General features: G+C 35.8%; 2 protein-coding genes across 3 annotated transcripts; one reads left to right on the forward strand and one right to left on the reverse strand.

The window, feature by feature from the left end:
- Window positions 1-11,216: 11,216 nt before the first annotated feature.
- On the forward strand, window positions 11,217-12,181 carry LOC131152796 (germin-like protein subfamily 3 member 2). Its single transcript, XM_058104666.1, has one exon. The coding sequence runs from the start codon at window positions 11,251-11,253 to the stop codon at window positions 11,953-11,955; it is 705 nt and encodes a 234-aa protein (XP_057960649.1). The 5' UTR covers window positions 11,217-11,250; the 3' UTR covers window positions 11,956-12,181.
- Window positions 12,182-14,893: 2,712 nt separating this feature from the next.
- LOC131152783 (uncharacterized) lies at window positions 14,894-31,044 on the reverse strand. 2 transcript variants are annotated; one of them, XM_058104653.1, is made up of 6 exons: window positions 30,695-31,044; window positions 23,896-24,158; window positions 23,595-23,806; window positions 23,086-23,350; window positions 15,469-15,801; window positions 14,894-15,150 (listed from the first exon to the last, which is right to left on the reverse strand). In XM_058104653.1, exons 1-5 carry the CDS (start codon window positions 30,786-30,788, stop codon window positions 15,505-15,507), a joined length of 1,131 nt encoding a protein of 376 aa, XP_057960636.1. In that variant the 5' UTR covers window positions 30,789-31,044; the 3' UTR covers window positions 14,894-15,150; window positions 15,469-15,504. The 2 variants fall into 2 exon arrangements, with proteins under 2 accessions (XP_057960636.1, XP_057960627.1); XM_058104644.1 differs by having other exon boundaries at window positions 14,894-15,350; window positions 30,695-31,017.
- Between the last annotated feature and the right edge of the window lie 41,045 nt (window positions 31,045-72,089).

The following is a 72,089-nucleotide window of genomic DNA, read 5'->3' on the forward strand; positions in this document are numbered from 1 at the left end:
GGTAATCTTCCCTATCCTTGAGGACTTTCGCTTGCATAAAAATTATGTACTTGTGCATTTTGGATGTGTGTATGATATCATATGTTAGTGATGTTATTAATGATATGTTTTCTCAGTTGTTATTGATATTATATGAGAAGTAATTTAATTTAATATATAAATTTTAAAACTCATTTGTCACACACTGTTATAATTTATTCCACCATTACTGAGAAGTGTCTTACTCTAGTGGATTAACAATTTTTTAGGTTCTTCTGGAGACCGGGTTTGAAGGCCTAGGTTGGGATTGTATTTGGTGGTTTTTTTTTGGGTATTGTGAGATACTGGTATATATATACAGATATATATTTGTATTAGGTTATGTTTTAAATGCTAGTTGTAGATATGGATATCTGGATGTTGTAGTGTTCGTTTTTGGGTTGTTATATAGAACTCTAGTTTTTATTTGAGGTTATTTATTTATGTTCCACTGCTTGCCTGTTAATTATGGTATCAGATACAAGTGATTGGAACACGTGGCACCCGGGCCTCACTTGGCGGGTTTCGAGGCATCACAGGTGGTGCTGCAGATCCAAGACTTTGCTAAGTTAGTCAACAAGGCAGCTTTGGCAGAGATTGGTGAGCGTCTCGATACAAATGAGCAAAGACAAAGGAAGAGATCTGCATCTATGGGCTACCAGCAAGGTCCTAGACAGAATCAGTGGAGGAGAGGTAACCATGGCAGAGGGTAGAGACAGGATACTGGAGGACGTGAGGTTCAGGCAGTGCAGGGCCCTCCAGTCTATCATACTTGTGGTAGGAGGCACTAGGCAGAGTGTCGAGCTGGTGGTGTGGTTTGCTATCGCTGCGGTAGACTATGGCACATGGTGCGAGACTGCCCTACCCCACCAGATGCAGTTCCAGCTCCCAGACCATACCGGGGAGGTTATCAGGCGCTACGTGGGGGCCAGCAGAGGAATATGGCTCCAGCCAGGGTATTCACTCTAACGCTGGGTGAGGCTGAGATGGTAGGTGACGTGGTGACAGGTATGGTTATTATGCTTTCTTTTAAAGTTATTGCATTGTTTGATTCAGGAGTTACACACTCGTTCGTGTCTTTGAGGTGTGTTAAACTATATGGGGCAGAAACACAGTTGTTGAATACTGAACTATTAATGTCTACACCAACTGGATCTATAGTGAGATGTAGTAAAGTACTCCGGGGTTATTCAGTTGATATTCAAGGGAAAATTCTGTCTACTGATTTGATAGTGCTGGATATGCATGAGTTTGATGTTATATTCGACATGGTTTGGCTAGCAGCTAATTCTACCAGCATAGATTGTCGAGCACAAGAAGTGATATTCAGACCTCTGGGGAAATCGGAATTTAGGTTTGTAGGATTGCAGGTGCAATCCCCGCCTCAGCTAGTTTCAGCTATCCAAGCCAGGAGACTATTACTAAGTGGTTGTCAGGGGTTTGTGGTAGTTATGAAGGAGATGTCAGAGAATGAATTGAAACTACCCCTGCTAGTAGAGGGGGTGGGAGATGGATAGTCAATGTGGCTTTCAGTGAAGAGTTGTAGACGTCCACCTGGCAGTCCGGACCAGGGTGTGGCCGGCCCATCGTACTTACAGACATTTTTGACTCGGCAGTGATCTGCCAGCCATTTTCGGGTCTTGCCTTTGGGCTGCACAACCCGTCATGAGGGATAATACATGACATCCACTAGCTATACATCCTGGGTAAATTTCAGTATTACTAGTTATATTAGAAAATTCATGAACCGTATGATTTATTAGAATTATGAAACTATATGTTTATTCAGCTATGTTATGATCAGTGTTCTCTAGTATGTGAAATGTATTATATATCTACTATAACACTAAATATTCATGTTGCTACATAGCTATATTTAGTTTATTTTCCCTTACTGAGAGGTGTCTCACTTCAGTTTAAATCATTTCAGGGAACCCCGATAGACCGGCGAACCGAGGTCGCCATTGAAGCAGTATTTATTACCCCGCTAGGAGGGTAAGTTTTTGAACTAGGATAAGAAGATTTTTATTATGGGATCCTACGTAAATTTTTTATGTTTTGGGAATTGTATATAAACACAGTATCATGGTGAGTTGTAGATAATTCTGGTATTATGCATTTCATGGTTTGGTGATTGTAATTTATATTTACTGTTGTATAGGTTTTCGCTGTGTATGAGAGGTGTATGTCCCCGTTACCCACGGGTTCGGGTTGACTATATTATATGTAATTAATTATGTAGTAGGTTAAGCAGGTTGTTACAGATTTTCTTATCCATATCTATGAAAAGTTAAAATGTTGTGTATGTTCTCATTGAAATTTGATTAAACAACACAGATATATCTTAAAAAGGGTAAGAGTTTGCTTCTTTCTTAATAACAAGAGAGTAGTAAGGTGAGTGACATAGGGAGATATATATTTATGTTAAAAGATGCAATAAAGTTATGTTAGAATGATATTGTTATATCTACTTTTTTTTGTTGATGTCAAAAGGGGGAGAAGAATATTAGTTTATAAAAAAAATAGTTTGCAAAAGTTTTGAATGCAAGGGGAGAAAAGTACATAATTACATGAGTTATACGTGCAAAATTATTGCCTATTTTACATTGTGTATGAGCATATTTCATATTACTGAAATTTAGATTGTGTATTATTTGAGGGGGAGCCTTGTTAGGCATAACCCATTTTCTATTTTTGCTCGTGTGTTTGTCATCATCAAAAATGGAGATATTGTTGACTCTATGAGTCAATTCCTATTTTGATAATGACAAATCACTTGGTATTTGACCTGTGCATTACGATTGTGAGCAGGAACATTATTTAGCATGTATGGAAGGTGAGAAATTCATGGAAGCCATGAGGATTAAAGCATATACAACCTGGCATAATCCATTGAACTAAAAGAGTAGAAGAATGAAGATGCAAGCATCAAGTTCAAGATCGTCATGGGAATGGATATTTAAAATTGATTATATTTGCATATTTTATATGATATAGCTAGAAGCTCAAAATATACCCTAGACTGACCTTAGGACATATGCATCTCATGAAAAATCTTCTAGTGTTAATTATGTATTTACCTCAAAAAATGTTTTAAAATTAATCAAAGCAAGAGAGCAAAAAGGACTTTTGAAAACAAAATTGAAAATTTTGAAGTTGGTCTACCCAGACGACTGAAGGGTACCCTCAAAATTCTGAACATGCAACCTTAGACGACTGAAGATTTACATCAGTCATCTGAAGATTTTCCTCATAAGACTGAAGAATTAGTTAAGTCATCTGAAGATTTATTTGTTTAAACATAGAACAGGCTAAACACCCTCAGAAGACTGAACCTTCAGTTCAGTCATCTAAGTTGGGACTTTGGAAGACTGAACCTACAGTTCAGTCGTTTGACCCTGTGTCTAGACTATATTTTTCAGTGCTTTAAGGAACATCAGAAGATTGAACCCAAAAGCTCAGTCAACTAACCCTGTGAAAACTTTAAATTTTGAACTTCAGCTAGAAAACACGCAGATTGTTTACTTAATCTAATTGATCCAACTGTGAAGACTTAACCTAAGGCCAAGATTACTTATAAAAACAACCTCTAAACCCTAGAGCCTCACTTTTTGATTGATCTTGAGAACATTAAATGAAAATACACATCTTGCTTGCACTCCAACTTATACACATCAAGTTTTTGGCATTCTCATTGATTCAAGAGCATTCAATCATATCTTATTGCAACGTATCATTCATCTTGAGGTTTGAGGTTTGGTAAAATTATTTTACGCATTTAAATCTTATTTTTGTTTTCCCATACTCATTAGATTTTATATATATTTCTTGGGAACAAAAATAATAATCTGAATATTTTTATTCACTAATTGAATACACATACTTGAGAAAAGTTTGTTTAAACTAAAATCTTTGAGATATTTTTTAATATATTTTCATTCAAAGATCTACTACTACAATAACTATTTGATTGCAAACTTTGAGAGTGTTTCAATATATATTTGTGAGAAATATTGTTTTGAAAAATATTGCTTAAATCTTTACAATATTTCGTGTCATATTTTTATTCAAAGATTTAATCTTACAAATTACTTGATAGCTAGAACCTAGATCTGAGTGTTATTAAAGATTATTTTTACAAAGATCATATCTTGATATTCTTGCATCAAGTGGATTGTTTTAAAACCCTAAAATCTCCAAAGTGTTCATTTATAAGAAATTATTTTTTCGGAGATATTAACTTGAAGGTAAATTTTGTGAAGCATATCATTCATATAACGATCTCATCGTTACATTCATACTGAGCTTCAAGTTTTATCATATGGATATGTGTTAGGATTTTCTATTGTACTCACTAGCTTTGTGTAGAAGCATTTGAGTGTATTTGCAGAAATTGTAACTTCTATATTGTAATCATGGTTCGGGCTGTGAATTGGGTTTGAGGAGAAAGTTGTATCTCTTGTAAGCAATGGAGTAGGAGGATGTTGTACTTCTTGTAAGCAGAGGATTGTAAGGAAGCTCTGTCCCAATTAAAAAAGCAGAGATTTAGTGGAATCCTTGAGTGAGTTGCTCAAGGAGAGAACGTATGCTAGGTTGGCTGAACCTCGTAAAATTGTGTTTGCATCTCTCTTACCCTTAACTCCTTTTTAATTTCCGCATTGTATTTAAATTACTTGTACATTGTGTATGTGTTGAACACTTGTTACATCTGTGAGTAATTGGGTAAAAGTGTATGCTTGACAAAGACACATATTAGATTGATTAATTGTTAAACATTAACCTCGTTATTTGGTAACTTGAAAGTTTGTAATTGAAAGTTTTTTGAAATTAAATCTTGAAGGTCATAATTTTTTAAAAAAGTACCAAATTCACCCCCCTTTTGGGATAACACCGTAATTTACAAATAGCCTATCAGATTCAATCATGTATTTAATGTCAAGCATTCGGGCCTGGAACTCCCGTACATAGCTCCTTATCGAGTCTGTTTGTTGTAAATCATACACTTTGCACCACGCCATATACTCTACATTCTCTGGAGAAAATTGTGCCTTTAAAGCCTATTTCAATCCCTCCTAATTATCAATTGTACATCAATTGTACTTCATTTCTTCACATTTGGTTCTCCACCATAACTTAGCATCCCTAGAAAGATATACTATTGTGATGTTCACTCGGTCCTCTTATGATTCAATCTATGAGCATTTAAAGTAGTATTTAAAGTTGAAGATGAAATATCCAATTCCTTTGCATCTTGGGTGCCCCTATAACTTTTTGGTTCCGGTAACTTAATTCAAGTCCCTTCAATGGTATTAGTTATTAGCTTATAGGACATTTGTGCCACTGCATTCAATTTTGCACTCATCTCCTATAAATTGTTATGAAACTGGTCCATTGTGTTTTGGAGGTTGCCTATTTCCTTCAGATCTTATTTCAATGAACTAATGGACTCATTGACATTTTCTACAAGCAAATAAAATTTGTTAATTAACTCTCGTAAGGAGACCTCAAGCTCTATTAAATTGTCAATTAACTCTCGTAAGGAGACCTCAAGCTCTATTGGCTCTTTCCGTTGGGAAGTAATAGATGGGAACACACCCTCAATGTGTTTCAACCTATTCTCAAAGGTTTCCGACTGCCCAATGTTCCTCTGGAAGGCCTCAAGCTCTATTGGCCTTTTATCTAGGGATTTTACACGTGGAATGAATTTCTCAAGTTCCACAATTCTTTCCTCAAGTTCACCATAGAGATTTCCTCTAATGTTTTCTCTAGCAACCTCAAGTTCTATTGACCCGCCTTTCTTTTTTAACAATTCTGTCACCAACCCTTGGAGTTCGAAGAACTTCATCTCCAATGTTTCAAGTTTTGTCACTCTTGCTTCAAGTGCCATAACACATTCTGTCTTTCCAGACTTTGAGGTTCTCACCCTACTACTTATGGTGCTCGCACACACTGTGCTCTGATACCAACTGCCACGTACCCCCAAATAAGACTCACTTCAGGACTACGCGACATTCGTCGAGAGCTCTCCCCCAACCTAGTCGGCTGATAATCACCCGTTCAAAACATGCAGGCACAAGCACCAAGTAAGTATCAATAACCATGAGAAACTAGAAAAACGTCAATACAAATTATAATAGAGCAAATAGGTGACATTCATATGCAAAGGATATTTATAAAACAATAAGGTATAACCCTGTCCTAGACATCAACACAATGATGAAAAAGGACTACTTGTCTTATTCTATTCAAGAGAACAATCATACAATCATTGACATAGGTAAACAGATATTTATTATAAATCCCTAAAGAATACATGTAAAGCAAACTCTCCCTCCCCACCCCCCTCTCCTTATTTGTCCCATTACATTGTCACTCCCTAACACGAATCCTATTTTCTAGTTTTGCTATAAAATCATATGTATTCAATTTTATGCTAAATGAAACGATACAAAGTACTTTCATAAGACTGATATTTTTTAAAAAATCAAAATTTAAAAAATTATGCTTTTTTTTTTTATAGCTCCTTAATTTTGAAATAATGTTCATATAAGCAAATGAATGGAAGCTTTTACTAAACCATTTCAATCTTATCCATCTTTGAAATTTGTTAGTTTCACATCCATATTTCTTAAATTGAGCATAAAATAAAATATCTTGTGCTCTCGTAGTCTTTTATGACAAGTCGTAACTTTTTTAACTTTCAAAAGTAAAAATTAGGCTTACCATGTCGATAAATAATTTTTTCAACTTTTGAAAGTTAATTTTTAACTTTTTCTGAAGAGTTTTAAAAAGTTAGAAATCTGAAACTTTTTAAGAGTAAAAAACTTTTTTTTGGGAGAAAATTATGTTCCATGGATGTCCGTAATAATTTTTTGACATGCCAAATTACCCACTCATTAATTTTCCCGCACTCTCCTGCCCGTTTTTTTTCTTTCTTTTTTTTCATAAATAAAAAACTTATAACTCGTTTGGTTTGACGGAATTACTATTCATTAGAATAAGAAGGAATATAGTTTAAATTTTGGGAATCAAGGGAATAGTTATTCTTCATATATTTTTAATTATTTCATTCAACATGTAGTAAAAAAGAATATACATCCCATGATAAAATTTGGGAATAATTGTTCTTTATCTATTCCTTATTATGAACTCTTTTTAAATATTTTATATTATTATTTATTTTATAATAACAATATAATTTCTTATATAATTGACTGTAACTAACCTATTAAAATTAATCTATTCCGTGGAATAGACATTCCACAAACTAAACATAACCTTAGGAGTTAGGATCATATTGATAATGATATTATTTTATACAAATAATTTTTTGATAAATAATTTAATGACCACTCTAAATCATATTATTCATATATGCTAATTTCTAAATTTATGTTATTAATATTAAAATTAATTTTTGATAAATAATTTAACAAAAAACTCGTAAACTAGTAAATTTATTTTAGTCATTTCAAATATTTCAATCAGCTTTTAACTTTTTTAATCAAATGCTCAACACCCGATTTTTCTTTTCAACAACTATCTTTCCACGAAGAAGTTAAATAACTTTTGTACCTATTTGAAAAACTCCTTTTCAATAATTTTTTTAAAAAAAAACAATTCTTTCTAAAAAGTCACTGGACCCCAAATTAAGCCTAAATATAACTCCAAATTTAAATAAAATACAACACAAAACTATATTAAATTCTATCAAAATTCACACAAATCTAAATTCAAAGTTTGAAGTCTACGCTCCCAAATGCTACCTTACCGTATTTATATTCCAAGTCCAAATTAAGTAACTTTTGAAGATCTGCCACCCTAGTATCACCATTATTATTAAGTAGAGGCAAGATAACTTTGATGCTGAGTTTGGGAGTATGAATTTTGAATATTGGATTTGGATTTGGGTGGATTTGTACAAATTTTAACATAATTTTTTTTTTTATTACATAGGAACTCTAGCCACTAACGAGCCCTTCGGACCCCCTAATGTGACACCAAACCTGGATCAGCATCTTTCGCCCCCAGGTCTCACTGATTAAGGTAAAATCCGGAATGCGGACACGACTTTTGTGCATCAATTGGACGTTTGCCAACTCGACCCCCGAGACACATCTCCATTATCATCCACGGTCCCCGCTAACTTACAAAGAACTCTCACCATCCACGATCTCTGCTGGCTCATAGAGCGAACTCTCACGATTCACGGTTTCCGCTGGCTCACAGAGTAAACTCTCACCATTCACAGGTACCGCTGGCTCCGTAAGTGTATCTACCTAAAATTGAACCTCCGATGCTCCTTCTCCAAATACGTGTTGATTTGCCATCACCAATAAAGTCACTTCACAATTACCTTTCATCCTTCTAGCAAATGTAGAATGGGGATTACCTCAATCTATCCCTATTTGTGTCACATTTGATTTACAGAACATCCATTCTCGAGGATAAATTAGTTTTAGTAGGTTAGTTACAATTAGTTATACAAGAAATTATGTTATTAATATAAAATAAATAATAATGTGAAATATTTTATGAGTTCATAATAAGAAATAGATCAAAAATAACTATTCTCAAATTTCAATATGGAGATGTCTATTTTTTTTTCCCCATGTTGAATAAAATAACTAAGAATATATAAGAAATGACTATCCCTTAATTCTCAAAATTTAAACTATATCTTATCTTATTTCAATGAATAGTTATTCCACTTAACCAAGCAAGCCGTTTATAGTAATATGTAAGTACACTACTCAAATTTAAGGAGAATTTTTGTATAAAAAAAGATAAAGATATAGATTGGAAGAAAAGAAATAGAAAACAAAGATGAGATAAGATTTACAAAGAATTTATTAATATAATTTATAACCATTACTCTTTGTTACCCTCATCTTCAACGATATTTTATTTCGATCTGCCAATGGTGATATTATTCCATTACACCCTACTAGCGTTTGTTTCGACACTATCCTTCTGTAAGACATAGATGAAGATAATTAAATACCAAAAAAAAAAAGCACGGAAAAAATTGTGAAATTATATTAAAAAGTGAGTTCTAAGAGGATGGGTGTGCAATGGTCGGTTCGGTCAAATTCAGTTAATTAATTGAATTAATCAAAATTTTTGATTAACAATAATCTCTATCTGAACTAATTGAATTAGGAATTTGTAATCGAACCGTACTTGATCAAACCAACTTTTCGGGTAATTCGATTAACCAAATTTGATCGAAATAATTTAAAATTAATTATGAAAATAAAATATGATTGCAAATTTTGAAATTAATTATAAAATTAACGTTTACCCTTTCTTCTAATTGTAAGAGTTGAATTAGGAGAATGACATTGATTTAATAAATAAATTAAGAAGATCAAACAACTATATAACATATAATGTATCAGTTATATTTAATATTACTAATTTATATTTAATTTTCAATCAATTAGTAATTCGGATAGTAAGGTTAACCGAATTAAAATTCCTCTTACCCGAATAAAAAACCGAATACCCGAAATTATCCAAATCTATAATCAAACCAAGCCCAACCTCTATATTAACCAAACTGAATCGACCGAACTCAGTCGATTAACTCGGCTAAACCCGAATTATGCTCACACCTAAAGATAGATCCAATTAGTGAAATCTTTTGAGGCTTTTGAGTTGTCCATATATCCTTTTAAAGGTAATAAAAGTAAGTTTTAAAACTTTTTCAATTTTATTTTTGCTCCATCTTGTTAAATTATACTTCCTCTTTTTCTATAAAGTTTGAATTTGAAATCTTCCTATGTTTAGATTAAAATAAGTATGAACTAAAATTAAGAAATTTTGAATCTTTTGGTGAGGTAGGATTTATGAACGGATAGCGTCACTTCGTATACGTATAGGTACAATATTCAAAATTTTTGGAGTAAAAATCTTGAAGTGTTACTACAGATATGTATGCTATAATATCAAAAGGCATCTACATAATTATTATTTGTGAAAATGAAGAGGGAAAAAGAAAGAGTATAGAGGTGTGAACCCTCTTCCCTTCACTTTCAAGCAAATGGTATCACTAAAATTACAATATCATTACATCATCACTTATTATATATATATATATATATATATATATATATATATATATATGCATAAGTGTAATTGGAAAAATTAATTACATTCAAATAATTAATCATTCATCATCTATCATTATCATGCTACATATTATACATACATACATACATATATTTTGTACATAATATATATATATATATATATTATTAATTAAAGTTGTGCTAAGGAATATGAATTTCGGAGTTTGAATTTGAATTTGAGTAGATTTAAACAAATTTCAATACAATTTAATATTACATCTTATCCGAATTCAATACAAGTCAAAATCCAAAACCTATCCAACATAGTTAAAAGAACTTGAAATAAATTTTAACATCTACTTTTTGTCCTAGTATTCTAAAAATAATTTTGAAGTTTACATATAACTAACAACTCAAAAATAATTAAATATCCAGAAGAATGATGCAGGGATAATTTTAACAATTATTTTATTAAAAAATTATATACATTTAATTATTCAACTGTTTAAAATCATACTAGCATTTACTACTGCTTAAAATTATAAAGCGAATGAGGTTTGAGATGGTTTTTAATATAAATGTTCTCTATCTCATTTTAAAAAGTGCCAGTAAGGGTCGACTCAAATAGGCATAAGTGGGCTAAGATTTATACCAAATTAGTGATTCGTGACGAATTAATAAAGACTCATTCTTGATGTATGAGGAGGAAACCACAAGATCGATCTTGTCCTCTCTCCCAATGTTTCTAAAAACTCATTCAGATGATTTTAAATTTGCATAACGTAACGGGCAAAGCCACTATATATTTAACTAATTTAATAAATAATTTAAATTTAAACGCATATACATGATTTTACATAAGCCCATGGGCATGTTAAGAAAATCACAAGTTGATTTCATAATGTTGGCGATCAATAGCAATCCATTTGGACCCACCAACTTAATCATCTGCACTCGATTAAAGCCATAGATGCCCGTTACCTTTATTAATTATACCCTTCAATTAAACTTAATCATAGTATTACACCTTCATTAATTAGAAAGCCGGGGGCACCTCAGTCATTTCACACATTCACATATCTTCTATAAGAAGCCGCCCAAAGCATCTCCATCAAAACCCGACCCAAACTGCCCAGAGTAGCGCAAAGAAAAAAACAAAATGCCTTCTAAATCGAACTACCTGCTGCTCTTTCCTTTCCTTCTCTGCCACACAACAATATTGGCATCTGATCCGGATCCGGTTCAAGATTTCTGCATACCCGACACGAAACCCGGCATACCCGACACGAAACCCGGTTCCAGAAGACCGGCCCGGTTCAACATTCCCCCATGCAAGAACTCCTCCGAAGCAACCCCAGATGATTTCGTGTTTTCCGGCATTAAAGCCGCCGGGAACTTCTCCGACACCGGCTTGTCCACCATACCCGTAAACCCGACACGGTTTCCGGGTCTGAACACCCTGGGCATGTCGTTTCTGCGAGCGGATCTCGCGGTTGGCGGCATCAACGCTCCGCACTTCCACCCGAGAGCCACAGAGATAGTGTATGTGGTGCAGGGATCGGTTTATTCGGGTTTCGTGGATTCAACGAACCGGGTATTCGCGAAGGTGATCAGGTCGGGTGAGGTCATGGTGTACCCACGGGGCCTAGTGCACTTCCAAATGAACGTGGGGGAGTCGCCGGCGACGGTATTCGGGTGCTTCAACAGCCAAAACCCGGGTTCTCAGAAGATCCCATCTGCCATATTCGGGTCGGGTATTAAAGATGACCTCTTGGAGAAGGCTTTCGGGTTGAGCCACAGGCAGGTCGCGGCAATGAGGAGAAGGCTTGCGCCCAAACGGCTGGAGGATGACTTGATTACCTGAGGCTGCGGGCGGAGGACGAGGAAGGGCATTTTGGTAATTTTATGGGTGGGTTTCTTATTGCATTGGATTTTCTTTTGCGATTGCGGATGCAGGGTCCTGTTTGGTTACCGCATTATTTTGCTTTGAGTTGTGGTGGGTTGATTTTCTTTTGTGATTTTTTATTTTTTTGAGGCATGGCTAGTGTTTATTTTAAAAAAATAAAAATGTGAAAATGTTTTTCTCTTTCTCTTGCTTTTTGTTTGAAATGGAAAACTAAGGTTAGGAAAAAGAAAATTACCTTATTAAACTGTATAGTATTGTTCGCGACCTATACGTAGAGCTTAAAAAATATTAGGAAAAAAAAATATTGAGCATTCTAATTTTTTACAAACATAAAAAAACGTGAGAAAGAAAATTAACTAGCTTATTTTTTATACCAACAATTAAAAATTATTTTCCTCCACTTACAGCATCAAAAACTTGATAAAAAACGAGCAGTTTTAGTAAGATTTGTAATATGAATGTCTTTACTTTTTTCGGAGATATTGGCCATTTAATAATATTTAATTTTGAAATAAAATATAATAAGAAACGAATTTCCTATTTATCTTTCTTTTCTTTCCTAAAATAAAATACTTGATCTAAACTGATCGTAAAAAAAATACATTGAAATTATTGGATTAAATTTAACATTTTAAAAATAGGACGAACTTTCAACTACTAGTGAGATGATTAGAGTTTTGACTCATAAAATATTTTTTTTTTCTTATTTAAATTATTAAAAAAATAATTACTTGAGAAATAAATCACAAAAGTTAATTTTGTGAATTTATCCTAAACATTCAACACTCGTGGTTGTTTGCATTTTCTTATAACAATAGTAAAGTTCGAAATTACCATCACATATTTTCAAAGTTTGTTAAAAACAAAAAATGCTTTTATGTTTAATATTTTGAAATTTTGTAAACACTTAGTTCACCAAAATAATAAACTATTCTGATCAAATGTTGAGACGATATCCATGACTACCTAAAACTCAGAAGCATGGATATGCACATACACATATGGGAGCTCGCTCGATCCCATCAAAAATATATATGAACTCTAAATTTTGAAATGCATTTATGCATTTGAGAGCATGGATTTCAGACTTTAGATTTAGATGGATTTAGATAAATTTCAATATAATTTTGTATTACATCTTTATATAAATCCAATATAAATTCAAATCCAAGGTCTCTCCAAACATAGAGTATCCGTTATGTTTGGAGAGGTCTTGAATTTTATAGATTTTAGATAAATTTTAATACAATTTCTTAAGCATTGCGTTGCTAATTTACACCATTTGGAGGGATCGAAACAATGTCATCTTCATAAATCAAAAGGTTAGTTATATCACTATGAAGAAAAAAAATAGAAAGGATTATCCAAGAAAGATTTGCCTCGATGAGAAAGATACAAAACACCATTGACAACCCAGCACTATAATGAACTTGGAAGCTGTCAGATTTTATTTTTGGTCCTCATTATGTTTTTGTGTTGTATTTTCTTCCTTATAAGCTTGGTTTTGGCTATGTAATATGCAAGACCGAATTCTCCTTTGGCTATGTTCGATCTTTGCACTCTCTCTCTCCTCGATCGTTCTTTTTTCTCTCTCTTGGGAGTTTGTGAGGCTTTTTTGGCCTCTTCCATTGTAACTTCCTTTATTAGTAATATATTTTTAAGTTACCAATAAATAATAATAATAATAATAATAATAATAATAATAATAATAATAATAATAATTCCAATGAACCTTACAAAAGGAGTTCACTTGTGTCTAACCCAAAGAAGTTTTGGACCTTGTAAAGTCCTATTGACTTAAGTTATACACGTGACTTAAATCTTAACATTGCGTTTGAAAGCAATTTCGAACCTTAAATTTAAATTTAGATAGATTTAAATAAATCGCAATACAATTTTATACTTGTCGCCATTGAATGGTAAAATTTTTCTTTTTAAATATAATTCTCCCAAAGTATAATAAAATTATAATTCACTTTCCACCAAGAAAATTCATCAATATTTTAGAAGGTCAACACTAAATGTTATAAGACCAAAAAAAATAATAATAACCATCTTTTTATAGTCAAATAAAAGATGCTATATAAAAAAAAAAAAAAAATATTTATCACAGAAGCAATGTTCGCATCCGGACATTACCCTGATCAGCGAGACCTAGAGACGGAAAACACTGATTCGTAAGTTTGATGTCACACCAGGGCGTTCGAAGGGCTCATTAGTTGCTGAAATTCCTATGTAATAAAAAAAAAATACAAAAACAAAAATTTTGTTTTCCTAAGCTATTATGTCTTGTGTTTTGTAAGTATAATTTTTTTCAATAAATGCTTGAAAACAATAATTCTGAAGTCGTAATGGTTATGAATTTTCCGAGGGTAGATATAAAAGTTAATAATTAAAAAAAAAACACCCTCTCCTTTGCCACCATATTTGTCGCCAACAAAAATTTATCTTCCATCTCCAAGAGTTCTTGAGAAAATTTTTTTTTTTTTTCACAAGAAACATTGGTCAACATTTTTTTTTTTTTTTTTGGCAATAAAACAAGCTCTATTAAATGTTAAGGGCCTCGAACTCAAAATAACAAAGGTCCGCTCAATGATCAAGGAAGTTGGGTCCCAGACACAGGCTAGGCCATTCTTTGCCAAAATTATGGTCATCTCATAATGAAAAACAAGTTAATATTATTGAGTGTACTAAAATATAACACAGCCTACTAAATACATTTTCCTAATGTTTGGGAGGTTTTGAATTTGAAGTTGTATTAGATTTGAATAAAATGTAATATAAAATTGTATTGAAATTCATCTAAATCCACCCAATCCCGAATCCAAGTCCCAAAATTCATGCTCCCAAACACAGCATTTTAATGTTTCTCTGAACATAAAATGGCACACTGATATAGTTCATATCAAAAATGGTATGGTAGTGCACTATTAAATAAGATTTATTATTACACATAAGTAAATCAAACTGATTCAAATTCTTGTGTTTATATATATACCAAACAAAATCAATATAATTTCAATTTTCTTCCAAGAAAAGAAACAAGATAATTCAAGAGGCGCCATTAGCACTGCAACAGACCTCAGAGTGCCAATAGCCCTTCATAATTTCCATTCTGATTCCTTGTTGAGCAAAATACAAAAGAGGAAAAATCTGCAATTCCATTTCCAAAGTTTCCAATTCAGCGCGGTTCGAACATTCCAGTTCAGATTCCAATCAATAATTAAATGCCACCATAATTTGCACCTCAATGACTACAAATATTAATTTAGTTGGCTACAAAGGAAATGCAAAGCACGCAAGAGAAGGGTTCTCTGGCACATTAATGCTCAAGCTCACATGTTAAGATTGAACTGCAATGCGACAACTGCAGATCTCACTCAAATATTTTATGGAATTCATGCCTGGTATATTATTATCACACACTGAAACATTGGTAAAAAAATTTTAAAGCTTTAAGAAGGCCCATACCTGACTTCTCAGAGCAAATGAATGTATAGAGCTCCTTCAGTTCTCCCCAACTAAAAGAGCTTTTACAATAGCGTCACAAATTCCATCGGCGTGCGGAAACATGTGCCCGGCACCTGGGAGCTCATGATAGTGAATCCACGGAAGCTGTTGAGCAATGTAGCGCTGCAGAGAAACAGGCACAAGTCCATCTTCATCTCCATGCCATAGGTGGACTGAACCTTCATTGTTTGGAAATGGGTTCTCCAGATTCATAGGATCAAATTCCCAAGTATCAAATCCAATTATCAAGTCACGATGGAGCGACTCGAATTCTCCTTGTTGTCTTACCTGTGCCTGAGTGTCCACCAAGATAAATAAATTCAATACCAAGCCTGGGACTTTTATCTATATCAGCAAAATGAAGCCACACAAAAAGATCAACTACAAATTGAGGACACGTGTACATGGAGGACTGTCGTTCAAGCTCAGCTGCAAACATACAGCCAGCTAGAAGAAATACATATGAACAGGATCATCTTCCATAAAACACGAAAGAAAACAAAGTTATTTAATTTTTCAAGTCATCTCATTGAATTCCAATGCAGGTGTTTCCTTGTTTACATGTGAAATCTCAAGTATACGCCCCAACATTTACTTAAATGGCTTTTACATAAAAATAAGCCGGAGTGAATGAGGAACTGATTCTGCAGTACCAATGTACCATATAAGCCTCTTGTCATATACACAAGTCATCTAAATATTAAATTGTAGGTACAGATATAGAGAGCTGCATAAAAGGAAACTATGCAGATGAACATTTTCTGTCCACCTGGCGTCAAGCCCAAAGGCACAACTGATGCAGAATGCATTGTGTAAGGCTACCTTTGGCACAGACCCACATGACAGGGGTGGCTTTCAAGTTGGCCTATGGTCATAAGTCACAACACCTTTACTTAAATCATATCACTTCGCATGAGTGCAAAGTGCAAACATTGGTTCACAATGCACTGACCCACATCACTTTCATAGACTACTCTACTTGGCCTTGGTGCATCCCCTAGCCTTTTAGAAATGCACACACTGTTTGTCTTGCCTCAGTCATCCATCTCAACAATCATGACTGATTAATTTACTTTTCTTTTAATCAGCTTTGTAAGGAACTTCACCAATTATAGAAAAGCTCAAATAGAAGCTCTCCACTTCACCAATCCTGAACTAATTCTACTGACAAAATCCTTTTCAACCTTCCTTAAGTATCCCATAGTTCTAGCGAGCAATTTTCAGTTTCTCATATTTACATTTCTAGTTTCACCAAAATAATATCTCATATATCATCCTAATCCTAAATCTAATCTAAGTTTTAGATTGCAAGTATCTCCTAGTAACTAACTTAAAATTTCTCCTTACAGAAAACAGAACATGAGGCTCCTAAACCGCCAGTTCATCTATAATGATGTATAAAGAAAGGTAAACAAACCAACCTTCCTGTAGGCATATGGTATCTTGGAAAATAGTAATTTGCTTCTCTCAGCTGACACTATCACTGCTCTAGCATATAAGTCCTTAAATCAATTGAAGTTTTAGATGTTTACGTCTTTTCTTATCTTTCAGTTCATGATTAGTATAGCCAATTAAACCACATCATCATCACCCATACACTTCCAAGGCTCAGTTCATGTCATTAGGTCTTCTCACTTGGCTCAACTGTTAACAATGTCTGGATTTAGTAAATCTACTTAAGAAGCTTGGTGGTCAGCACATGTAAAAAGGAATTACAATGTGCCATTTTAGAATTCTACCTCACATTAATTAAATACATCAACAGTTTAGGAAATGTATGCAGTTTTAAGAGTATATATGCATTACCCTAAAAAGTTTCCCATACAATGTGCCTTGGGAGACCCAATGGCACATGCACTTGGGCAAACACCTTGACTAAATTGTTGAACAAAACATAATGGCTAGTCTATTAATATAACTGCAGCTCTCTACATCTCTACTGCCTACTAGCATAAGTTGCACAACAAGGTAAGGAATGCTAGCAGGACAAATGCAACTGTTAAGGCTTGACATACACTGTTGGCCCACAACCTAGCAGCTTAAGCTTTTAGGCCGGGTTACAAAAAGGCAAGAGGTCCTGGACTCTAGCATTGTTGCCCATGTTTATTATGTGGTGTAAAAAATTATTGTATTCCCAGTAATGGGTATTATCTATCGTGTACTCATCTCTCCACATGCTGTCAGCCATGTGCTGTCAGGTGGCACGTGCAGGGGAGTGTTAAGGCTTGATATATATATTATTGGCCCACAACTTAACAACTTAAGGTTTTAGATAAAGTGGTAATCTAACAGCAACATTAAATATGAATCAACTCGAAACTTTTTCCTGTGAAGGTCTCACCCATTTTCAAAAATATACCAATTCCGAATGGCACAGTTTGGATGACTATCACAAAAGCACCAACAAGGTACTCCAATAGTAAATTGCACAACTGGTCATTGAACTTTGAACTTGATTCTATTCTGGTTGCCCAACTTCAACAGTTGCAATCAACACATTTAATTGACATTTGTTGAAATGTCTCATCCCATTCATGGATGTCCAATAAATCAATGGAAAAAGTGATGTGCATTCCCATATAGATTCAATTTGTGTAATAAAAAAATAAAAAAAGCGATCTTGAAGGTGAATGCCCTACAAAGCACCACCATGAAGGAAATGTATGAAAGGGCTCACAAACCTCATCATCAGTGCCATGGGCCATGTCTTGCTTCAACAATGTGCACCTTGTTAAAATCCCAAGTATCTTTGTGAATAATGAGTAAATTAGGAAAGTGAGTAAATGTAGAAGATTATATATTATTCTATAGGGGGATTATTTTCTTGTTTAGAATAGTTGATTGTATTATATAATGTAAGATTGGGATGTACATAATTAATATAAGAATTCAAGAAGTATTGAGTTCCACTCACATGGTATCAGAGCTAGGGTTTCTCAACCTGAGCTAACGATGGCCAGCAGCACCAGCAGAGGATCAACCTCTCTGGAAAACCCGACGGGGATTCATGGGCTACATCTGCTGGGGGTTTGAATGGGCTAGACAACACAGCCTTTCCACTCTCGGTGGAGAAATTGAACGGAAAAAATTTCCGTGAATGGACTCAATCTATAAAATTGGTGACTGAAGGAAAAGAGAAACTAGGTTACCTTACCGGCGAACAGAGGAGACTAGACCCTATTGATACTGTCGCCTTGCAAACTTGGAGGTCCGAAAACTCCATGGTCACGGCTTGGCTCGTCAACTCGATGAAGTCAGTGATTGGAAAAATATACTTGTTCTTGCCTACAGCGAAGGATGTCTAGGACACCATTCGTGAAACCCTACTATGATGTCGAGAGTTATTCGCAAATCTTCGAAATCAAAACCCGGTTATGGCAGATGAGGCAAGGTGATAGAGATGTCAGAGTATTTCATGGAGATGACCCATCTCTGGCAGGAGCTCGATCTGAGCATCAAAGAGGAATGGGCATGCTTCGGCAACAGCACGAGATATAGGAGGAGGCTTGAAAACAAATGGGTCTTTGAGTTCTTGGCCGCCCTCAACCAAGATCTGGACGATGTGCAGGGACGAATCCTCAGTCGGTGACCTCTGCCTTCAACCAGAGAAGTATTCGCAAAGGTAAGGAGGGAGGAGAGTAGGTGACAAGTGATGCTGAGGCCCCAAGGAGATCGTATTAGGCCGGGCCTGTCCGTCCAAAATCTGAGTGCAAATCCTAATAGGCCTGACGTCTCGGCCCTTATATCAAAAGGCCCGACAGGATCCAGACAACGTCACAAAAAGGTAAATTATGGTGCGAGCACTGTCGAAAGCCAGGTCATTCAAAAGATATCTGCTGGGAGATTCATGGAAAACCTGCAGATTGGAAGCTGAAATAATATCAAAAAAATTGTGGATATCAGGCTACCACTGACAGTTCAACTGAAAAATCACAAAGGCAGAAAAACCAATAATACCACTCCAAGTAGTGCATTCAGCCCTAAACCGTTGGATCAGCTATATAAAATGATTTCCCCAATTCAAACATCAGGTCAATCTTCCACTGGTTCTCTGGCTCACTGGGGTAATTATTTGTCAGCCTTAAACACCATATCCTGTTACAAATCACCATGGATAATTGACTCGGGTGCATCTGATCATATGACTAGTTCTTATCAATTGTTTTCATCCTATTCATCATATGCTGGAAATCTAAGAGTCAAAATTGCAGATGGTTCTCTCTCACTAGTTGCCAATAAAGGAAGTATTCGCATATCTGACTCTGTAACTTCAAAATCTGTCCTACATGTTCCCAAGTTATCTTACAACTTGTTATCCATATCATTGTATTTTTCAGGACCTATCATCGGAGAAGACGATTGGCACCACTAAAGCGTATGAGGGACTCTACTACTTTGAGGAGGCAAGCTTGAGTGAACAATGTAATACTGCAATTTGTGATTCTGCATCTATTTCTAGAGATAGTGAACTTTTGTTATGACATTCTAGAATGGGTCATTCAAATTTTCAATATTTAAAATGTTTGTTTCCGTCTATCTGTTCAAATAAAATGTCTTTTGAGTTTCAATGTGAAGTGTGTGAGCTTACAAAACACCATCATGCTTCTTTCCCATCATCCATACAAACCATCTCGCCCATTTACTATGATTCACAGTGATTTGTGGGGACTCTCAAGATCCCTTAATCGTACTCATACGAAATGGTTTGTTACTTTTATTGATGACCATACTTATCTTTGTTGGGTTTACTTGTTGAAAGACAAAACTGAAGTCTGTTCCATTTTTGTTAGTTTTCATTCCATGATTCAAACACAATTCCAAACTCACATTCAAATTTTACATACTGATAATGGTATGGAATATTTTAATGATATTCTAGGAACTTATCTTCAAGAAAATGGGATTGTTCATTAGAGTTCTTGTGTGGATATCCCTCAACAATGGGGTTGCTGAACGAAAAAACAAACATATACTTGGCTCTACCCTTTGGGACCATAGATGGCATCACGCCGGCGATATAATTCAGCCTATTCAAGGCGACAACTCAATACTCTTTGGTAGACCTCAAGCTCTATTGGTCTACTTCCCATAGGGAGGCCTCAATCTCTATTAGCACTACCCCTTCAGGACAATGAATGGCATCACGCCCTCAATATGTTTCAACCTACTCAAGGCTTCCAATAACTCAATTTTCTCTAGCAGATCTCAAGCTCTATTGGTCTGCTTCCCTTAGGGAGGCCTCAAGCTCTATTGGCACTACCTATGTATGTCATCGCACCCTCGCTAGTTTCCAACTGCCCAATCCACCTTCGAATACCGCAAGCTCCGTTTGTCTTTCTCCTTCACGAGATAGGAGATGGCATCATGCCCTCAATGAATTTCAACCTTTTCTCAAGGCCTACAACTACTCCATACCAGGGATTTTCATACCTGGAGTGACTTATTCCAGTTTCACAATTGTATTTTCAAAATCAATTTTCTCTTAAGTCATCCCTTGCTTTACATGCCTCCACATTGTTCTATTTTACAAAATTTTAAATTCTCATTTTCCAACTCACAATGTTCACGCCCACCGGGCTCACACAAACCATGCTCTGATACCAACTGTCATGGACCGCCAATTTCAACCCAATTAACAGGCCGCGCGGCACTCATCGAGGCTCGCCATCGATAGAGTTAGCCAATAACACACATTCAATCCGGCTGTCATGAACACGCCAGAGGTTTCCGAAAGCCATTATAGGCATGAAATATCAGTTCCAACAATAATGAATTCATGAAGACAAACGACCTTCATACTCAATGACATGTGGAACTAGCTGTTATATTCAATCACCAAGACAGCCACACAAGCCATCATGCGGAGTTATTCAACATCTAGTATAAAAATCCCCAGCGAGGGCAAGTGAAGACATTTCTCTTCCTCATTTAATCGAGGTCACACTATCAACCCCTAACACATAGCGCTAGTTTTGACACCAAATGATGAGGAAAGGAAGTGGAAGAGGTAAAGCACAGAAAATCCAAGAACACAATTAAGAAAAAAAAAGGGGGGGGGGGGGAGAGAGAGAGAGAGAGAGAATAGAAGCACAACTCACTAGCTCATTCATAAAAGAGAAGATCACAAGTTTACAACCAAGACCATTCTACTAACATACTCCTTTATACAGCTCCTAATACTCCAACTAATCAAAACTAGAACAAGATATAAAACAGTAAACAATACAACTTAATAAACTTACGAAATAATATCTACACTGCAGTTTGGGCCAACTTTACATAAAAACTGATTTAATATGGGCACTTTTTCTAGGAAAATGAGGTGCAATTGGAAATGTATACAAGTCACATTTCCAACGCGTCATACAGACTACAGTCCATTGTTTGGTCCTTAAAGAAAGTTACAACCACCTTCCCAAAGCTGGTCAGCTGTCTGCAGAAAACAAAAATGTGCAAGCATTTATCCTGGAATTTGTAGTTTGTTGAAAATTTAAGTAATCAGCCACTACATGACAAAATGATGTCAACCTATTGACATATTCTCCAGGCTTTCAGTGGGGGGTGGAGGATAAGAGACCAAACAGCTTACATATGCAATTCATTCAGCCCCAGTGTAATGTGATTAAAGAGACTTATACTCACAAAGTGATTATTTGATTGAAGCAATCATGAACAATCTCCAAAGCTACAAAGCACCATCTTCTTGTCAAACCAAGGCAATTGATTTTTTTTTTTTTTTTGGGTTAAAACCCCCCCCCCCCCCCCCCCCAATTCAAAATGAATTATAAATCAAATATTACAAAAGAGACAAAAATATTGACCAACAAAAATTGCTAGCTTCATAATTATCCTATCAATGCAATCCTTAGTTCAACTATCCTTTACTAGCCATTGGAAACCCATCTGGTGTAGAGCTATCTCTGGTACAATTAAAAATATGCACAGCAATGGAGAATAGCTGAATCAAATTGGTAGCCTTCTTCTAAAGGTGACACCATAGAATTAGGGAAATAGTTTAGAATTCCTTTGAGAGCCAATTTTTCACTGAAATAAAACATTTAAAACTAAAATAAAACAAAACAGAAACAAAAGAACTTCCACCAAGATCAAATACATATTCGTAAACCCCCAAGCATTGGAGTAAGCATAAATTTTTCTAACTGATTTTTCATTATAACAAAAACTTCAAGAGAGAAACGCATGAAAGAAACCACACAAACATGTGCTTACTCTATAAACCGACTAGTGGCAAGAACTCAAGCTTTTAGACATACACAGCCACTTAGACATGCGGCCAATACAGAATTAAGGACTTGGAAGCCATAGAAATTTGGAAATAATTGCTAACAAAATTTGGATACAGTGGCTAGCAAGTTTTCTCACTTATATTCATAAGAAAGAAGTAAAGAACCATTATGTTCATAAACGCTCTCAGACAGAGGTCTTGGATAATCAAGAATATATATTATTATTTAGAAGTTACACCTACCAATTCATCCCCTAATTGCCTCTCACAAATTGTCTGATGTTTGATGTCAGAAGAATAACACAAAAAGTTTCTTGGAAAAAGATAAATACCGTATGCATTCTTTTCTCACTGATCTTTGACATCAGTTTTTCATCATTTTGAGAAAGTAATTTGGGACTATGAGCTATGACACTGGAAGCGGGAAACCATTTTTGAGTGTTCCACCAGTAGGTAAGCCATGGGGCATAGTGTGCAACAGCAAGTGTCAATTGGTCCTGCCGTGATTGTTCATAATAGGCTTCTTTAGACAGGTTTGCAGGAAAACCAGGCCACCAGTAGTTGACAACTGGAGCTATTAGTGTTGCTCCTGCTAGTCTGCGATAATTACAAAAACCCCGCTTAAGATAATAAATGCAAGGAATAGAATAATGCTAAAAGAAAAGGAATAGAAAGAAGCCAATTTTTCTAAGAGCAAAGACAATTTTTCATCTTAACACTACTGTATTCTGGGCACTCTCTCTCTCTCTCTCTCTCTCTTTCTCAGTTTCTCTCTCCCCACGCATAGGTATGCAGATGAACTTATGCATGATATTACTTGGCCAAGCAGCCTCAACCATACCTATGAGGGATGTGTTTGAGACAGCTCCAAAGCACCTGTCCACCCATAGAAAAGCCTACCACGTAAAATTTTGATCCCAGGCCCAACTGATCTGCCAGCTCTTCTATGTCCGTTGCCATGCTCTTCACTGTTCTTTTAGGATTAGGATCACTCTCGCCATAACCAGGTCGATCAAATGAGACAATGTAAACACCTAGGTCTTCAATAATTTCCTGGAAGAAACCTCCATCATCAAATACTAAAGAGAGCAAATATAAATACTGGAGAAAAAGAAACAGTCAAACCCCCAATAAATAACTACCGGAGATAGAGTGGTTGCAACAACAGCATCGTGTCTGCAAGAGTCAAAGCCATGGACATAGACAATTTTATACTTGGCTCTTTCTTTTGGAACACCATGCTCTTTGTAGGCCAAATACCTTCCATCAGTCAGCTTTATTCTAGGTGCTGTAATAGAAGGGCCATCTGGGGAGCCGCATATCTTGGGCGGAGGAGGTTGGATAGCTTGATAAGCCCATGCTAGAAACCCCATCAACAAGATCACTAGTATTTTCTTGTACATCCCTGAATTTTTTTTTTCACTTCAATTATAAACATGGTCCCCAGAAATATGAAGCAAAAAATAAAGTGCTATGCCAAATTCACAAAGAATAAATAAGCAAATATTAGTAAACCTCAATTGGCAATTCCATGCTCAATAATTTATAAATAAATAAATAATAAGATGCATATTACATGAAATTCATTTAGAAAAATTTGTGTATGGCAGTTTCAAAGAAACAAACCTGGTCAATAACCCCTAACCTCTCTTTTGCTACCAACACAGGCAGTTTAAAAGCATAGACTCCAATTGTTATAGCCTAGCAACATCCAGTGCACAAGGGCCATATCAGGGGCATGGGGAGGGCATATATACACAACCTTACGTCCACATTTATAGAGTGACCCCACGACTTGAACCAGAGACCTTTAGGTTTGTGTGCAACATCTCCCCCCCCCAAACAAAAAAAGGAACATCACTCCTATATAGCAATATTGCCGGTGAGGAAAATGTGCTGATCCCATTAGAGATCAAATAGAGGGTCTTCTTTGTAATAAGGGATGAAATTCCCACATCAATCTTATCTGTTGCTCCTCTTTGTAACCTATATGAAGCATGGGCATGTAAATGACAGTCTGATTATCAGAAAGGCTTCGTAACCCAAAACCCACCTCCAATATACGATGCTCCAGTCATACTAACTCGATGACCATAACCCAGTACTCTGCATTAGTAATTGATCACATTACTGTAGTTGGTTTCTTTCCGGAGAAGGAAAAATGTATTAATGAAAGAGCAAGTACGAAAAGAGGAGAACAAGATGTCCTCCAAAGAAACAAAATAAAAGTTATAAACAATTACAAAAGAGCTGCTCTCCAATCACTTTGCAGGTCAAGCAACGATGTCCCCCAAAAAAACTCAAAAGAATGAGCCTAAAAGGTGGCAAGAAACACAACTCTATCTCATAACATCCACAGGGAAGATGTATGGTCCTTGAAAATTCTTGAATTCCTCTTGATCCAAAGGGTCCACGAGAAAAAATTGTCTCCATAAAGCTATTCCCTTCTACTTTTGCCAAAACCTCAATAGATCACTTGCAGGAAATCCCCCACAACCAGTGGAGCCACTTATGGCTCAAGCTTCACCAAAACAAGAGAAAGTACTCTTCAAAGATAGTTTGCCACCCGACAATAAAGGGAATAGTGTGTTTTGTTTCCACGTCTCAAGACACATGTATAAGGGTGGCAAAACAGGTTGAGACCCAATGGGTGACGCGTGACCCGCCCGTTTAAAACGGGTTTGGGTTTATACAAGTCAACCCATTTATAAACGGGTCAACCCGGGTTCGGGCGGGGTCACTTTATTTGGCTCCTCAACCATTTCAGTATTTAACCCACTAACCCTACAGTCCCTACCTAGTAGAGAAAACCTTAAATCTTAATTCTTGCTCCTGCGCCGCAGCTGCCTCCCGCTGCTCCTTGAGTCCTCGTCTCCTCCCCAGCCCCAGCTCCACAATCTCCACTCCACAGCTCCACTGCCGCACCTCCACAGGCCCCAGCCCCACTCAAACGGTGGTCAGCGGTCATTCGCCCAAGCTGATCTTTGCAAGTAGAGTAGTTTGAAGCAAGTTCATCTATGCTAACCTCTTCTCCACCTTGCATTTTTTTTATATATATTCACAAAGAGAGCCCTCACCGAGTGGAAGAGACGCTTGTTGCAAGAAAGAATGAACACGAAAAAAAAAAGCAAAGTAGAATACACAGACCTGAAGGAAACCCTCACACCGCCACACAGAACAACCACACGCACAGAAAGAGATGCAGAAATCAGGTAGCGTGAAATCGTAGGCATATCCATGGTCTTAAATTTCCATGAAATTGTCGAAATTTCCGATTTCTGTCACCCTCGAAATCGAAATGGTAGTCAATTTCTGTCTTGCTTAATTTCCGTCAAAATCTCAATGAATCATTCGAAATTTATCGAAACATCTAAAATTTGTCGAAATTTTAACTATACAATAAAATTTCGTCAAAATTCAAACGAGAGATTCAAGAGTGAAGTGAAATTTCTCTTTTTATTTATTTTATTGAAACAAAAGGTTACCACAAGTGCTTTTGAAATTATATGAAAAATTAAACTTATAGTAATATTTTATTTAACCATTCATGTCTAAATTATCAGTATTTGTCTAATAAATAATATTTAAATAAATTATAAATTTCATTTGCATTAACTAAATCTATTTAATGTACATTATCTTACAAACATGTTTGATACACATACTTTTCCACCCTATACAAAACATAGATGTATTTAATTTGTAATATATTAGTCTTAAAACTTATATTATTATATTTGTTAACCATTTCTAAAGTTTCACAAAGAATTTCATGCTTTACTATTGGTTTCCGTTATTTTTTCAAATTGAAATCGAAATTGACATCGAAATCGAAATTTTTGTTGAAATTTCCGTTCTTTTGGAGCTTCGAAATTTGAGTCGAAATCGAAATTTAAGACCTTGGGCGTATCCACATACGTATAATTAGTGGGAACTCCCTATCCTTAATCCATTTTACAAATCTTCCCCACATATTCCATAATTTCTGAAAGAACCCAAGGACCCAGCACCTTTGCCATTCCCGAATGTGTAGTACCCGTGCAAGAGACATCAATGCAGAATAAATGAAATGGAGTGTTTTTTTTTAAATGTCATTTTATATGAAATTTTAAAAAAATAAATAAATAAATAAATTATATTTTTAAAAAAGGTAACCCATAACCCGCCCGTTTAATAAACGGGGGGGTAGGGTTTGCAGGGTTGTGGCCTGTTCAACATCAACCCGTTTATGGCCTGCCCGGACCCGGCATGCAAACTTGTTTTTCCACCCCTACGCATATAGTACATATCAAGACCAATAGGCCTAATAGGGTCTTCTGTATTGTAATAGGTCTTGTGCATTAAGCCTATCAAGAGAGTCAAATTGAACACCCATATCTTAAACGGAATCTAGCCTTCCAAATGATGTGGGGAAGGAGTTTTAAGGAGGTGAAGGAAAAGGGTTTAGCAGAAAAAAGACCTAAAGGATCCTCCTCCCAAAATCTTTGATCACACCTATTTGAAGGTGCAAAAAACCCTAGCACATTAAGCATCATGGTGAGTTCATCAATCTCTCTTTCATTGTTATTCTAAAAAATCGAAATCTCAAGAAATAGAACCCCTCCAAAGATGAGAAGGAGCAAATGGCTACATTGTGAACAGTGGAAATCTTAAAAAACAAGGCACCATCAACTCCAACAATGTCTCACCAAGCCAAGCATCCTAAGAAAACTAAACCCTATTGCCATTACCCACTACTATAATTTGTTTCTAGCGACAGGTAACAAGATTACTATTAAAGCATGATATACATCATTGCCCCACAACCTAACAACTTAAGCTTTTAGGTAATAGTGGTAATCTAACATGGCATCAAATCTAGGTTCCAATCCTAGGACCTGTGGGAATTCACAAATATAGAATATCCTACAGTAGACATATTTGAACAAAACCAACCCAATCTGCACAAAACCAACCCAATTTGCATCAAAGTATCCAACATCATAGTTTTTATCACAATAATTGTTTCATAGGCAAACTCTTGAGATAATGAATAATCCAACAAAAAGCATCCTAATGCGTCCCAAAGCATCAAAAGGCGCGCAATTTGAAGGTTACTAAAGCAAGTTAAGTCCTGCCATCAAAAGAGAACCTAAATTGGAATTTTTAGTGGGCAAGAATTTAACATATTCTCTTATATTTTTTGAATGAAATTGCAGCCTTTCAGCCTCTCTCTTGTTCTATGCATATTTTTGTGGATTCTATTAAGTATTGAATCACTATCTTTGCTATGAATATCTGAGGTGGTGATTTTGTATCCTAGGATGGTTTGAACACATGCAACATAGGCCAAATAGTACATTAATAAGGAGAAACAAACTAGTTGCTGTTGGTGGCAGTTGAAGGTAAAGAGGTAAACCATCACTCGGAATGAGATTGTTAATAAGGATTTTAACAACGCTCGATTTGTCAAAGGAAATTGCCCATCATGTAAGTTGGCAAAAAGTGATTCAACTAGCCGACTCCACCTATAAGGATTCAAGGTTTGGTTTGTTGTTGTTGTTGTTGTTGTTGTTGTTGTTGTTGTAGAGTTTTGAACTTTTCCTTTTCTTCCTTCACCTATATTTTTTGTACCATTACAAATTGAAGTGATAGGTATCACAGTACTACATATGACACAAGTAAGTGATTTGCTAGGGGGGGAGTAAAGTAAGGCCCAATGACAAGTTAACACGGCATTAAAGGCTTGGTTTGTTGCTATTGTTGTCGTTGTTGAAGAGATTTGACCTTTTCCTTTTCTTCCTTTACCTATGTTTTTCATGCTGTTCCAAGTTGATGTGATAGGTATAAAGGTATCACATTACTACATATGTCACAAGTAGGTGATTTGCTAGGGGGTAGTAAGGCCCAATGACATGCCAACACTAGGCCTCCTATTAAAGGGGGATATACCAACTTAGGGTCTCACACCTCATGTAACCTTCATCTTTTCCTTGAGGAGGTATCCCTCTAAACCCTAAAATTCTCCACCTCCATACACACAACTCTCACTTGAGAGAGGATGCCCCGAGGCCACGGGGTCTCCCAAGCTCTCTTCCTTCTTGGTTGCAACTTGCAAGTAGGGTACTGCCGTGGGGTCTGATTTTCACGCCAACAATGGTGATATTTGACACGTACACGTATGAAACTATAGTAGAAATATAGAAAATTAAGGCAATATCCACTGACATTTGAAATATTAAATAGAAAAAGTAGGGCAATCTCCATTTTGAGGTATCAAAAACTTCCTAAAAAATGCCAACTTTGAGTAGGCAAGGACCTCATATATGAGCTCCTTTCAACTTGGAGCCTAAGACTTTGAATAGGCAATCTCCAATTTTTATTTTTATTTATTTATTTATTTATATATTTTGGTTCTTTCAAAGCCATATACTAATACAAAATCTACATCTATGCAAAAAACTAAACTAACCAATTACAACGCCCACTAATAAATAATAATCAATTTAAGTAACCATGAAAGAACCATAAACTACAAATTTTAAATAGGAATTGAACCTCATAAAATCACTTTTTGTGGTTGTAGCTGCATTTTTTATTTATCCTCTCCAATTTTTGTTTTATGGCTATTTTTGTACAAGAAAGAGTGAGTAGTTGTTTATGAGAAACACTCTTTTACGATTTATGATTATGCTAGAAAGATTGAAAAAGGGAATCAAGACTAAGGTCCATATCACACCCATCAAGGATAGAATAAGAGAAAGAAGAAGAGAAACAGTACAAAGCAAGAGGAGAAGAAGATATGAGGAAGGCAAAGAAAGAATGACAAACAAAGAGGATTAATTGAAGAAGAGGAAGAAGAAGAAGAAGAAGAAGAAGAAGAAGACGGAGAAGAAGAAGAAGAACAACAACAACAACAAATCAACAACAACAATAAAAGAGATGAGGAAGGAGAAAGAAAGAAAAAACCAAGGAAAGCAAGAGAAGTATAAGAACAAACTCTTACAAAATTGTATCACTAGCATCAATGTTGCAACTTCGCAAATGATCTATGTACACAAAACATAACCCATCATCACCCCACTCCGTTAATCTAAATTGGGAATCTATTTCTAACAACATTTGATCTTATCTTACAATGCTGATTCCAAATGATGTTTAAGCTTATCCTAGAACTTTCTCATTTTGGGTAATGAATACAATTAGGATAACCATCATTTGGACGTCACACATTCCTATTCCCTATATTTTGGCTGAGCTAATTGCTATGGCCCGATAATTAATCTGCCAATTTCCTAGCCACTCCTCATCTTATACCTGATCAATGTCATCGGTCCATAAGCCAGTGTTGCGTCACTGATTTCTCGCCCTGCACGATCATCAATACTTCCCTTAGCAAGTGCTTGAATTTAACCTTTCTGAATTCTGCACTTCCAAGGCAATCCACGGGCGTTTCAATCATATTACGAACCACGCGTGTATTTCCCATTATCACATCATTAAAGCAGCGTTGATGCCACAAACATTATTCATTGCTGGAAACAAGTTTTGTGGTGGAGCACTTGACTACAAACAACTGACATTTAGGGCATCTGTGGCAGGGGGGCATAGCCAGTTAGCCACAAAGCCACTTTCCAGATTTTAACTTCAAATTTCACACTTCCCGTGGCATGCTCAAATGACCAAAAATTCCAAAGTTCGGGCATTTCAACACTCATTTCTCTTTTCCTATCCCGTAAATTACCCAAATTAAGATATTTTTTAAAATTTCCCCAGTTGCTTTTTCTTCAGTGAATGCTTCAACTAAGATGCATCAACGATCAACCCAGAACCAAAAGAATGGAATGAAACCCAATACAGAAACAGAAAACACAAACAGTTTGGTCTATGCGACAAGATCATTTCATCATTAGATCATCAGCCACTAGATCAAGTAAAATAGAGAAATGAAGTGAAACCCACCTGAAGGAAGCTGAAAAGAGGAACCTTTCTTCACTTTTCTGGTATGAGCCCTGGCGGATGCCGCAGATATCTTCCTGTTCACTCCTGCCGCCATTTTTGCCCAACCCCCACCTCACCCAGAGCTCACAGATTTAGAATTTGGATGGCGGACGGACGGAAGGGCAGATGGAGAGAGAGAGAGAGAGAGAGAGAGAGAGAGATCAAAGTTTATAGAAGTGATCTGAATTTGCGCGAGGGCTTTGAAGTTGACTGGTAAAACTAGTTTACAACTTCACGACACAAGAACATGAGATATATTTTTGGTTGTATTTCGGAAGTATGGTGTTCCAAAGGAAACGCTGACAGAAAGTAATTAGAATTGAAAGGTATTTAGTATATTTTAAGATGGTTATAATTTGGAGGAATATTTTAGATAAAGATTTAACATTGAATTTACTTTTAAGTAGATGGTTTTATATTTTTAATTATGAAATTTTTTAAAAGAAAATATAAAATATTTATAAAAGTAAACTTGATATTTATTAAAATTGACACTAACTACATGTTTAGTACAAAAGAATGAAATCAAATTGAATTTATAACTTAATTTTGTCATCTCATCTGCTCAAATTTTCATTTCATTCATTTCATATTTTCATTTCATCCATAAATCACATATGATGTAAAGAGAATCCATTCATGGTATTAGAAAAAAGAAATTTTATGATATATGTTATTAGCAAATGATATTGCAAGTAGAGTAGAAATAAAGTTAGAACTATGGAGAGAAATACAGAGGTTTTAATATAAATAGGAATAAAATAAAATATGTAAAATATAACATTGGTAAAATGATGAATATCGGAGAAAATGTTAAATTTGATGGTCGATAAATTAATAAAGCCCCAAGGGTGTTTGGTTTGTGAAATTAAGCCTAAAATGGAATCAATTTTTAAGAATGAAATCGCATTTCTACGTTTGGTCTACAAAATCAAGGACGAAATCAATTCAAATGAGTTATAATCAATTTTCATTCCATAGGATCAAACAAATTTTATAATTAACAACATTCTAAAAACAACAACAAATTCTAATAATACAGATTTTTATTACTAGTATACTAAAAATAATAATTGCAATTACAATAGTATTTATTATTATTAAAAAAAAAAAAAAAGAAGCTTAAAGAAGTCTACAAAGTTATTGTGAAGGTACTTTCGATGAAGCTTAAAGAAGTCTTACCACTGATCATTCTAACCTTCAATTAACATTTGTTTATGTTGGACAAATCTTGAAGCATCCCTTCCAGAAAATGAAAGCATATATTTTTTAAGGAAGAATAAGGTGGAAAGCATCATTTGCAAACTAGATTGGAAAAAGGCATTTGATTAAGTGAATTGGGGTTATCTTATCAACATCTTGAAAATTATAGGGTTTGGAGAGAAATGGAGGAGTTGGGTCAAATGGTGCATCTCTACGGCTTCATTCTCAGTATCGGTCAATGGGGAGGCTACTAGTTTTTTCAAAAGCTCTAGGGGCCTAAGATAGGGTGACCCTCTATCTCCTTTTCTATTTGTCATTGTAATGGAGGCGCTTTTGCAAATGATCGCCAAAGCTATAGCCAAAAACCTTTTGAAGGGAGCAAACATTCACAATTAGTTAGATTCTATCATTTTATCCCATCTTTTATTTGCGAATAACACTTTGATTTTTTGTAGTAACCCTCCATCTGAATTCAAGAATTTATGAGCCATCCTTTTGTGTTTTGAAGTGGCCACAAGCTTAAAAGTTAATCTATCTAAGAGCCTCATTTTCCCGATTAGAGCTTCAAATGGTGCGGATGAGATCGCTGAAATTTTTTATAGTAAATTGGGCTCCTTTGCCACTTTATACTTGTGTCTTCCTTTACGGGTCAAATCAAGCTCTCCTCATATTTGGGATATGTTTGTGGAAAAAAAATGGGGCAAAAGTTGGCAACTTGGAAATCAAAATTTCTCTTAATGGGAGGTAGATTGATCCTTATTAATTTTGTTTTTCCCAATCAACCTATCTATTTCATGTTTATTCTACCCATATTAAAGAAAGTTGTACATGTTTTAGAAAAGTTACAGAGGAATTTTCTATGGAAAAGATCAGCAGGGAAATTCAAATACCTCCTTGCAAAATGGAACATAGTCTCACAGCCTAAAATCCAGGGCGATCTGGGCATGAAAAAGCTAGAGCTTATGAACAAAGCTCTGATGGGGAAATGGTTGGGGAGATTTAGCAGGGAAGACATGGTACTTTGTGTTGACCCTATGGGTCATACCCTGTTTTGATTATGACAAATACTCAAGTATTTAATAACTGCCAAGTTGATGTGTAGGTTTATCTTGGTAGTATCCTATGATGGCATTCGGAGACCCGGAGGAAAACAAAAACTCTGAAGACCCTTGATATAATTTTGTTAGCCTAATAAGGCTTACAATTCTTATTTTGATAATAACAAATCAAATGATATATTTAATATGTTTTAAGTAAAAGTTTTTAGGAAAATAACAGAGTTCAAGTGCATAAGAAAGTTCATGGATTACAAAGAGCATGAAGAACGAAGTCATATTAAGAAAAGATCAAAGGAAAGAATGCAACTACAAAGATGATGGAAGAACAAGTTTGAAGACTAAATTATACTTTTAAGAATATTCTCAAATGTAAGTACTTCAAAGTAAATCTCAAGTATAAAAAAATTTGAAGCTCATAGAAAGTTAAAAATATGTTTTAACATATACTCTAAAGAATAATTTTTCAAATCAATAAAAAGAAAGGGTTTAAGAAAAGAATTTTTTTTTTTAAATACTGAAAGGCCAGGCGACTGCCATGTTGAGGTAGGCGACTGCCAAATTAAAATAGAAGTCTTTTTAAAAGTCAGTAACTAGACAGGCGACTACCTTGGTTCTGGCAGGCGACTACCTGCATTCTGTTTTGAAAATTGCTTTGTGACAGGCAACTGCCAAGTCGTGGCAGGCGACTGCCACTCGAACGATTGCAATAAATTTCTCAATGAAAAGATTTTTTAAACCACGTTTTTGAATACATATATTTCAAAATATTTGGAAATGAATTTTAGAAATCTTTGGAAGTGATGGATGATTTCTAAAGCCTCTATAAATAGTCTTAATCTCAAAGAGAAATCACACAAGAGAAAGAATTTTGATGAAATATTCAAAAGAATTTTGAAATTGAGAAATCCTCTAAAGTTTCCAGATCTAGTGCTTTTCAACAACTTTTCTAATCCAGAGATATTCAAAGGCTTTTAGATCAAAGTAAGTTTTTCAAAGGTTTTAGATCAACTAATCTTCAAGTATTCAAAATTTTGTTTTCAAATGATCTAAAATTCTTTTGAGATAAGATCTCTGATCTGAAATTGATTTACAATCTGAAGCAAAGTTTTCCAACGATCAAAATCTTTTATCTTCTTTGGAAAATTATTTGATAATCCATTCCAAGTAATTGAGCTTGAAGTTTCTTATATTTGAATTACTTTGAGGTATAAAGTAAGCTGATTGGTATATTAATTCACTCTACTGTGAGAGTTCTCTTTTGTTCACATATTCCTTTGTTATCTTTCTTAAATGATTCTGAGTTGTTGAATCGTTGAACCAAATAAGGGGTTTTTATTTGGAGAGGCGGACTCTAGCCTAATTGAAGGAGTGTATTGTAAGTTGGTATTGTTCCAACAGGTAACGGAACTGATATAGTGGAATCCTTTGGTATTTTTGCCAAAGGCGAGGACGTAGGCTGTGTTGAAGCCGAACCTCGTAAAAACTCTTGTCTCTTTCTCTCTGATTTACTTTACTTTTCTTACTTGCTATTGTTATATGATTTATATGTGCAAGTTGCAATTTCTAAATTGAGAAAGAAACAAAAAGTACTCGATATTTAGAAAGTACATTTTGATTAATCGTTTGCGAAAACCTAAGAAGGGAGTACGTTGATTAATCTGCGAAAATCTTGATCAAGTAAAGTGTTTGCTAAGAGTTTATAGGGAAATCAACAAAAGTTTTTACATCTTAATTGAGTGATTGAATTATCATGATTTCATTGATTGATTTGTAAATTTAAATTTCTATATTCTTGAGTGTGGTTATTATTTATATACATATATATATATATATATATATTGTTTTCTAGGTTGTTAAAATTAAAAGTCGATAAATCATTAAAATATTAAAAAGAATCCAATTCACCCCCCTCTTGAGAAGCTATTCCTCATTTCAAATTTATTTGTTGTAATTTATATTCGGGTTTGTAATATTTAAGTAGGAAAGGTTTGTAATAGTAAATAGGGCTTTGATTGTAATAATTGCATGCATCACCTGCATGGCTGAATTCATAAGCCAAAATGAAAATGACCTTAGACAGACCTTAGGGAACACCCTTCGGTCGACCAACACCGGACTTTTTCGGTATCTTAATTTTGGACATAAATGACCCTAGAACACACACATTTGCATATATGTTTGTTAGACACTTGAATATGGTTTGTTTGTTTCAAAACAGGACCGAAATGCATACTTGGTGCACTTTCGGTCGATTGGCCAACACAGTTCATTTTGGCCTGGTCGACCGAACCGAACCTGGGTCAACAGTTGACCAAGGTCCTGGTCAACCGAACTAGGTAGTTCAAAAAGCACCGGTCGATCGAAACCTCCCTAGGTCAACACTTTGACCATCTGGTCGATCGAGCCACTTTTGTACTCCAACTACCTAGTCGACCGAGGGTCCTTGAGAGAAATCTCAATGGTCTAGTTGACCGAACCAGCCAGTTCAAAATGGCCCAGTTGACCGAACCTCGGAGATTTGAAAAATCACCTTCTCCTAGTCGACCAAGCCTTTAGTTCAAAATCCCCTTAGTCGACCAAACCATATGAAACCTGGTCGACCGAAACATTTCTGGTCGACCGGACCTCTCGAGTTGCCCTGATTTTTACTACAGTTAAATATTTTTTAAATAGGGTTAAAATGTTTAAAATGTCATTAAACTTTTCTAATAATTTCTAATAGGTCCCCAACGGTCAAAAATCGTGTGATGTCTATAAATACCCCTTCAATTGGGAAAATGAAGGTGATTAGAAGATTTGGTTAGGGAAAATTTCTTGAAAATCTAAAATCCTATAATACTCATTTCCAAGCTCCACACACTCAATCTTACCTTCCCATATTGCCTACATCATTTGTAAGTTGGTTTTAAGTGTTTGTCTTGATTGGTTTGCTCTCCTATCTTTGGATTGATTGATTTATTTTTATTGAGAGCTAAACCTTAAGGATTCTTAGGGGACTTTGTTAATAAGTCTATCCTAAGAAGACTTTAATAGATCTTATAAAATTGCACCTTCGTTGCAACATCTTGAGAAGATTGTATTTGTTTTTGGTTGCAAAATATTTTCAAAATACTTTCAAATATCTAGTGTGCTTTCTCTTGATAAACCTTTAAAGAGATATTTGTTTATGTGAGAAAAATCTTTGTTGCAATATTCATTGATTCATATCTCTAGTTGAATACAAAAGATTAATCTCATTTTGCAAACCAAATTCATATACTACTTAAGCTTCATATACATATATGTATTGAGAAAACTTGTTGATTGAAATATATGAAGTGTGGCTAATATCTTTGCTTGAGCATTTAGATTGAATATCTAGTGATACAAAGATCATATAGGTTTGCACTCTCACGCACCAATTACATCGATAGTAAATCTATTTGAGAGTAGACATCTTAAGACCACATTGAGCTTACATATTGAATCATATTGTGGTGTATGTTATTGCGCGTATTTGGGTACATATTTGCTTTACACGAAAGTACAATCACTGTACCATTTGATTATATACACATTTGTTGTATTTCTAGGCATGGGCCTGAAGAGGGAGACTAGCCCTGGAATAGTCCCAGATTGGCTTAGACCCAGTTAGGAAAGTTAGGTGTGTCACCCTGTTAAGGCGTGTAGGTTGAGGTTAGCCCCGCTAATTGACCTGGTTAAGGTTGAGGTCAGCCCTGTACATTGACCTGCTTGTAATCGGTGTCGCTCCACCCTTAAGTGAGCTTTTAGTGGAATCCTCGGGCTTGTGAGCTAGAGGCGGGGACTTAGGCACAATTGACTGAACCCCGATAACATATCGTATGTTTATTTACATTTCCGCACTCTATATTTACTGCATACATATGTTATTATGTGAATGACGCGCTTGATTTAAATTTCTACATATCTTATACACCCGCACATTTGGAATTATATAGACCGACTCTAGGTTGTTTTATATGGGTATTTTATTTAACCTAGGCGATAAATTTGAAATTTCCAATTCACCCCCGCCTCTTGGGAATACACCAATTCTAACACTTTGGAAATCTATAATTAATTGTATCAAACACAGGCACACCAATGTTGATTGGTTACAACAATGCCTTCGAACAACCTACAATGGGGCTTGTGGAAAATATTTGTTAAATTGAAAGCAACTATTTGGGACCATATCACAATAAAGATTAGAGATAGGAGCAAAACAAAATTTTGGCTAGAAATGTGGGCTGAAAAATCATCCCTCCAAGAGCTCTATCTGAATCTTTTTCTTTTGGCTAGCTAGAAGGAAGTTAGAGTGGCTAAAGTTTTTAGTATCTCCAACAACAACCTTTTTTAGGATTTATTTTTCTGTTAGACAGGTTAGAGGCAAGGAAGTTAATCAAATGATCGAGTTTTTCAAGTACCGTTCATAAGAACGGGTGCGTAGAGGGTGCTCATGCCTTCCCCTCGCGTAACCGAACTCCCGATCCCGACTTTAGTAACGCAGACTGATTCTACTCTTAATTAGGTAGTAATCAAGTGTTCTAACTATATTAAAAGGTTAGTGGCAACTTTATTCCTACTATTTTTTCTTGAAAATTAAACATTACAAATTTTTATTTTGCCACCCCGGGGCATACACGCTTTCGGGACGTCGCGACATTTGTTTTTTGGAACCATTTTTATTATTTATTTCTTTTATTTATTTAATTTTAATTAGATTTTTAATTTTAAAAATGGAGAAAAAATATAGAAAAATCAAGAAAATTTTGGGAAAAAAATTTTGAAGCGAGAAAATATATATATGTATGTAAATATATTTGAGCTATTTTAAGTCAAAATAAAGGATAAAAGTCTTTAAAAATTCCAAAAAAAAATTCATAAAATATTGAAATTTATCAAAAAAATTTTATAAATTTTTGAAAAATCTCAGGATATTTTTAAAGACTCGTTTGCTCAAAATTTGACAAATTTTCTTGATTTTCGCGTGGGTGCGTCCCAATGATTTTAAAAAAGGTAAATATGTATTTTCAGACCTTACATGTATTAGCTCTACGGGGTGTCGAAATAGTAAACTTGACAGGAGATGGCCGGCAGCCCACTGCTATTGATTGCTCTAGAATCGGTAGGCAACCTACTCCATCTACCAGCCCACCTCCGTTGAAGATTTGCGCCCACATTTGTTGATTATTTGGTTTAGTATCTGCTATAAATAGAAGTGTGTGTATGCAATGTAATGTGGTGTGTTGAGAGAGTAATAGCTAGTGAGCGAGTGTTTTGATTCTTCTGTAATTCAGTTTTGAAATAAATTGAATGTATTTGTTGTTTAGTATTGATTCTCACTGAGTTTCAGTTACAACCAGTAACAGAGTGTCCCTCTCCACCCATCAGTGGTATCAGAGAGTCCAGGTACGCCGGAATTCGCCAAATAGAGGCAAATAGAGAAAAAAATCAATTTTGTCCCAAATTTGAAGTTGCCCAAAATCCAAAATTGAGCCTACCATTGTGAAATTCGACTCAAGATGATTCCAACAGTAGAAACCACATCTCAAACGGACTTTGGGAGGCTCTGCACGCCCTCACACGCACCTGAGACGGTTTTAGCGCCTTTCCCACGCGCCGCACGCTTCGACGAAGACTCCAGCCGCCGGTGACACGCGCCCACGCACTCTGCACGCATTTCCTCGCCCGCTTGGCAACATCTGACCCAGCCAGCAACTCGTAACCTGGCTCTGTGACCCACAACTCGAATCCGTACACAATATCGACTTGCTTCGAACCCGCGTCCTAGTCGCCGACACGTGGCACCCATAGACGTTGCCACACGGACTAACGATAAGCATAACCTCATTAAACGGCCGTTAAGTTAAACCGTCCAGTTTAAAAACCACCCGAAAATTCCTATAGTTGGTTCAGTGACTTTCGGACTGGTTTTTTGCAACCCAAAATCGATTCCTAAGGTTTTTCAACTTTCTAAACACATTGGTGGCATCAAATTTGCAAAAATCAGCCCCCATCTCTTTATTTTTTATATATTACACTCAATGGCTAATGGTACTACCCAAGCGATCATTCCAAAGTTGACCCGGGAGAATTATGACAACTGGTCGATTCAAATGAGAGCCCTTATAGGTGCTTAAGATGTCATGGACATCGTTCAAGATGGGTATAGAGAAAGTGTGACGACCTGCTTAATTTTCACATGTTTTTTATATTACAAAATCACAACCCTCAACTTAGCAGATCATAATCCACCTGGACCCGTGGGTACCAGGGATACATCAGAACACATAACGGAAGCCTAAGCAGCAGGAAACATACAATCACAATATTATAAATACAAAAAAATCTATCACTTTACCATAAATACTAGAGTCACTATATCCATTGTATTTCAGTATGCATATCCCAAAAACAAAATCTAGGGACATTTCCCACAAAATCCAACTATCCCTACTAAAACTTACCCTTCAAATAGGGCAGAGAAACAACACTAGATCAGCGGGGCTTTTTCCGCTATCCTATCTGGGGCTCCTGAAAAGTTTATAAAATTTTGGGATGAGACACCTCTCAGTAAGGGAAATAAACTAATACCAGTGTGTGACAACATGAGTATTTCGTGTTATACATATACCATACAGAACATATTCAGTAACTATTTTGTCAAATCTAGGAAAACATATATATCATCAAAACATGGCAAAACATACTGCATTTTCATAAAATATATAATAATAATAATAATAATAATAATAATAATAATAATAATAATAATAATACTAAAACATTCCTAGTAGGTTAGCTGACTATTGTCATGTATTACCCCCACATGACTGGGTTGTGTGGCCCGAAGGCGGGACCTGACAATAGTTGGCCGACCACTACCAAGTCAAAAGTACAGTCTGTAAGTTTGATGGGTCTGCTAGACCTAGTCCGTACACCAAGGGCGCTCACACACTTCTTAAAAAGCACATCGTCCATACAATCTCACACCACTCTGTACAGTGGCGTTAACACAGATATCATGATCATGATGACCATGGACACATAGCAACGGTACCGTGTAAGTGCTAGCCTGGACCAAGCCAACTAGGTTCTGATATCATATGACATATACTATAACTGTGATACATGGATATCTCATGTCATTAATTATCAGATCAATCATATCATTTTACAAATTTACGTATATCATGAAAAATCATTGGCCTATATGCCGGTATTTCACATTTTACCATAATTTGGCTCGTACGCCGGTAAATCATAGCACAACCCGTACGGTAGCAAATCATTTCCATAGCTCAGCCCGTACGTCGGCAAACATATCCATAGCTCAACCCGTACATTGGCAAATCATACACATAGCTTAGCCCGTACGCCGGTTTTCCATTATAAAAATTCGTATCAATAACACATTCCCAGAAACAATATTTCATAACATTTTCTACTCATGCCACACTAACAGGTTTTTCGCATATTCAACATACCATCATTTTCAACAATATTTTCCAAATATAAATCATATATAAATATATTTATTTTCTCTAAAATCAAATGCTATAACAATATACATATCTTTCATAAAATACTAGCTTAGTTTATCCCCTTACCTGACTCCTGAAAAGCCCCTAAGAAAATCTATCCCGCACCCTTAGGGTTCCCTACTCAACAACCTAAAAACAACATTCCATAGAACTAAAGTTTAGTATTTCTACGTGTATAACAATTCCTACAACTATCAAATAACCAAATACTGAGTGGAAAGCCTTACCCTGGATTTGGAATGGTTTCCACCTCAGCCCCACCGACGATCTGCTCTGGCAGACTTGCAGAGAACTTTCCTAAGAGCGTCGTGATGGCTTCAGATCCTCAATCTGGCAGAAATCTAGCCCAAAATCGAATAGAGAAGGGGGAAGAACCGAAGGATGAAAGATAGAGGGTTTCTGCGCAAGATTTCCATCAAAAATATGAGTTTTTCACTATTTATAGGGCTGGATTCATCGACGAGCCACGTCATCTCGTCGACAAGTCCTTTAATAATTTTTTCAATGAAATCCACTCCTCGTCGACGAAATTCAGACTGCCCAAAACCTCTCTCGGTATTTCCTCATCAGCGAATCTTGCCTTCATTGACGAGGTCCCCTTATACCCTTGTTGACGAATCCCCTGTGTTTGTCGATGAGGTCCTGATAATTTTCCTTCGGTTATTCCTTCCAAAGTGCAATGTCACATTTGTCGACAAAGTCGACTGCTTCCTTCTGTTTTTGGTTTCCATTTCCCTTTATTTTATTATTTAAATACCATTATTCTTCGGGTCGTTACATTCTCCCCTCCTTATAAAATTTTGTCCTCGAAATTTACTATTCACGTAACTCGTCATCCCTTAACAAGAAAAGAGTCTACTTATTTTATTTCTTACCCTCACTTATGGCAGAGAAATACCGTGGTTACATTTTGAGTCTTGGGAGATTACACCTAAAAAAAAAAGAAAAATTATCCCAAAACTAAAATGCTACACTAATTAAACCATTACATGTACCTACAAAAGAAATACTACATATTTACTCACATTTCTTAATCACATATGGAATTCTTGGAATAATTGCGAGTATTTCTATCTGATCTATTTCTCGGGTTCCCAAGAAGCCACTTCTATTGCGTGGTTCCTCCATAAAACTTTTATTAGAGGAATTTTCTTATTACGTAGTTCCTATTCCTTTTAGTCCAGAATCTGCACGGGTATCTCCTCATAAACTAGTGAATCACTAAACTCTAATTCACCATAGCTGATAATATAAGAAGGATCTGGGACGTATTTCCTCAACATAGATACATGGAATACGTCATACATCTTGGATAGTGTAGGTGGTAAAGCTAGCCTGTAGGCCACCGGCCCCACTTTCTCTAAAATCTCAAACGGACCGATAAACCTTGGGCTAAGTTTGCCTTTCCTACCAAACCTTATAACCCCTTTTAACGGAGCTATCGTCAAAAATACGTAATCACCCACATCGAACTCCAAATTCCTGTGGCGATTGTCGGCATAACTCTTATGTCGGCTTTGCGTTGCACTGATTTCTTTCCCTGATGAGTCGGACTTTATCGTACGCCTACTGTACTAGCTCTGGCCCCACAACTCTCCGCTCACCCATCTCATCCTAATATAAAGGAGAACGAAATCTCCTACCATATAAAGCCTCAAACAGTGTTATGCCAATGCTGGTTTGATAACTGTTATTATACACAAACTCTACTAATGGCATGAACTGAGTCCAACTACCCCAAAAATCCAATACGTACGCATGGAGCATATCCTCTAATGTCTGTATCGTCCTCTCAGTCTGCCCATCTAACTGCGGATGGAATGCCGTGCTAAACGATAACTGAGACCCAAGAGCTTCCTGCAAGCTCCTCCAAAAACGTAATGTAAAACGTGGGTCTCGATCTGACACAATCAATACTGGCACTCCATGAGAAAGAACTATCTCCTGAAGGTAAATATCCATTAAACGGTTGAGGGAGTAGCTGATCTTGATAGGTATAAAGTGGGCGGTCTTACTTAATCGGTCAACAATCACCCAGATGGCATTCTGGCTATGTAATGTCGTCGGTAGTCTTGACACGAAGTCCATGGATATATGATTCCACTTCCACTTTAGGATAAATAATGGCTGCAACTGACCTGCTGGCCTCTGGTGCTCAGCCTTTACCTGCTGGCACGTCAAACACTGGGCCACATACTCAGCGATCTCTCTCTTCATACCACTCCACCAGTACGACTCTCGCAGATCTCTGTACATCTTCGTACTACCGGGATAAACTGTATACAAAGATCTGTAAGCCTCCTCTAAAATAGTCTTTCTGATTTCTATATCGGCAGGAACGCATAATCTGGAATGGAACCGCAAAGCTCCGTCATTTGCAATACTAAATTCCTCCCCCTGACCATTCTGTACTCTATCCATTACCTCTGCTAATTCTGGGTCTTCCCTTTGAGCGGCTTTAATTCTTTCTTGCAGAGTAAGCTGTACTACTAGGCTGGCAATACACACTAGAGGATCACTCTCTACCAACTCTATGTCGAGTCTCTCCAGATCCATCATGATCGGATACTAGATCTCCATAGCCGCCAACACTAGTTCCCTGGATTTCCTGCTCAATGCTTCAGCTACCCCGTTTGCTTTCCCTGGGTGATAATTGATGGTACAATCAACTACCACCTTCTCTGCCTCATATTCGGTTCCTTCTGCGTGAAGAAATACTTTAAGCTCTTGTGGTCGGAGAAAATCTCACACTGCTCGCCATACAGGTAATGCCTCCAAATTTTCAATGCATGGACCACTGCAGCCAATTCAAGATCATGTGTAGGGTAGTTCTTTTCATATTCTTTCAACTGCCTAGACGCATATGCAACTACCCTGCCATGCTGCATCAGTACACAGCCAAGTCCTTTCAAGGACGTATCACTGTAAATGACATACCCCTCACCCCCTGATGGGATAACCAATACTGGTGTTGTGACTAATCTTTGCTTCAATTCTTGAAAAATCTACTCACAACTGTCATCCCACTCAAATCTGACATTCTTCCTCATCAGTCGTGTCAAAGGTCCTGACAAAGCTGAGAATCTCTCAACGAAATGGTGGTAATAGCCAACTAGCCCCAAGAAACTCCTAATCTCCTGGACATTTCTCGATCTAGCCCAATTCACTACCGCCTCAATCTTGCTAGGATCCCTAGAAATACTGTCCCCAAATACAACATGCCCCAAGAACACGACCTTCTCAAGCCAGAATTCACATTTAGTGAACTTGGCGTACAACTTCTTTTCCCGAAGTGTCTGCAAAACCTGCCTCAAGTGCATCTCATGCTCCTCATAGCTCCTCGAATAAACCAATACGTCATCAATAAAAACAACAACAAACTGGTCTAGGTATTGGTGGAAAACTCTGTTCATAAAGTCCATAAATACTGCAGGAGCATTCATCAAACCAAATGGCAAAATAAGAAACTCGTAATGCTCGTACCTGGTCCTGAAGGCCATCTTTGGGACGTCTTCTGCTTTCACTTTTACCTGATGTTAGCCAAATCTGAGGTCAATCTTCGAATACACCCGTGTACCTTGGAGCTGGTCAAACAAATTGTCGATACAGGGTAGAGGATATTTGTTCTTGATTGTCACTTTATTAATCTCCTAGTAGTCTATACACATCCTCATAGTCTCGTATTTCTTCTTCACAAATAAAGCTGGAGCTCCCCAGGGAGATACACTGGGTTGTATGAAGCCCTTATCAAGTAGATCTTGCAACTGATTCTTCAATTCTACCAATTCTGCTGGCGCCATCCGATAAGGTACTTTAGAAATCAGCATTGTACCAGAAGGTAGATCAATAGGAAAATCCATCTCACGATTGGGTGGCAAGCCTGATAACTTGTCTGGGAAAACATCTGTAAACTCTTTTACTACAGGCGTGCTAGCAAGTTTCAATTCATTCTCTGACATCTCCTTGACAATCGCCACAAACCCCTGACAACCACTCAGCAGTAGTCTTCTAGTCTGAATAGCTGAAACTAGTTGAGGCGGGGATTGCAATCGCAACCCTACAAACTTGAATTCTGCTTTCCTCGGAGATCTAAATATCACTTCTCATGCTCGGCAATCTATGCTGGCAAAATTAGCTGCTAGCCAATCCATGCCAAATATAACATCAAACTCATGCATGTCAAGCATTATCAGACAAGCAAACAAAGTCTTTCCTTGCATATCAATTGGGCAACCTCGGAGCACCCTACTACACCTCATTGCTGATCCAGCCGGTGTAGATACCAACAATTCAACATCTAATGATTGTGTTTCAGCCCCACATAATTTAGCACCCCTCTAAGACACGAACGAGTGTGTAGCTCCTGAATCAAACAATGCAATAACTTTAAAATAAAGCATAATAACTATACCTGTCACCACGTCACCTGCTATCTCAGCCTCACCTGGCGTCAGAGTAAACACCCTGGCTAAAGCTATATTCCTCTGCTTGCCCCCATATGGTGCCTAATAACCTCCCCGGTATGGTCTGGGAGCTGGAACTACATCTGGAGGGGTAGGGTAGTCTCGCACTATGTGCCCCGATTTATCGCAGCGATAGCACACCGCACCACCAGCTCGACACTCTCTGATGGGGATCAACATGCCTTATGTATCCCTTTTACTGATATGATGACACATGGACGACCTCCCGATCTCCACTCCTTTGCTGACATAGTGACACGTGGACGACCTTCAGATGTTCACTATTGTTTATATCTATTTTGCAAGAACACATGGGATTAATTGAAGATCATCTACTTCTTTGATGGAAGATTTTTTTTATGTGAAGACTTTGCTATTGTGTTAATTTATATTTTTTGTGTATATGTTATTTCAAGATTACTAGGTGCTTGAAGACCATGCTTGAAGACCCAAGTGAAGTATTGAAGTAAAGTCCAACTCAAAACCCATGTGGCCCCCACATGGCTCCAACGGGTCCTACACGGTTTTGGCCTTCCTTTTGGAATGTGTTTAAATTTCAAATTTGAATTGTAATAATGTAAGACAACTAAGCTTGACTTGTGTGCTTATGAGTTGGAGTTCCTTGTTTTTTAGTAAGTATTAATTGTGTTAGGTTAATAGTTGTTGAAAGTTGTTGAGAGTTGTTGTTGAAAGTTATTGAGAGTTGTTGTTGAAAATTATTGAGAGTTGTTGAGTGTTTAAAGCTTTGTCTCCTAGGCTATGCCTATAAATAGCTTTCTTATTGTAAGAACAAGGGAGGAAGTTGAAGTTGAATATTGAAGAAGCATCTCTTTGCTTGAGCTTGTAAAGCTTGTTTCTCTCCTTGTGAGTGAGTAGTGTGAGGCTACGGCATTCTCTCCAGAGATCAAGTGGTGAGAGACCACTAAACTATCCAACGACTCCATCAACCCTTCCTCCATCTAATACTCTCACGGCCCCCATCAACACCACACGGCCAGCGTCTTCATACACCCACACGACGATCATCATCTACACTTCATTGCTGTGTTCATCTTGTGATTCAAAGCTTGTACAAAAGACCAATGGTATGACCTAACTACGTGTGGAACAACGTCAAGTCATCCAAACCAATATCTTGGTAACTTCAATACCTGTGTTTGAATCTTTTTTATATTTTGTGAACCCTTGCTAGTAGATTAAAATCACATCTTTGAATAGCCCATTTGATCCATAGATTGCAATATTGGTACTTGCTAGTTAAAATCAATTGTATGAATATTAGTTTGCTAACATAGAACTTTTATTCTTGAATCTTTGAAATAACAACTTTTCAGTATATAACTTGATTCCTTTGTGAAAGAACCAATCGGGACTTAATTGCTGGACAAGTCATACACCTTTTCAAAATCCTTGAACATGTGAAATAAAACATGATTTATTGTGTTTATGTTCGGATAATTAAATTCTTAAATTAAACTATTTAAGTGTATGTGCTTGTGTGAGGGTTGAATCGTAGGATATAGGTCGACCATTCCTGTCCTACATCACTCTCCCTAGTGCCTCCTACCACAAGTCTGACAGACTGGAGGACCCTACCCTGTCTACACCTCATGTCCTCCCGTATCCTGCCTCCGCCCTCTGCCATGATTTCCTCTCCTCCACTAACTTGGTCTATGACCCCGCTGGTATCCCGTAGATGTAGATCTCTTCCTCTGTCCCTGCTCCTCTACATCAAGACACTCACCAATCTCTGCCAAGGCTGCTCGATCGACCAACTCAGCAAAGTCCTGGATCCGCAGCACCACCACCTACTTGAATATACTCCGCCTCAAGTCTCTCTCAAACTGCCTCGCCATCTTTACTTCATCAGGAACAATATACGGGATGAAGCGAGAGAGCTCGATGAAACGCGTTGCATACTGCTGGACGGATAGTTGTCCCTACTTCAGACTCAAGAACTCTTCTACCTTAGCCTCTCTGACAATAGTTGAAAAATATCTATCAAAGAACAATTATTTAAACTAGTCCCATGTCATGGCTATCGGAGTCATCCTCTCCTGCTCCAACAATCTCACCATAGTCCACCACCTCTTGGCCTCTCCTATCAGTCTATAGGTGGCAAAGAGGACCCTCTGTTCCTCAGTATACTGCAACACAGCCAAGATTTTCTCGGTCTCCTACATCCATTTCTCAGCGGCTGCAGGATCAACTCCACCTGAGAATGCCGAAGGATTCATATTCGTAAATTTCTTTATAGTGCACCCATGGCCTGCAGATGGACCACTCTGCTCCCTCGAGCTTATAGCGATCTCAACCATAACCTGCTGAGTCACGCTACGCAATACCGCGTCAGAGTCTGTCCCAGCTGCTTCTGATGGTCCTCCTCTATCACTACCACTCGCATGGGCACTACTTCCTCTTAGATCCATATTGGAAATAACAAACACAACTTAGAAATTCTATCCTTATAATTTACCCACCTATCCTCTCCACAGTCCTCAACATTTCTAACTTATTTCTAATCCACAGTCCTACATTCTAGGAACACAACCCGATAATAGCTTACTATGGTTTTCCTGAAATCGTCACCCCAGGAAAAACACAGAAACTACTACGGAAGTCCTTCTTTTAGACTATAGAACAAAACCTCAAATCATTTCCTAAACTCTGGTATTGTTTCCGCTGCATTATAAAGCCTACAGAACCTATCAACCTAGGCTCTAATACCAAATTGTAATGACCTGCTTAATTTCTACATTTTTTTTTTTATATTACAAAATCACAACCCTCAACTCAGTAGATTATAATCCACCCGGAACCGTGGGTACTAGGGATACATCAAAACACATAATGGAAGCCTAAATAGCAAGAAACATAAAATCACAATATAATAAATACAAAAACATCCATCACTTTACCATAAATACCAGAGTCACTATATCCACTGTATTTCAGTATGTACATCCCAAAATCAAAATCTAGGGACATTTCCCACAAAATCCAACTGTACCTACTAAAACTTACCCTTCAAAGAGGGAGGACAAACAACACTAGATCAGCGGGGCTTTTCCCGCTATCCTATCTAGAGTTCCTAAAAAGTTTATAAAATTTTGGGGTGAGACACCTCTCAGTAAGGGGAATAAACTAATACCAGTGTGTGGCAACATGAGTATTTCGTGTTATACATATACCATACAGAACATATTCAGTAATTGTTTTGTCAAATCTAGGAAAATATATATATCATCAAAACATGGCAGAACATACTGCATTTTCATAAACATATTTCATCTCATATAATAATAATAATACAAAAACATTCCTGGTAGGTTAGCTAACTGTTGTTATGTATTACCTCCATATGACTGGGTTGTGTGGCCCGAAGGTGGGACCTGACAATGGTTGGCCGACCACTTCCAAGTCAAAAGTACATTCTGTAAGTCTGATGGGTCTGCCAGACCTAGTCCGTACACCAAGGGCACTTACACACTTCTTAAAAACCACATCGACCATCCAATCTCACACCACTTTGTACAGTGGCGTTAACACAGATATCATGATCATGATGACCATGGACACATAGCAATGGTACCGTGCAAGTGCTAGCCTAGACCAAACCAATCAGGTTCTGATATCATATAACATATACTGAAACTGTGATACATGGATATCTCATATCATTATTTATCAGATCAATCATATCATTTTACATATTTACGTATATCATGAAAAATCATTGACCCGTACACTAGCAAATCATAGCACAACCCGTACGCTAGGAAATCATTTCCATAACTCTGCTTACGCCAGCAAACATATCCATAGCTTAGCACGTACGCTGGAAAATCATATATATAGCTTGGCCCGTACGCCGGCAAACATATAAAAATCTCGGCCCATACGCCGGTTTTCCATTATAAAAATCCGTATCCATAACACATTCCCAGAAACAGTATTTCATAACATTTTCTACTCATGCCACACTAACAAGTTTTTCGCATACTCAACATACCATCATTTTCAACAGTATTTTTCCAAATATAAATCATATATAAATATATTTATTTTCCCTGAAATCAAATGCTATAACAATATACATATATTTTATAAAATACTAGCTTAGTTTATCCCCTTACCTGATTCCTGAAAAGCCCCTATGAAAATATGTCCCGCACCCTCAGGGTTCCCTACTCAACACCCTGAAAACAACATTCCCTAAAACTAAAGTTTAGTATTTTTACACGTATAACAATTCCTACAACTGTCAAAAAACCAAACACTGAGTAAAAAGCCTTACCCTGAATTTGGGATGGTTTCCACCTCAGCCCCACCGACGATTTGCTCCTGTAGACTTGCAGAAAACTTTCCCAGGAGCGTCGTGGTGGCTTCAGATTCTCTAACCAGTGGAAATCCAGCCCAAAATCGAAGAGAGAAGGGGGAAGAACCGAAGTATGAGAGAGAAAGGGTTTCTACGCAAGATTTCCATAAAAAATCTGAGTTTTTCACTATTTATAGGGCTGGATTCGTTAACGAGCCACGTCATCTTGTCGATGAGTCCTTTAATAATTTTGTCAACGAAATCCACTCCTTGTCGATGAAATTTAGACTACCCAAAACCTCTCTCTGTATTTCCTCATCGACAAATATTGCCTTCGTCGACGAGGTCCTCTTATACCCTCATTAACGAATCCCCTATGTTCGTCGACGAGGCCCTGATGATTTTCCTTCGGTTATTCTTTCCAAAGTTTCTCGTTCATTGACGAAGTCAATTGCTTCCTTCTATTTCCGGTTTCTATTTCCCTTTCTTTTATTATTTAAATACCATTATTCTTTGGGTCGTTATAGAAAGCCTATAAAAAAAGTCGAAGCAGCTATATCAGATGCTCAAAGGACGATCCAACGAGCCGATCGAAAGAAGGATTGCAAGGTGAAGTCCATAATCTACCAAGGCCTTGATAAGGCCACGCTCGAAATCATCGCCTCCGCCAAGACATCCAAAGAAGTTTGGGACTCTCTCCATCGAACACATAAAGGTGCAGATAAAGTGAAGAGGATTCGTCTTCAAACATTATGAGGTGAGTTTGAATCTCTAAAAATGAAATCTACTGAATCTATTGCTGACTACTATACACGAGTTATGGCAGAATCAAATCAATTAAGAAGAAATGGAGAGACTCTCAATGACGAGAGAATTTGTGAGAAAATTTTGCAATCTCTAGATCCAAAATATGATTATTTAGCTGTGACCCTAGAAGAAACAAAAGATTTGGAAACCATGTCCGTAGAAGAACTTGTGGGCTCACTCCAAGCCCATGAATAGAAAGTCAATAGAAGAAGTGATGATAAAGCATTGGAGCAAGCCCTTCAAACGAAGTTGTCTCTCACTGCAAATAGATACGACAAAGAGGGGACGTCACAGCAAGGAAGAGGACGAGGTCGAGGATCTCATGGAAGAAATTTTGGAAACTTTGACTCTAGAGGAGGTGGCAGAGGCAGAAGAGGTCCCATTAGAGGAGGACGAAATCAACAAAACTATGTCCCACGAGGAAGAGGACAAGGAAGAAGAGGAGGATATAATAACCTCTCGAATGTAGACAAAAGGAATATTCAATGCTACAATTGTCATAAGTACGGACACTATAGCAATGAGTGTTGGGGACAACAACAAGAAAAGGTTAACGACGAGGCTAACCTTGCTGAAACTGAACATGTGGATGGAGAGTCATTGATGCTGATGGCACACAATTCAACTCCCCAAGACCAAAGTGTTTGGTACCTGGCAGAAAGAACCTATTTTTTGAACTTGATGAGAAAGTTTAGGGGGAGATCTATTTTGGTGATAACTTTAAAATTCCAGTCCGAATGTTTTGATCAAACAGAAGTCTAGAGATCATGCTTACATCTCCAACGTCTATTACGTGCCAGATATGAAGACTAATATATTTTTTCTCAGACAGCTCATGGAGAGAGGCTACCAAATTGGCCTTAGTGATGAACAGATGGTGATTACAGACGCTCAAGGAAAGGTTGTTACTCGAGTTCAAAAGGAAAAGAATCAAATGTTTCTGCTCACCATCCAATATGATACGCCAAGGTGTTTGAGCGCTATCATTAGAGACAAAGATTGGCTATGGCATCTAAGGTATGAGCATCTAAATTTTGAAAGTTTGAAATAATTGGGAAGCAAGAAGATGGTGAAAGGCTTACCCAACATCCATCATCCAAATATAATATGTGAAAGCTGTATTCTGAGCAAGCAACACAGAAATAGCTTTAGAAAGCAAGTCGACCGGAGATCTACCATGCCACTTTAGCTAATACATATAGACGTGTGTGGTTCACTAAGACCATTTTCAAATGGACAGAATCGATACTTCCTCACCTTCATCAACGACTACAGTAGGAAAACCTAGGTCTACTTCCTGAAAAGGAAGTCAGAGGTGAAATAGAGTGGCTACCGCATCAAGTCACTCCAGTCATACCAAGGAGGAGAGTACAAAGACCAAGCTTTCCTGGAATTCCTTAGGCAACAAGGGATTCAAACACAGTTCACACCAACCTACACTCCCCAGTTGAATGGTGTAGTTGAAAGAAAGAACCGCACAATCCTTAACATGGCTAGAAGCATGTTAAAGGATAAGAATGTGCCTAAGAGTTTTTAGGCAGAAGCAGTGTCATATGCAGTCTATCTGCTAAATCGGTGTCTTATAAAGAGTCTTGATACAAAGACACCACATGAAGCCTGGAGTACTCACAAGCCCAGTGTGAGTCATCTTAGGGTGTTTGGCTCCATAGCCTACGCCAAGATCCTAGAAGTAAGAAGGACAAAGCTGGATGATAAAGGAGAGAAGTGTATCCTTGTTAGATACGCTGATAGCACCATGGGATATCGACTCTATAATCCCATCAACAAGAAAGTATTTCACAGTTGGGATGTCATTTTTGAAGAAAATGAATCCTAGAAATGGGACCAGGTTGAATGTTCCAAAGATGAAAAATTGACACTTGAAGGAGAAGAACCTACACATACAAGAGAAGTGGCTATCGAGCCACAAGTTCCCGAGCTGCATACACCTCCATATGGTTCATCACAGAGGAATGAAGCTCCATCACCAATAGAGCGTGAAATCTTAGACATGAGACCTAGAGGAGCTCGAAATCTAGCCAACCTATAAGAAACTACAGAACCAATAGAAGAGTATGTTACTCTATATTGTCTGTTGTTGACCAGCGACCCGGTTAGCTTTGAGGAAGCTAATGAAGAAGACAAATGGAGAAAATCGATGGATAAGGAGATTCAATCCATCAAAAAGAACAAGACTTGGGAGTTGACAAATCTCTTAAAGGGCCGCAAAACCATTGGTGTGAAATGGGTCTACAAGACCAAGAATAATACTCAAGGGGAAGTTCAAAGATACAAAGCAAGACTTGTCACCAAAGGCTATAAGCAGAAATAAGGGATTGATTATGGAGAAATCTTTGCCCCAGTTGCTAGACTTGAAACCATCAGATTACTAATTTCACTTTCAGCACAAAATGGATAGAAGATTTACCAACTAGACGTGAAATCAGCATTTCTGAACGGTTTTCTGGAAGAAGAGATTTATATCGATCAACCACCTGAATATGTAAAGAAGGGAAAAGAAGATAAAGTGTATAAGTTGAAGAAAGCACTCTATGGCTTGAAGCAGATACCTCGTGCGTGGAACATGAGGATTGATGACTACTTCCAGAAGAATGGATTTGAGAAGTGTCCCTATGAGCATGCGTTATACATAAAGAAGGAGACAGATGGAGGCATGCTGATAGCCTACCTATATGTTGATGATCTGATCTTCACCGACAACAATCTAGAGATGTTTTCCGCTTTCAAGAGGAGCATGGTTAAAGAATTTGAAATGACGAATATTAGCCAGATGGCTCATTTCCTTGGCATAGAAGTCGTGCAAAGCGAGAAGGGAATCTTCATCTCCCAGAGCCACTATGCAAAAGAGGTACTTAAAAAGTTTGGGATGGACAAATGCAACCCTGTGACAACTCTGGTTGAAACAAGATTGGAGTTGAGAAAGAATGAGCAAGGAGATGTTGACCCCACATATTTCAAGAGTCTTGTTGGAAGTTTAAGGTATTTGACGTGCACCAGACCAGATATACTCTATGGAGTTGGACTTGTCAGTAGGTACAAGGAGACTCCTGACCAGTCCTACCTGAATGCAGTGAAAAGGATACTCTGATATGTCAAGGGTACCATCACCGATGGTATATTCTATTCATCAAGAGGTGATTGCAAACTTATCGACTATTCAGATAGCGATTGGGGAAGAGATATTGATGAAAGAAAAAGCATGACAGGATTCACATTTTTCATAAGAGATACAACGTTTACATGGTCTTTAAAGAAGCAACCCATCGTAACGTTGTCATCATGTGAAGCTGAGTATATTGCTGCCAACTCAGCTGTTTGTCATGGTATATGGATTAGGAATGCACTGAAATATCTGGGATTTCTTCAAGATAACCCCACAGAAGTCTACATCGACAATCGATCAGCGATTGCACTTGCAAAAAATCCAGTTTACCATGAAAGAAGCAAACATATTGATACTCGGTATCATTTTATCATGGAGCATGTGAAGAATAAAGAAGTGGAGTTGATATCTTGCAGAAAATATGATCAGATTGCTGACATTTTCACAAAACCACTCAAGCATGATATTCTTACAAGACTAAAGACAATGCTCGGAATGACAAAGAGTCAAGTTTAAGGGGGGATGTTGAAATAGTAAACTTGACTGGAGATGGCCGGCAGCCCACCGCTGTTGATTTCTCTAGAATCAATAGGCAACCTACTCCACCTACCAGCCCACCTCTGTCGAAGATTTGCTCCCACATTTGTTGATTATTTTGGTTTAGTATCTGCTATAAATAGAAGTGTGTGTGTGCAATGTAATGTGGTGTGTTGAGAGAGTAATAGCCAGTGAGTGAGTGTTTTGATTCTTCTGTAATTTAGTTTTAAAATAAATTGAATGTATTTTTTGTTTGGTATTGAACTCACTGAGTTTCAGTTACAACCAGTAACTGAGTGTCTCTCTCCACCCATCAGGTTTATCTAACAAGATCCCCTTATTTGGAGGTCTTACTAGATATTCCTAATTCACACTTTAATTTTCATTCCCCTTTTTAATTTTTTTATTCATTTGTTCGTTTTATTTTAAATGGAGTAAGTTAAAAACCCTTAAATTCAATTAAGGAATAATTCATAACGAATTAGGTACTATTCGTAAAATGTTTGTGTAGGGGTGCTGAAACTCCTGATCCTAACTCTGGTAAAAATAGACCTAGACTACTCGTTTCTTGGCCTAGGATTAGTCTAAAGACCAATCGAATGAATAGTAATTAGGTATTCTAACCGCACTGAGATAAAATAATAGGTTAGTGGTGACTCCATCAAATTTCCAATATCGATTATCCCCTCACCCGTCCTGGGGCACCTTCACCTCCGAGGAACACATCGCGACACATGGCAACCCATATTCTTGAATAATTAGTAAAAACAAAAATGACATGCAAATGAATATGAGATAAAAGATATAGGACTGATGTGGAGATTGCTTTTCAATGTAAATCAGAGGGAAAGAACTTGCACTCAAATGGAATATGTAAAGATGTAATGAATGGAAGTGCAAAAAATAAGAAAAAATATGGAAATTTTTGAAATGAGATCTCCTCCAAGCATGCACAAAATCCTCTAAATCTCTATCATTATATAACCTTTTTCCCTCTTTGTAGGCATGTCTCAAAATAACCCAAGCATGGTATATTTATATACCATACAAAAAATGAAGGTAAATAAGTTTAAATTTTAAATTTTGAAATTTAAACTAAAACTAAAATACTACCAACAACTAACTATCAAATTCTCATTCATTACCTGACATGTGATAGTGATTAGGACATGTTGCACAACCAAAGTAACTAACCAATCACAACAATCTTTGCACATGCGCGAGAAAATAGGGAGGAGAAGGGAGCAATCAACCACTCGGTTGATTGCCTTGTGAAAAATTTATTTTCCTTTATTTTTTTTTCCTTAAATTTTGACTTTTGATTTGTTTGGTCAAAGAAAGACTATCAAAAATTGGTTATTTTAATTTAATTTAACATTTTAATTTGAAATCACCAAAAATTGGGATTGGGATATTGGAAGCCATAAAGAGACCCTTGTTTTGCTTGTATATACATACATTCATACATATATACATACATACATATAGATTTTATTAAATATAGATTTTGGTATTTATGACATTTGTCATTTATTATAAGCGGTCCACAACTAAAAAAGTTTCTTGGCATATTCCTAAAAAATATTTTATTAAATACTATTTTTTATCATTTATAAATGAATTTTATTCATGGGTAAGTGATATTTTTCTCTCTCTCTCTCTTCAAATGGAGGTTATGAGTCCTTTCTGGAGAAGAAAACACTAGAGCATACTAAAGAACTCTATTAGTTGAAGTTGTTGGAAGACTTATCCTCTCAAATCAAACCAACCCAATCCAAAGAAATAATTTTTGAATTGTAAGTGGGTCAATTGTCGAGTCCAATTTGTGTGCTACTCAAATATATAGATCAAGTTATGGATAAAGTATGCAATTGTCCAACTCCACCAAAAAGAATGCAAGTGCAGGCATGCTGTGGTTCCCCCCAACCTTCTAATCCTCCTTCGCCGCTTTCTAAAACTGGGGGGAATCGCATATATAGAAATCGTTCAATTTGTCAAATATATAGAAATCGTTCTCTCTTTTAACATTTTTTTAATACTAATTAATGTATGATCAATTTGTCACATGTTTAACATTTAAAATATAGACGCATGAACATTATGAATAAACTTTTCATGTTAATTAATTTAACAAATTGTCTTCGTTACTTTGGATCAATGTTGGGTATAATAAATTTGAGTTAGTAGAATTATATAATTTAGTATAAATTATATTATTTTACAATTTTTGGATTTTTAAGCATATTTTTTACTTGGATATTTTTATAATATACTATAAATTATATTACTATTTAAATTTCAGTGAGAATGTTTGGATGAAATTGGGTGTTTTTTTTTTTTTGTTTTTCCTCAAAGGCTTGCTGAGCTTGAGTCACACAATAACTCTCTCACTCATACCCCAATCCCTCTAGAAGTTCGAATCTAAGACTTTTGATGTACATGAAAATCCCAAACTTTAAATATTGTGTACATTATACACGTATATGTCTTCATGGATACGCAAGTAGTAAGCTGAAAATTCTTTTTGGAAGGGTGTACGAAGTCAAATCATGAATAACCATCTAAACTTGTATAACTTTTTACGAGATTCAATATAAATTTGTATTCATTTTATCATGATTTATTTAAATTCAAATCGAACATTAAATTTCAAATGCCAATGTGAAGTAACTATTCAAACATAGAAAACCTTTAAAAGAAAACTTGTCATCCTTCTCATTCAATAGGATACTTTTGTCCATCTTCAACTCCTAAGATGAAATAAAGGTTAGGTTAGTGGAAATGTGGAAGGCACTAATGAAGGAATTGGAGTTGGTGGTTGTCCCAAAATGAGACCTTAATTTGTACCAAATTAAGCTGAATCTTCCTTATCTTTGGGAAAACTAATGGAGTAGGGACTTTAAAGTCCTTGCATATTTTACTTTTTTTCCCCTTAGACTATGTTTTAGAGTGATTATTATATTTATAAATTGACTTATTTTGAACATCCAATTTAGTTAATGAAAAGTCAATTTTAAAGCCTAATCAATCCAAACTCGCACAAATAATGGAGAAACTATACAAGGGACCTCCTCCTTTACATGTTTGTGTGTCTGTTTCTTAAATTATACACTTAATGAAAATGGATCCTTCTTTGCTATTTAATTGTAGACACCCATTTTGTACAGGGACCAAATATAATAAGGATATATTTTTATGAGTACGCTATTTATAGGAGAAAAATACAAAAAAGAAGAAGAAGAAGAAAGAATACAACAAGTAATAATACAACAAAGATACAATACAACATAAATAAATGCAAAAAAAAGGAGAAGATAGGAGTCTTGGAACACTGCTAGCACCTGCACGCTTGCAAAAGGGAAATTGGGCAGTAGTTAATAGCTGATTAGTTATTGAGAATTAAATGCATCCCTGGGCCTATGAATTGAGGTTCATAGGGAGAAATAGAGGCATGGATAGATAGAGAGAGATCTTCATAAACACAAAGGCAGAGCAATTCAAAGAGATAAAAGGGTAACAACAATAGCAGCAGAGCTATTCATAGAATAGAGCAATTCACAATTAGAGAGAATATGATATTTACAAGCATATGATTGAAAGGGGCATCAATATTCTATTTAAAGATTGAAGGAGTAGAAGACAACAAGTAGGTATTTTGAGCTTTATTTTTTTAATTATTTTTTGTTATTTATTCAATATTCTTTCAAAAACAAGAACAGAAGCATTCTGAAATCAATTATATCAGACCTGTGGGTCCGAATATGACTTGTTAACTCAACCTGTGGGTTGACCCGACTCGTTGATCCGACCTAGGACCCAGGTCCATAGGCTTGGGTCCATTGACCTAGTCCACTATTTAATAGAAACCCAAGGTCACGTTTTTAAAAATAAAGGCCCATTGCCAAATTTTTTTTAAACCTTCGTTTTTTCAAAAAAAAAAAAAAAAAAATGTTGTGCCTTGGGTCCATTTTTTAAAACAAAAAGGCCCGAGGCCCAATTTTTTTAACCAAGGGTCCAATTTTTAATTTTAGGCCTTATTTTTTAAAATAAAAAAGCCTAGGGCCCAATTTTTAAACCCAAACCCAATTATTTTTTTGAAAAACCAAAATAGAGCCTAGATCCCCACTCGGTGGCTCGACTCACCTCTGAATAAACCTAAACCCAACTCGATGGATTGACCCAGAACCAAACCAAAACCCCAACTCACTGGATTAACCCAACCCAGTGGGTTAACCCAGCTTGGTGAGTTAACTCACCTTAGAACCAATAAATAATGCAACTCAAAACCCTAACACAGAATCTGATCAAATCTCACAAAATGAAACAAATAAAGAAGGTTAAGAAGAAGAGCTTATGTAATGACTTGCCTATTTTACCATTTTTTTTTTCACATAAAAACATAACAACATTCTTAATTACCTTGTTCCCCTATTATACTGATATAAACATGGACCACCCAGACCCATGGGTTCTAGAGACATACCTGCCAAACAACTTCAACTCCTAAGCAGTTGGAACTGTAATTTACATACAACCATCCAATAAATCACAATACCAGAGTTCTATTAAATCTGCTAATTTTATATATATATATATATATATATATATATATATACACACACACAATCATCCACCAAAAGACTGAAAGTTTCCTAGGGCCAATTCCCAAAATAAATATGATTGTAGCACAACAACTCACCCTTCTGACAAGATAGCACAGTCCAACTCTACTGTCACAGAGCTCTATTTACTCCTCTACCTGGATTTCCTGAAATGTTTTAATGTTGGGGTAAGACACCTCTCAGTAAGGGAAATAAATTAGTATCAGTGTATGACAACATGAGTATTTTCGTGTTGTACATATAAATAATACATAAAACATAATTGGAAAAGTCTGACTGTACTAAACTGAGTAAAACATGATTTGTCAATTCATAATATAACATACTACATACTATACATAGAAAACATCTTATATAACTGTACTATACTGAAATAACACCCAAGATGGATAACTAGCTGATATAATTTCTTACCCCCATATGATTGGGTTATGCGGCCCTAAGGCAGGACCTAACAATGACTGGCCGACCATGCTAGATCAAACATAAGTCTGTAAGTACGATGAGTCTGCCCCACTTGGTCCCGAACTGCTAGGGGAACATCACCACTCTACATTGAAGCCACATCGACTGCCATCTCCCACACTACTGGTCGTGTGGTAGAACTATCATAATTCTGAACATATAACTACGGTACTGTGCTCCTGAAAACTGAACTAAACTATACCATCCGAGTTCTGATATCATATAATACGATTGGTATACTGAACATAATTATTTCATATTTCATAATAATATCCGACATGATAATATTTCATGAATTCTGTCACAACATACATGAATATGGCATCTGCGCCAACATAAATCACGATATCTGTGTCGATATAACATAGCATGTAATCTCGGCATCTATGCCAGCAAATCATAATATATTGAACATGAATTTCTTGCATTATTTACATGATATTCATGAAATCATAGTTTCTACACTGTTTTATAATTTTCCTAAAAACTGGAAATATATGTTTATTCTGAAAATAACATAATATTCCATAAGCATAATTTTCATGGTAAATAATACTCATGCCACACAAGATGGATAACATTCTAGTGTAAAATTTATTCTAAAATCATATTTCCTGATAAAACATATTTAAATCATATCCCTGTTCACAATAGTGTTTCCCAAACATAGTCTTACAATATAAATATTTTCCTGAAATCAAATGCTATAAAATAATGAAAAATTTTATGAAAATACTGAATTAGTTTATCCCCTTACCTGGCTTACTAAGATGCCCACACAGTTCAATCTTGAGCTCGTGGCATTTCCAGTACAAAATCTACAATTTCCATTTCCCTATAACATTTAACAGAATTCCAACATAATTTCCATAAAACATTTCCTAGGATCCCAATAACCTGAATAAATTTTTAAATTCCAAAATAATCAAATTATCTTGGTTTTCCTGAACTATGCCCGTAGGGTCCCGAAATTACACCTGCGACGCTTACATGAGCCCTAAATTCAATTACTTTAATTCAACCTCAGAATGTCCAATATTTAACATTTCTAAATCTATAATAATTAAATAATAATTAGTCCCTTAATAACCCCCTTAGCCTAATTTTGAGGTTATGCCTAGGATGACCACACGAGAAATCTGCTCCGCTAGACTTGTAGAGAATCATCTCTAGATTCTTGTGGTGGTGTCCGATCATCAATTGGGCTTAAGATTTACGAGAAATTAAAGTAAAAGTAAGAATTAAGCTTACCCCAAGAGATATGCTTATGCCGCTCCTATGATAAGTCCGCTCTAGTAGAAATGTCGGTGGCGGAGAATGAAGTCCAGTGATATTTTCTGATTTCCGATTGGGTGAAAATCAATTGAGAAATTGAAGGAAGTGGGAGCGAGACTGAGGTAAGCCAGAGAGAGCGTGAGAGAGAAAGCAGAGGGGGCGTTGTCTTCTAGATTGCAGAATGAAAATGAGATTTCAATTTGAAATCTCAAAGGCTCAGGAAACTTCCTTTTTCTTTTCTTTTTCTTTTCTTTTACTTTGTCCATTATTATATACTTATATATATATATAACTATCATATTATTTAATTTAATTAATTCCATTTAATAAAATTTAATTAGTAAATTAATTACTAATAATTTTATTTTATTTTTTTAATTCATTATTTATTATTATTATTATTTATTTTATTTATTTATTTTTTTTTTGTATTCCCAAACATATCATTTTATGGGGCATTACAGCTTATCTATGAAGATTTAAGCAGTTCAAGGATCTTAGATCCTTAAAATCTTAACCTGCAAAACACTAAACAAATTAAAAATCAGAAATATGTAGAAAATAACATAGAAGGTCTAAAGAAGAAAAGGAATTAAAGAGAGAGTGAGAAATAAAGAAGAAGAAGAAGAAGAAGAAGAAGAAGAGAGAGAGAGAGAGAGAGAGAGTTTCAAAACAGAGAGCAGAGAGCAGAGAGCAGAATAGAGAGAGAGGTTAGAGAGAAAAAGGGAATCGGAGATCAGAGAGAAGAAAGGAAAGGGAATTGAAGAGAGAATAGAGAAGGAAGAAGAACAAGGGGAGAGGAGAGAGAGAGAGAGAGAGAGAGAGAGAGAGAGGAAAGAGAAAATATTCAGAAAAAATGAGAAAGAGGAGAGAAAAAATCGTTTTTATATGGGGGATAGCGGGACACATGTCACCATCGCACAGTGACACGTGACACATTCTGGGCCAAGTTTTTTAGGAGTGACGTGACCGAATCTCAGCTGTCCAGATTGTGTTTTCTTCAAATGATTGGATCGCAACCACGTCAGCGATCCCTGTCAGGTGATCTGAGCCACCCAGGAAATGCCACATGGTAGGGTGACGTCTATAAAAAAAAAAAAAAAAAAGGTAATGCCATGTGGTAGGGTGACGTCATGCGACGTCATCCTGCTACAAAAAATTTAAAAAAAAATTATTTACCACGTATCACCACTCTATGTTCACACGTGGCGCCCACTTTCTGAACCGATTGACCCGGTTCTGATTGGCCGAACCAATCTGTTTCCTGAACCTTTTTTTTTTTTGTGTATTTATTTTGTTTACTTTATTAATTTAAGTTTTAATTATTTTTCTAATTGAAAAATTTTTTAAAAATCCTTAAAAATAGGAAAAATTTGGAAAAATATTTTGAGGATCAGAAAAGTAGAAAAAAAGAACAATATTTTGGGCTATTTTAAGTCGTACAAATAAGGAAAGGTCTTTAAAAAATCTGAAGATATTTTTAAGGATTATTTTACTTATAATTTGATAATTTTTCCCGTTTTTAATTTGGTTTGGAATTTTAGTTTTTTCAAATTAAATTGCAAAATGAATGACTTGTTTGGTGTTGATTTGATAGTGAAACTAACCCAAACCGAACTATATTCACTCTGATTCCCTATTCCAGCCCATAAAGAAAAAGTTGATCCTTTGTCCTTGATGCATAAAGACCCTCATTCATGCTTTTCGGTAGACTCATTATAGGCATGTTGGATATACTTTATATGTACAAATAATAATTAATTTATTTTTTTATACAAGGAACAAACTTTTTTAGTCCTTTAGGAATAGTTTTGGGGTACGCATTCTATTTTTTAGAAAATATAAAAATAAATAAATTATAACACGTGCTTCGTGACACTCTTTTTTTAAAATTTTTAAAAAATTATTAAAAATAACAAAGAATTAAAATATATAAGTACATTTTGGAATCGTTGTGAATAGTTATAAGGGTATTTTGAGATAATTATGAATAATTATACGATAAATTTGACATAACCATAAAGTATCTTAAGATGTAGATAGTTAAAGGAACATTTTGAGATAATTATTGATAGTTATACGGATACTGACATTTTTAAAAGAAAACGTCAAAATGAGAATTTCCTTTATAATATTAAAGAAGTAGGAATGAATCCACAAAAAATCAATTATGGATACCAAAGTACCATGACAACAAATTCTATTGATAATTGAAAAAATGATGTAACTTAATTAATTTTTAATTTTTTTTCAACAACCCACAGATTATGGGAGACAATGGCAGAATCATATTTCTTTTGTGAGAGAATACTCACTCAAGAGTGGCATAGACTGCACTCATCCATCTGCCGAGCACGCGAGCACGCACGCACATAATGATGGACAGGTAATAATATATTCATAACCTATAAACGTTCCAGCTGTCCCAGTACACTTTACAACTATAGGGTTATTTGGTATTATCCTCAAAAATTTGAAAATTAAAAATTAAAAATTAGAAACAGGAACGGAAAACTGAAAACTGAAAATAGTCTTTTCTTTATATTAAGTATTATTAAAAATAAAATTTTTTTAATATAATTAAAAATTAAGAAAAAATAAATATTAGGGATGAGTAAATATTTTTGTTTGTTGATTTGGAATATTTTCTAATTACTTCCTAAATTTTTTGTGCATCGATAGTGAAGAAATAGGAAATTCATTATTTTCTTGTTCATTTGTTTGAGAGGGGGATGATTAAATTGGATGTTACCATAAAGTAATAGATACAAAAAATAAAAGATGATAAAAATATCTAAACAAAAGAGAGCAATTACTACAAATTCATTAAGAGATAACAAAAAACCACCATAAGTCTATTAATTCTTAACCGATCAATAACAAAAAGTGGAAATCACATAATTTTCTATTACAATAGAGTTACACCAATCATTCAAAATCATGATGTCCATCTCTGCGGTTGAAGAAGGGAGAAAGGAAGGAGGTGTTGTGCGGCGATAGATGAAACCCTAGGAATGACAAAAGAAAATGGGGACAACAAAAACTGATAGATCCATACCTAGATTAATGCAGGAATTAAGGTGAACATTATTCAAGAGTTGTGATTTCTCTTCAGTTACTTAGCTACAGGTGGTTCTCCACAAAATTAGAGAAAATTCAAATGTGATTGTGAAAAAAAATGAATTGTGATTGTGGGAGTTTTCTTTAGTAATTAATCCTTTTCACAGTATAAATAGGTGAGTTGAGAATGTAAAGATCATCATAAAAATAGAGTTGAGAGAAGAGAGTGGGAAGGCAGAGAGAGCTGCGAGAGTTGAGAGAGTTTTAAGTGAATATTTTATCTCCTCCGTCTCCTCTGTATTTTTCAGAAAATACTAGCTATCTTTCTTGTGGACCTAGGCTGAATTTGACCAAACAACGTATATCTTGGTGTTGTTTTTGTGTGTGTTTTATCTTTATTTTTGTCTATATTTCCTAACAAGTGGTATCAAAGCCGTGTTGAAAGGTGTCCAAAAATTTTTTCCAAAACCTCGATTGGGTCGTATCATTGTGTACTTTGCGACGAGGCAGTCACAATGGTGAAAACAGTGTAAAAAATGAAGCCTGAAAGAAGTCACACTGGCCATCGCAAGATTTAGGTTCCTACTTTGTTTTTAAGTTCGAGCATGTTTTCCTCCAAATCTATTTTGGCTGAAGGTTGAAGAAGGTGCCACATCACCCCCGCCACATCATCAGCCACGTCACCACAGAGTCTACAGCCACATCATCATTAGGCCCCACTGCCACGTCATCACTGGGCCCATTGCCTCGTCATCACTTTTGTAGTGACATATTCTGCTAATTACGTGTCTAAGGAAAATTTTGTCTACGAAAGTGGGAGTTAAGCGGTCCATTGTGACCCCTCACTTCACTGAGAATTTACCTGGTGTAATTTAGCACAATCATCACTGGGCCTCACTGCCATGTCATTAGTGCCACCTCAGCAAACGGCGTCATAATGACCAGGGAATATTCTGTCAGTCATGGAATATTCCGTTACTGAGTCAACTCAATCTAGAACAAGTTTTTGGGTCGAGTCAGCCCATTTTAGGTCTGTTTTTTACTAGGTTAGACTTGTTTCCAAGGTTTTGGGCCATTCTGAACACAACTGTGTAGTCGATTTTGCATGATTTTGCTCCAATTGTATCATTTAAGCAAGTGAGAACCAAAAACTCAAGTATATTCTATGGAGGATTCAGGCGCCATGGTCAAATTGACAACATAAAATTTTACTCTATGGAGACCAAGGATGGAGGATTTCTTGAATTGCGAGGATCTAGATGATCCATTGGAAAATGAAGGTAAGAGACCTGAATCAATATCTGTTCAAAATTGGAATAAAATGAATAGGAAAACTATTGGTTTTATTAGACAATTGATAGACCACAGTGTACTCCATCATGTTGACCAAGAGACCGAAGCCTATGCCCTTTGGAAAAATTTGGAGGATATCTATCAGGCTAAAACGACTAGAAATAAAGCCCTCCTTATGAGACGATTAACAAGAATGAAATGGAATCTCCATAGCCAAGCACACCATTGAGTTTCAAAACCTGGTGAACCAGCTCGTCAATGTACATAGAGTTGAAGCTTGATGATGAAGTTAAAGCCTTATTACTTCTTAATTCTCTATCGGACAATTGGGAGACATTAGTTGTATCCCTAGGAAATTCAACTGGCTTATGGAGGCAAACTTACCATGTCATTGGTTAAAGATGCTTTACTCAGTGAAGAAGCCAGATGAAAGGAAGCAGGCATGGATCAAACACATGCCCTTGTCACCAAAAACAGAGGAAGACCTCAAGCAAATGTGAGAGTAGGAGTAAAGGTAGAAGCAGAGGCAGAAGTAGAGGACGGTCTCAAACACATGATGGCAAAAATCAACAAGGTAAATATGTTTGTTTTTATTGTGGCATTACAAGACATGTTAAAAGGATTTGTTATAAATTTCAAAGAGATCAAGGTCAAAGTAGCAACCAGTCGATGGAGGAAGGGGGTGAATCTCTAGTCACCCATATAGGGGACGTATCACTTCTCTCAGCTGATGAAGAGACATGCCTTCACGTAGCAAGTCAAGATACTGAGTGGGTGGTTGACACAACAATTTCATACCACACCACTCCCCACAATAATTTCTTCGCTTCATACAAAATGGGAGACTTTGGTACTGTGAGGATGGGAAATACTAGTTTTTCGGAGATCGTGGGTATTGGAGATATTCAAATCAAGACAAATGTTGGCTGCACAATGACTCTAAAGGATGTTCGACACGTCCCTAACCTTCGTCTCAATCTTATTTCTAGAGCAGCCCTCGATCGGCAGGGCTACGACAACTATTTCGAGAATGGTAATTGGAAGTTAGAAAAGGGAGTCATGGTTGTCGCTCAGGGACACATCTACGGTACCCTGTACAAAACCCATGTGAAAGTGATGACAGATAGCCTCAATGCAACTGAAGACAGGGCATCACCAAATATGTGGCACAAAAGATTTGGACACATAAGAGAGAAAGGGTTGTTCACATTGGCAAAAAAGGCACTCATCAATGTGTCTAAAGATACACCATTAAACCCTTGTGATCATTGTTTATTTAGGAAACAACATAGAGTCTCGTTTAATTCCTCTAAAAAAAGTAGATCAGAGTTGTCGAGTTTAGTATATTCTGATATTTGTGGTCCCATGGAAGTAGAAAGTTTAGGCGGTAACAAATATTTTTAGACATTTATTGATGATGCTTTGCGAAAGGTGTGGGTATATTTATTGAAAACAAAAGACCAGGTACTTGAGAACTTCCAGATGTTTCATGCCATGATGGAAAGAGAAATAGGAAAGAAGTTGAAGTGTCTCCGATTAGACAACGGAGGCGAGTACATTCCTAGAGAGTTCAAAGCATACTGTGCTGTTCACGGTATCCGACATGAGAAGACAGTCCCACGAACCCCGCAAAAAATGGTGTAGCCAAGAGAATGAACCATACCATCATGGAAAGAGTCAGAAGCATGCTCAGTTTGGCTAAACCGCCTAAGTTATTCTGAGGTGAAGTAGTTCGTGTCGCCTGCTACCTCATCAACAGATCACCTTCTATTCCACTGCAGTTTTAAATTCCAAAGAAAGTGTGGTCTAGCAAGGAACCTTCCTACACTCATCTAAGAGTGTTTGGGTGTAAAGCATTTGCACATGTATCTGAAGAGCAAAGACCAAAACTTGACGTGAAGCCAACACCATGCATCTTTGTTGGCTATGGAGATGAAGAGTTTGGATACAGGCTATAGGGTCTAGTAGCAAAGAAGCTCATAAGAAGTAGAGATGTTATTTTTCAAGAAAATCATATGTATAAAGATTTTGGAAAGTCCATAGAGCTTACTAGTTCCAGTTCCAGTGCTCAGAATTTCATTATTGTTCTTGCACTAGTACAATTACCCACAGACAATGAAGATTTTCAAGATGAAATTCTGGAAGCAGGATAGGAAGCAGATACCAAGGGTGTTGAGTAGAGGGAGCAATAATCTTCTCCATCATAAGTTACAGAACAAGAAGTAGCTCTTGAGAAGGGGGAGCCACAATCCCCTCAGGAAAAAGCTATAGAACCAGAAGTAACTCCACCAAAAAGTTTTTGAGAAACTCAGAATCATCTAGAAAAAGGTAAATGGTTGCAAGCTATGCAGGAAGAGATGAGCTCTTTACAAAAGAACCATACATATAAATTGGTAAGACTTCTTAAATGAAATAAAGTGATGAGTAATAAATGGGTATACAAGTTGAAGAAAGATGACGATGGAAAATTCACTAAACATCAAGCTTGGTTGGTTGTCAAAGGTTTTCAGTAGAAAAAGGGTATTGACTTTGATGAGATTTTCTCACCACTGGTGAAGATGACTTCAATACGAGTGATACTCGGGTTGACAGCTAGTTTGAATTTGGAGCTTGAATAGTTGGATGTTAAGACAACCTTTCTCCATGGAGATTTATACGAAGAAATCTACATGGAACAACCTGAAGGTTTTGAAGTTTCAGGGAAGGAGCATATGGTCTGCAAGTTGGAAAAGAATCTATATGACCTCAAGCAAGCGTCGAGACAGTGATATAAAAAGTTTGACTCTTTCATGGTGGGTCATGGTCACAAGAGAACTGCAGCGGATCAATGTGTCTACATTCAAAAATTCCCTTATGGTAATTTCATTATATTGACGCTTTATGTTGATGACATGTTGACTGTTGGACAGGATGCATGCATGATTACCAAACTAAAGCAAGAATTGTCCATGTTCTTTGACATGAAAGATCTAGGTCTAGCATGTTCGTGACAGGAAAGTCAAGAAAGTGTGGTTGTCACAAAAAAATTATGTTGAACGGGTGCTTGAAAAGTTCAACATAAAGTATGCAAAGCCTGTCATTACTCCATTGGCAAATCACTTCAAGTTGAGTAAAAGATCGTGTCCTTCTTCGAGGAAAAAAGTCAAAGAAATGGAAGCAGTTCCATACTCATTAGCAGTTGGTTGTATGATGTATGCAATGGTTTGCACAAGGCTGGATATTGCCCACGCGGTAGGTGTTGTTAGCAGGTTTCTTTCAAATCTAGGAAAAGACCATTGGAGAGCAGTTAAGTAGATTTTTAGATACTTGAAGTATACATCAAAGATGTTCTTGTGTTTTAGGAGAGCTGAACCAATCTTGGAAGGATATACTGATTCCGATATGGTAGGTGATCTTGATAGTTGGAAATCTACATCAAGGTTTCTTTTCATTTTTCACGGGGAGCAGTCTCATGGCAATCCAGGTTGCAGAAGTGTGTTGCTTTATCTACAACAAAGGCAGAATACATTGTCGCAATGGAAACAAGTAAAGAAATGTTGTGGTTAAAGTGGCTTATCTAAGAACTAGGTGTCATATAGAAAGAATACAAAGTACATTGTGATAGTCAGAGTGCTCTGGACTTGAACAAGAATTCAATGTATCATTTCCAAACAAAGCAAATCAGCATTCACTATCATTGGATACGCGAAGTGATGGAACGATAACTATTAAAGCTAGTGAAGATTCACAGAGACAAGAACCCTACAGACATGTTGAAAAAAGTAGTAACTAATGAGAAGTTTGAACTATGCAGAGACATAGCCAAGATGGATACCAATTGAAGAATGGTTGCATGCATTCTCCTATGATGGGTATGGAGGGGGAGAATTGATAGATCCATACATAGATTAATGCAGGAATTAAGGTGAACATTATTTAAGAGTTGCGCTTTCTCTTCAGTTACTTAGCTGCGGGTGGTTCTCCACAAAATCAAAGAAAATTGAAATGTGATTGTGAAAAAAAAAATTGAATTGTGATTGTAGGAGTTTTCTTGAGTAATTAATCCTCTTCACAATATAAATAGGTGAGTTGAGAATGTGAAGATCATAAAAGAAAATAAAGTTGAGAGAAGAGAGTGGGAAGGCAAATAGAATTGTGAGAGTTGAGAGAGTTTTGAGTGAGTATTTTATCTCCTCCTTCTCTTTTGTATTTTTCAGAAAATACTAGCTATCTCTTCCGTGGACATAGGTTGAATTTGACTGAACCACGTATATTTTGGTGTTGCTTTTGTATGTGTTTTATCTTTGTTTTTATCGAGATTTTCCAACAAAAATAAGGTAGAAAGCACACCGACTAGGGTTCTAACCCAGACCCTTCAGTGCATCGCTACCTCTTCTCCTATTTCAAAACTAAGTGGGAACCACTTTTTGTGGTTTTCCATTTTAGGGAAGCCATGAAAATCATTTTTTCTAGGGGCCTAAAAAAATTCAATCAAACACGTTTTTATCTTGCGTTTTTCATTTAGAAAAAATGCAAGCAGAATATCGGTAATGACAATGATACCAAACGCACCCTACATAATCTAGCCCATTGAAACTAATGCCATCAAATTTTGTACAATCTAATGCATCAAAATTTGTATGAAATTTTAAAAATAGGGGTGGCAAAATAGCTCAATAAGTCGGGTTTCAATTAGGTTATAAATGAGTGGGACTTAAATGAGTTGGATTTGAGTTGACTCATTTACAAATGGATGAGTAAATCATAAATTCAAACATGTCTAATTAATAGATGGGTTATAAGCAGGTATCTGTTAATTAAGAAATATATAATATATTTATTTTAATTTTTCTTTAAAAGTTCACCAAATATGAGTTTTTTTTTTTTTTTTTTTATAGAAAAAATAGCACTTTTTATTCTTTTCTCATTAACATATTGTGAGCTAATACCACTTATAAATTATTTAATTTATCTTTCTCTTTAATATATTTTTTAAAAAATAAATTACAATTTTAAAAATAGCACCTACAATCTATTTGTCATTTTTCCTCCTAAATATTTTGTTGTATAACTTATATCTTATCTCTATCTGTTTTAAAAATGCATAGTACATCATATATTCATCAATTATCATAATTTATAATATAAAATTTAAAATTTTTAATCAAAAATCAAACAAATTACCCGATGGGTGTTCAACCCAAATCTAATTAACTTATTGATTAATCGAGTCAAGTTCAAATCCAGTCGATCTCTTTGGAAAACACTCATTTTATTTTAGATTTCACAATCATTTTGACTTGAGGGGGAAAGAGTCATGTCACCCTATCTATATGCAGATCCTCCCTAATCTGGTAGGTACATATTTTTGGGTAGGATCCGCCATTATTGAGTCCCAATTAGATTTGCATACCCAAGGGTGTACCCAAGTGCATCCCCTTCTTGATTTTACGTACGGCTTATCTTCACTTTTTCTAAAGCAAAATTTGGTGAATATGGATGGAGCAATCCCATATCAAAGCACTTGGGTGCCCTCCCATTCAATTGATTTAACTTTAACTTATATGACATATATGACATTTTCTTTTTACCTAATATTATTTTATTGGAAGGAGCATGGTATTATTAGAGTAATTTCGAGTTATCTTTGTTTTTTTTTTTTTTATAATTCAGGAACTCCAGCTATTATCGTGTTACGTTGGACATTATGATGTGGTACCAAACCCAGAAGGTGAAATGTTATCGCTTGCCCATTGACGCACTCCTGGTAATTTATCGACATAATGCCTTAAAGGAAAATCGGACCCATGACTTTGGGGTCACCAAAGTCACAAATTTACCCCCACCACTTAAGCTGACCCGGCTAGGCTTCGAATTACCTTTGTTGTCATTATTATTTTGGCACTAGTATGATTTGTTAATGAAAAATAATTTTATTTTTTGGTTCTATTTTTAAATAATTATAAAATATCACCTTATTTTTTAATATCTAAATTTATATAGAAAATATTAAATTAAATTTTTTTTAAATTTTCTTTATAGATTTTTGAATTTTTACTCTACATATGAAAATATGAAATTTTTATCTTGAACTTTGATTTTTGTTAATCATGTACTAAGTTTCTTCCAAATTAAATCTACAAAAAATCTAGATACAAACACCAAAATTCATGATCCTAAATATTATCTTTTATAACTTTTGAAAAATTGAAAAAAGTATTTTTTATAATTATTTTGAAATCTAGAAGAACAAAAAAAAATAAAAGAAAATAAAAACTTGTTTTGCATAACTAAATAATCTCTTTATTTTCTATCTTTTTATACAAATCTTGAAAAAATAAAAAATAAATTGAAAAATATTTTTCACAATCTAAACAGACACTAACTCCCTATTTGGTTTGCAGGATGAAAATGAAGCAAAAGGAATTCAGAGAGAAAAGAAATTAAGGTAAGAATGAAATTATTTTTAAAATGCAATTACTGTATTTGGTTAGTAATACAGAATGACTATAAGAATCAAAATTTTAATTTCTTTCAAACATTTGATTTTCTCCGATGACTTCTACTATGGAATAAAATAAAATTTTTTTATAAATACCCCTAAAACTTAATTTTTTAATTTTGTAATAAGTATCATCTTTTATTTTTATAATAGTGATTATTATTAGTGTCATTATTATTTTTAATTTTATTATTATTTATTCTTATCTTATAATAATTTTAATTTCCCTTTATTATCATAATTATGATTGTTTTTGTTGTTATTATTATTATTTTTATAATAATAAATACTATTAAATATATTATTAGTTATTATTATTTATCATATTAATAGTAATTAATATCAATAAATTATAATTATTCTTCCTTCAATTATTTTTTTTTCTTGTTTTTGTTATTATTATTAATAAATTATTTTATTGTAATAATATTTACTTGCTATTATTATTTTGTTATTCTATAATAATTTTTTCCTTAAAATAATCGTTACTAATTATAATTATTCTTCCTTCAATTATTTTTTTTCTTGTTTTTGTTATTATTATTAATAAATTATTTTATTGTAATAATATTTACTTGCTATTATTATTTTGTTATTCTATAATAATTTTTTCCTTAAAATAATCGTTACTAATATTTTAACCTTTTCTATTATTATTATTATTATTATTATTATTATTATTATTATTATTAGTTTTTATAGTAATAAATATTATTATTGCAATTACTAATTCTTGTCATTATTTTTATTTTAATAATTAGTGTTATATTTATAATATTTTTTAATTATAAAATGAGTTTGATTCCATGGAATGAAGATGGATTCCAACCCATCTAGACTGGACTCATGTTTCTACCTTTCGCAAAAATTGTATTTTAGTCGGAATCTGATTTTGCACAACTTAAATGCAAGTAGATGATTCCATTCTTGAAATTTGATTCCATTTCAGGTTTGACTTTACAAATCAAATGAGAGAAACTAGTCTTTTACTTGCAATAATCTATTTAGTGGTTTTAATACGTATTTGGTGCAAACACTATATAACATCTATTAATTTGGTGGGTCTCACGAGATGAGTCTCATTGCACCCAATCACAAACTCA

This window comes from Malania oleifera, chromosome 1 (genome assembly GCF_029873635.1).
Source record: "Malania oleifera isolate guangnan ecotype guangnan chromosome 1, ASM2987363v1, whole genome shotgun sequence".
Taxonomy (NCBI): Eukaryota; Viridiplantae; Streptophyta; class Magnoliopsida; order Santalales; family Ximeniaceae; genus Malania; species Malania oleifera.

Excerpts from the sequence above, each read along its gene's own strand:
- LOC131152796 (XM_058104666.1), top strand. The coding sequence starts at position 11,251 with ATGCCTTCTAAATCGAACTACCTGCTGCTCTTTCCTTTCCTTCTCTGC.
- LOC131152783 (XM_058104653.1), bottom strand. The coding sequence starts at position 30,788 with ATGGCGGCAGGAGTGAACAGGAAGATATCTGCGGCATCCGCCAGGGCT. Across the intron at positions 23,807-23,895 it reads TTGCAACCACTCTATCTCCG|GAAATTATTGAAGACCTAGG; the intron begins GTAGTTATTTAT and ends GGTTTCTTCCAG. Across the intron at positions 15,802-23,085 it reads GTGAGAAAAGAATGCATACG|GCACAGGTAAGACAACAAGG; the intron begins GTATTTATCTTT and ends GTGGACACTCAG.